Source organism: Pseudophryne corroboree, unplaced genomic scaffold, assembly GCF_028390025.1.
Source record: "Pseudophryne corroboree isolate aPseCor3 unplaced genomic scaffold, aPseCor3.hap2 scaffold_665, whole genome shotgun sequence".
NCBI classification, from domain to species: domain Eukaryota; kingdom Metazoa; phylum Chordata; class Amphibia; order Anura; family Myobatrachidae; genus Pseudophryne; species Pseudophryne corroboree.
In genome coordinates, this window is record NW_026970252.1 from 21191 (window position 1) to 93279 (window position 72089).

A 72089-nucleotide genomic window follows, 5' to 3' on the forward strand; every position below is an offset into this window, starting at 1 on the left:
AGGGATCAAGCATTACCATATGAAAGATTTGGTGAACTACTATGAGATAGAGAGATTTATATCTGACATCGTAAGTGAGAGATGATTCACTAATATTCATTGTGGGAGTACTTGTGAGTGACGGCTATCACTATCATACTCATTATTAAATACATGTAAGTGACACCAGACACTACATGAGAGAAGAGACCGGCTGACCGAATTTACATGTGAAGTGTGTCGCTATTTGGAAAACTGACACTATATACAAGAGGCATTCTAACCACACTTCACCATATATTTCTATATATACTTTCCCACTACTCTCTATGTCTGAAAAATCCCCTACATGACACAGTGACATGTGACAATATATGTGCGAGGGGATTGGCTGACCTAATCCAAGTGTGTAGTGTGTCTCTATTTTGAATTTTAATACTATAAGTAGGAGACACCTTAAACCCTTACTCCACTATACATATATTTAGAAATATACACACCTTCTCACTATGGTATGTGTCGAAAAATTCCCTATATGAGACGGTGACATGTGACAATATATGTGCGAGGGGATTGGCTGACCTAATCCAAGTGTGTAGTGTGTCTCTATTTTGAATTTTAATACTATAAGTAGGAGACACCTTAAACCCTTACTCCACTATACATATATTTAGAAATATACACACCTTCTCACTATGGTATGTGTCGAAAAATTCCCTATATGAGACGGTGACATGTGACAATATATGTGCGAGGGGATTGGCTGACCTAATCCAAGTGTGTAGTGTGTCTCTATTTTGAATTTTAATACTATAAGTAGGAGACACCTTAAACCCTTACTCCACTATACATATATTTAGAAATATACACACCTTCTCACTATGGTATGTGTCGAAAAATTCCCTATATGAGACGGTGACGTGATAATATATGTGCGAGGGGATTGGCTGACCTAATCCGTGTGTGTAGTGTGTCTCTATTTTGAATTTTGATATCATATGTAGGAGACACCCCCAATCACACGTCACCATATATATCCCCATACATATTTTTTATCACTACTTTACATGTCCAGGGGGGGGAGAAATTCCCTATGTGTATAAATGACTATTTAGCAGATTAGTCCTATCCGTATATTAAACATTTTATGGATAGATAGGACTTAGGTGTTTTCATAATATAATTTCTGGGCAATGAGCCAAGGGTTGGTTCTATATCGGAGTGGGAGAAGGGACCTTGTGACGTACCTAGGGGAGGAGACACGTCACCAAGGGGAGGAGCTACAGGTGAACAGGGTACCCGAAAAGTACCCTCGCGGGCTCGCTTCGCTCGCCGCGCTTCGGGCACGGTGGCGAGCTCCGCTACGCTTCGCTCGCCACTTGATTACTAAAGGTAATAGTTGGTGGCGTGGATAGTAGAGGAACTATCCCGCTGGCCTAGCTCCTCCCCCTTGCGTTGTAACTCCTCCCCCTTACGGAAAAGGTCCCTTAGCCCACTTGATTCTAGCATCTACCATGAGCCAAGGTCTCTGACAAGAGCACAAAAGTGATACTTTGGTATAAACCTTGATTATAAGGAACACAATTGTATTCAACTGTCTCCAATCCTCTCTTCAAGGTACGTAATAGAATCCCCACAGAAGTACAATTTGATTACACGTCATTAACATCTATATCCTCTCCTGCAGCAGACACACACTATAAGGGTTCGCACAGAGACATAAATGATAGCGGACAGGCACGAAAGAGACGCTCAGAGGTTTTAATAATTGTGTATTAGTTATTTTTCTTTTTTCCTTCATTCACAGTGTTGTTATGTCATTACACCAATGTTACATGTTTTTTTAATATTTCGCAACAGTCAGACCTTACAGACATGTAATAAAACATGTCTTCACATTCATAACAATTTTTAAGATATAAAATAAAGGTTATATTTTACTTAAACAATCTATTACCTTGTGCACCGGAAACAGATCCTTTTTCTCTTTTTTCCTTTATTTTCCACTTTGGGAGGAGACTACCAAACAGTCGCTGGCGCTGCTGCCACCTCGGGTGCACCAGCGCTAGGCCTTCATTATCAGAGGCTCCAGTTATAGTATGAGGCCGCGATCCCTAGGGTTGATGTCAGCAGGGGGAGTCAGACGCTCTCCTGGTCGCCCCTCCCCCCAGTTCATGACCAGTTTCCTCCGAGTTTCCCGCCATGAACTGTCTCCTTGCTTCCGTCTCAGGCACTGTACACGAAGGGGACCTAGTCACAGCATAGGCGGCTGTGTGACTGGTGCGTCTGTGTTCACTATATGTTCATGGAGCGGCAGTGTACACTCGTAGCGTCTGGATCCACTCAGCGTTCACAAACGTATTAATTGGCCCTGGAAGCGAGGTGAGACTCCCTGTATCCCACTCTACTGAGTACGGGTAATACAGCGCTAAATCTCTATCTACCTTTTTGAGTATGAATAGTTAGATAAGTGCCTATTGCATATGAGTCTGTATACATTTACTGTTGTTTCTTTCGCAGTGCGTCTGAATACGGTAGATCTGTTTAAACATGATTCAGTAATATGTTCTCCGACATACTTGAAATGTATTTGTAGTTGATTATGTACTCATATTGCTTATTATACTAATGTATAACATGTGACTGACTGCTAGTGTTATTGCTGACTTTACTATATATTCTGTCAGTTTTGTTCTATTCCGATCCTCAATGCTGGTGCATGGGTAGGGTCGAATTGTACGTCATTTTAAATGCTTAAAGTGATTACAGTCACAAATTGTGTAGTACACTGTGGAAGTGTTTATTATTTATCATGTCTAAGAGCGGCAAAGGTGAGGAAGATACACTCAGCAACATCAACACTCATCATATTTGTCTTGCAAAGCTGTGTTATCCTCTCAGGATCTGGTTCAGGATGGTTTGTGTGAAAATTGTTTTAGCTTTCACCAGGAGTTCTTGAAAAGTACAAGGCAGATTCAGGTGCAGGTTGATCCACCTTGGGATATGTTTGCACAGACTTTATCCAGTATAGCTGAACGGATAATTCCTCCATCTCCTGTACCAGGGATAGGTTACACGATTAACCCTTACATGCAGCTCCCCACCTGCGGTTTATCACGTCCAGCGGCAGCCTCTCAGAAGTAACAGGCTGATAAGCCAGTGGCAAGTAAATCTTCATCCTCACAGGCTACACATGGTTCAGATGAGGATTCACCAGACGATGAAAGCTCAATTAATTCTACTTCGGCATACGAAGAGGAGGAGGAAGGTCCCCGCTCAATGGATAGAGCTGAGTTAATTAAAGCAATGAAAGCCATTCTATCATTAGAGGATTCAGCAGAGCCTGTGTTAAAAAAAAAAAAAACACCCTAAAACAGTTAAGACTGAGTTTCCAGGGTCAGATCAGCTGACGAAAATTATGGAAGAGGCTTGTGCTACGCCCAATAAAAAGTTTAGAATTCCTAAGAAATGGATTCAAATTCTCCTCTTCCAGCTGGGGATTGTTTAAAAAGGGAGGTGGCTCCTAAAGTAGATACGCATGTGATTCGATTAGTGCGAAAATGTACATTACCTCTCTGCCTTCAACATCATTAAATGATGTCACGGATAGGAGAGTGGATGGTTTTCTAAAAAACATATTTCTCATACGTCCTAAAGGATGCTGGGGACACTTCAAGAACCATGGGGGTATAGACGGGATCCGCAGGAGACATGGGCACTTTAAGACTTTGAACGGGTGTGAACTGGCTCCTCCCTCTATGCCCCTCCTCCAGACTCCAGTTTTAGAATTGTACCCAGGCAGACTGGATGCACTTGGAGGAGCTCTACTGAGTTTCTCTGAAAATACTTTGTTAGGTTTTTATTTTTACGGAGAACTGCTGGCAACAGTCTCCCTGCATCGTGGGACTTAGAGGAGAGAAGTCAGACCTACTTCTAGTGAGTTTAAAGGCTCTGCTTCTTGGCTACAGGACACCATTAGCTCCTGAGGGTTTGGAACACTAGGTACGCCTAGGGGTTCACTCCCAGAGCCCACCATCACCCCCCTTGCAGAGCCAGAAGACAGGTGAGTAGAAGAAGAAAAGAAGACTTCAGTGACGGCTTCTGAGGTACCGCACAGCGATCGCGCTGCGCTCCATGCTCCCACACACAGCGGCACTACAGGGTGCAGGGCGTGGGGGGAAGCACCCTGGGCAGCATAACACTCCTCATTAAGTCTGGCAAAGTTGAAATTAAGTGCTTAGACACAAAATCCTAACCCCCGCCAGTGTGATTATATATAAAAAATAGCGCGGCTGAAGCGCGCCATTCAGGTGGCGGGGCTTAGCCCTCACAACTCTCCTCAGCGCCAATTCCTCTTCACTGAGCTGCAGAGACGCTGGTCCTTCCTCAACACTGCTGTACAAATAACAGGGTGCAAAACAGGGGGGGGGGGGGGGGGGCACAGTTAATTTGGTGCAAATATAAGTATTATAAGAGCGCTACAGGTATGAAGCTTTATATTAACGTTTCAGAACCGGGATTGAGCGCTGGGGTGTGAGCTGGCAAACTCCCTCTGTGTTTCTCTGACAGGCTTTACTGTGGGTCTGTCCCCTTTTTTGCCCAGTGTGAGTGTCGGTATGCGTGTGTCGGCATGTCTGAGGCGGAGTGCTCTTCCCAGGACAGGACAGGCTAGTTAGGGACAGGAACGGCTGTGGGAGTGACCCTGTCGGCACCGCCGACTCCTGATTTTGTAAACGTGTTGAATGCCTTGAATGCTAATGTGGCAATTATTAATAAGGGATTAGATAGATCTGATTATCAGAACCAGGCATGGAAGAAATCTGTGGAGGATATGTTATCACAGGTTCAGACCCCCTCGGGGTCACATAAACGTTTGTTTGCTCAGTTGGCAGACACAGATACCGACACGACGGACACTGACTCCAGTGTCGACTATAGTGATGCCAGATTAGACCCAAAATTGGCAAAGAACATTCAGATCATGATTGTGGCGATAAAAGACATGTTACATATCACTGAAGACCCTGCGATTCCTGATACTAGGGTCTGTATGTTAAGGGAAAGAAACCTGAGGTAATGTTCACTCCCTCTCATGAACTGAATACTCTGTTTGAAAAAATGTGGGAAAATCCAGACAAAAAGTTTCTGATTCCCAAAAGGATTCAGGTGGTGTATCCATTCCCCTCTGGGGATAGAGAAAAGTGGGAGTCATCCCCCATTGTGGACAAGGCTCTATCACGGTTTTCTAAAAAGGTGGCTTTACCGTCTCCTGACACGGCAGCCCTTAAGGATCCTGCGGATCGTAGACAGGAAAATACGTTAAAATCCATTTACGTCACCACAGGTACACTGCTCAGACCAACCATCGCATCTGCGTGGGTGAGTAGTGCTATCGAAAAGTGGGCAGAGAACTTGTCATCTGATATAGATACCCTAGATAGGGATAGCATCCTGTTAACTCTGGGTTATATCAAGGACGCTGCAGCCTAACTAAAGGAGGCGGTGAGAAAAATTGGCATTTTGGGATCAAAAGCCAATGCCATGGCGATTTCAGCTAGGAGGGCATTGTGGAATCATCAATGGAATACTGATGCTGACTCTAAGAAAGCTATGGAGTGTCTCTCATATAAAGGTATTGTCTTGTTTGGGGAAGGTCTCACTGATCTGGTATCTATGGCTACCGTGGGTAAGTCGTCATTTTTCCCTTATGTTCCTCCACAACAAAAGAAAGCTCACCACTTTCAGATGCAGTCCTTTCAGACGAATAAATACAAAAAAGGCCGAGGTTATTCCTTCCTTACTAATAGGGGAAGAGGAAAAGGTAAAAGATCTCCGGCCGTGGCAGGTTCACAGAAGCAGAAGTCCTCCCCGGCTTCTGCCAAATTCACTGCATGACGCTGGGGCTCCTCTGCGGGAGTCTGCACCGGTGGGGGCACGTCTCAAGCTCTTCAGTCAATTCTGGGCTCGTTCGGCCCTAGACCCATGGGTACAAACTGGAGTTTCAAGACGTTCCCCCTCACCGATTTTTCAAATCGGCCTTACCAGCTTCTCTTCCGCACTGGAAGGTTGTATGCGATGCAATACAAAAGTTGTGTCTAAATCAAGTCATTATCAGGGTTCCCCCGTCACAACAGGGAGAAGGCTTTTATTCCAGCCTTAATAAATAGTATTCACCAGCGCTAGGTTTTAAGATTAAAATAATAATAGTACTAAAAATAATTTCAGGACGGTAGGTTATGTTGAAAAAAGTATACAATAAATTTAATAAAAATAATAACATAAAATCACAGATGCCTATAAAGCGTAATTAGGAATTGAATGATCATGTGAAATGGCACATCCACATATTTCCTCAACATATGTTAATTCATACCCCGGCTAGGACTTCCACTGGAGTTGTGTCCATGAACTTGTTATTGGAGAGTTGATGAAAGCAATGGAGTGAAGAAAGTCCCTTTTAAGCATGTAGATGCAAGCGTTTTGAGCAGACAGGGAAGCCTCCAATTTTCTCCACAGATGGAACTGTCCAGGAAAATGCTGTCCAATTAGTGCCGTGTGGGTGATGATGACAAAAATCCAGCAGTGTTGAGGATAATTTTGAGGATGTGTCCTGCAATCTCTAACTCGACGCGTTTCGCTGGTGTTGACACCCAGCTTCCTCAGGAGTGAATGTTAGAAAGCTGTCCTAGGGCTCCTTATAAACCCTGAGCAATTTAATGTAATCATAGACACCTGAAAGGCAATTTGTTCAGCAAAAACCTAACCGTCCAAAAATGTAAAAGTAACACACAATTTATATTGCAATTGGTCCCACATGTGTATAGGTCAATTTGTATCTAAAAACGAGTAGTAGAAAGTATTTAAAAGTACCTTTTAATTTACAATGTAAACATCCTCAAGTCCGGTCATGTGACTACATTTGTCACATGATCTGTTTGCTGTAAGTGATTGGTCGCTATTCGTCAGATGACTAGTCTGACTCAAAGACGTCATTGATCTCTGTTGGTGCGCATGCGCCAGACCCGCGCACTCCCGCACCCACCGTGAACGTCCGCCGGCCCCCACCATGCCGCGCGGCGCGCGACACCGAAACACGTGATCAGTCACGTGACCGGAGCCCGAGCGTTGCACCATGGCAACGGGCCGTATGGAACAAAGTGAGCACGGACCAACGCGGCCCGCGCACGCGCACCAACCCGTCTAGACCACAATCTTATTTAACAGATGGATAGAGCAAAAAATAGACAATGTAGTAATAGATCTGCCATGCTGAAATATAGTTCTATAGCAATCATGTAACTTAGAGCACAAGTTCTCAACGTACTTATAATAGTCAATATTCTTAGAGACATGTAATAAGGTTTATAAATCATTTACTAGTAAAGTAACATAATAATATTTAAAGGTTATTGATACAATGTATTGATCACTGGAATAGTGGTCAACTTCCCATTATAGCAAGTCACTGACTTGAATTGACAGGGACCACACTAGACCACCAGGGCAGGGGCACAGGTTGGGTTACCTCAGGTACCCGTTTATTAAGGCCCACAGTACCTGGTGAGGAGGTCCAGCAAGGGGAGAAGGCTCTGACCTGTAGCCCCTCCCCCAGCACCTGGATGCCATTTAGAGTAAATGTTCCCGCCCTGGAGCTGCATCTTTCTGTTTCCCTCACTCTCTGTCAGCGTTTGGGGCGCCATTACACACATCTGCGCTGTTCTTGGGACTGCTGGGCGATGCCTCCTCTGTAAAGCCGCCTGCATCATCAGCGCTGTGCTTCTACAGGCCACTTAAGTATTCTACATGTCGTTGAGACCGTGTTAGTTAAGAACAAGTGCTTACTTCAGGGTTATTTAGTACAAGTACCCTGTGATATACATCCAGTTTTTACTGTGCATTGTTATATCTACTTTTATACATAGCTGTTCTCTGTATTTACTTAGTATTGCTAGTCCAGTGCAGTTTTACGGTTTGTCATAGTTACTGCATTGTATATGTGACTATATTACTCTTTCGTCCTAGAGGATGCTGGGGTCATCAATAGAACCATGGGGCACTTTAAGCCTTTCAAAGGGTGTGAACTGGCTCCTCCCTCTATGCCCCGCCTCCAGTTCTCAGTTTAGAAATGTGCCCAGGGAGACTGGTTACGTATCTGGGGAGCTCTCCTGAGCTCTCTGGAAAAAGACTTATGTTAGGTTTTTTATTTTCAAGGAGGACTGCTGGCAACAGCCTCCCTGCTTCCTGGGACTGAGGGGAGAGAAGCGTGACCCACTTCTGTGAGTTCTAGGGCTCTGCTTCTGCTGACAGGACGCTCTGCACCTGAGGGGAGATGATTGCCGGGTACGCTCGGATGCTCGCTCCCACAGCCTGCCGTCACCCCCTTTCAGAGCCAGAAGTCAGAAGACAGGTGAGTATAAGAAGAAAAGAAGACTTCACTTCGGCTGACGGCATTGCAGAGGTACCGCACGGCTCAGCGCGCCATGTTCCCACACACAGGCGGCACTACGGGTGCAGGGCGCTGGGGGAGGAGCACCCTGGGCAGCATTAACCTCCTATTACAGTATATTAGACTGCGGAGGCAGTAAATAGATAAATCCCCGCCATTTTTTACAAATCAGAGCGGGACCGAAGCCCGCCGCTGGAGGGGGCGGAGCTTGATCCCTCAGCACTAACCAGCGCCATTTTCTTCACAGAAGCTGCAGAAACGCTGGCTCTCCGGACTCTCCCCTGCTGAACACGGCTCAGAGGGCTGAACAAGAGGAGGGGGGCACAATTATTGGTGCAGTGAGTGGGGAAATCATTATTATAACATAAAAGCGCTATCTGGGTTTATTCCAGTGTCAGTTTGGCGCTGGGTGTGTGCTGGCATACTGTCTCTCTGTCTCTCCAAAGGGCCTGATTGGGGATTTGTCCCCTTATAGTTATATCCCGGTGTGTGTGGGGTGTCGGTACGTGTGTGTCGGCATGTTTGAAGCGGAAGGCTCGTCCAAGGAGGAGGTGGAGCAGATGAGTGGTGAGTCCCCGTCGGTGGTGCCGACTCAAGAATGGTTGGATATGTGGCATATGTTAAATGCAAGTGTAGCATCCTTACATAAGAGACTGGACAAAGCAGAGTCCAGGGAGACAACAGGGGGTCAATCCACGGATTGGACCGACTCACAGGGCCCTTCAGGGTCTCAGAAACGTCCCTTGTCACAAATAGTAGACACGGATATCGACACGGACTCCGACTCCAGTGTCGACTATGATGAAGCAAGATTGCACCCTAGGGTAACAAAAGGTATTCAGTGTATGATTATTGCAATAAAGGATGTTTCGCATATCACTGATGAACCCTCTGTTCCCGACACGAGGGTACACATGTTTAAGGGAAAGAAGCAGGTAGTGACCTTTCCCCCATCTCATGACCTTAACGAGTTATTTGAAAAAGCTTGGGAAACTCCAGATAAGAAACTGCAGATTTCCCAAAATGGTTCTTATGGCGTACCCTTTCCCTACGCAGGACAGGGTACGTTGGGAATCCTCTCCCAGCGTGGACAAAACTTTAACACGCCTGTCCAAGAAGGTGGCGCTGCCGTCTCCTGACACGGCGGCCCTCAAGGATCCTGCGGACCGCAGGCAGGAGACTACGTTAAAGTCTATTTATACACATACTGGTACGTTGCTCAGACCGGCAATTGCGTCTGCATGGGTATGTAGCGCAGTTGCAGCTTGCAGATACCCTGTCAGCTGACCTTAATACCCTAGATAGGGATACCATTTTGTTAACTTTAGCCCATATTAAGGACACAGTCTTATATATGAGAGACGCTCAAAGAGACATTGGATTGGATTTAACTATTAAATTGAAGAAGATGGTACAATTACTACTGATTTGTACAGAAAAGCAACTTCCACAAACAGTTCCCATCTTCCAGCAACAATACGAGGAGTCCCTAAGGGAGAATTTATAAGGATACGTCGTAACTGCTCAAGTAAAGAAAAACGTGAAAAGAGGGCAAAAGAACTGAAGGAAAGGCTTAAACTGAGGAGATACAGTAATAAAAGCATCAAAACCAGCTCTAAAATAGCTGCAAATACAGATAGAAAATCTCTCATTCTCCCCAAAAAAGCAAGAGCTACAGGAGAACAACCGGAAATTAGATTCATGGGAACATTCTGTAATGAACACAGAGATACGAGACATCTTACAGAAACATTGCCATGTGGTAATCATGGATGCAGATATAAAAGTAACCTTGGGAGAAAAGGTGCACACAAGTTGGAGAAAGTCACCAAACATAAAACATACTTTAGTACACGGCCATTTCCTGCGAGATGGAAAACATCATAAAGACAAAAACATCACGAGGTGCTTTCCTTGTGGAGTATACAACACCTGCCAGTATATTCAACGGACAAAGAAGATTAAAGGCCGCTATGGAAAACAAAGAAAGATACATGCCTATATCAACTAAATCAGTTGGAGTAGTGTATTGTGGGAAAAAATACATAGGAATGACAAGCAGGCAATTAAGGATACGCATCATGGAGCATATTAGAAACATCAGGAATGTATCCATAGATCTCTGGGGAGAATCACAGGACCCCACGGTAGGATCAGGTAGGTGGGATTTAGGATCTCGCCAATATACCAAAGTGACTGTCACTGGGCTGATACTGAGGTGGGAGTGAAGCAAATTAGAGCAAGTAGGTGACACCGTGCTGCAGTGCAGGGGGCAGATCTGGGAGGAGCGTGTCCAATGTCAAATCTCAATTACTTTGTAAGAATTAAACTACCCAGTTCTTGTTGGGCTTCATGTAAAAGCAGCCTGTATTTACCCTGCATGCAATCACAAGTTTTATCCAGATGCAAAGTTATATGATGTGCAGAGCAGCTGTGTGTCTCATACACTGATATTATACTGTTTCCTCTCCAGTAATAACATCAGGCATTACACTTTATATTCTCTGATCTATTTAGGGGGAACAGCTGACTGATAAGAAGCCAGAAGATATAGAGGGAGAAGAAGAGATGTATGTGACTGATATGAAGGCAGAAGATATAGACGGAGAAGAAGAGACGTATGTAACTGATATGAAGGCAGAAGCTATAGAGGGAGAAGAAGAGACGTATGTGACTGATATGAAGGCAGAAGATACAGAGGGAGAAGAAGAGACGTATGTGACTGATATGAAGGCAGAAGATATAGAGGGAGAAGAAGAGACGTATGTGACTGATATGAAGGCAGAAGATATAGAGGGAGAAGAAGAGATGTATGTGACTGATATGAAGGCAGAAGATATAGAGGAAGAAGAAGAGACGTATGTGACTGATATGAAGGCAGAAGATACAGAGGGAGAAGAAGAGACGTATGTGAGGGGTGATCAGCAGTGTAAGGAGGAGGAAATCCCTACAGATATCGGCACAGGTGAGTAATAAACACTAATTACAGAAGTCACATATTATCCTTACTCAGTCACTACAGCAATCTCTTATCCTACACCGTCCTCTATCAGTACAGACTAATGAGGGAAATGTATCTGCCCAGTGAGGTAGCCAGGAGTCATCAGCCCCTATTATACTCCTGCTCTCCCCCTCACATCATGTCACTGTGTGTTACCAGCCCAGAGATCTGACCAGTCTCCTTCCCACACTCTCTGGTGTATCTCATACATCAGGAGCCATCAGCCCCTATTATGCTCCTGCTCTCCCCCTCACATCATGTACTGTGTATTACCAGCCCAGAGATCTGACCAGTCTCCTCCCCACACTCTCTGGTGTATCTCATACATCAGGAGCCATCAGTCCCTATTATACTCCTGCTCTCCCCCTCACATCATGTCACTGTGTGTTACCAGCCCAGAGATCTGACCAGTCTCCTCTCCACACTCTCTGGTGTATCTCATACATCAGTTGCCATCAGCCCCTATTATACTCCTGCTCTCCCCCTCACATCATGTCACTGTGTATTACCAGCCCAGAGATCTGACCAGTCTCCTCTCCACACTCTCTGGTGTATCTCATACATCAGGAACCATCAGCCCCTATTATACTCCTGCTCTCCCCCTCACATTATGTCACTGTGTTACCAGCCCAGAGATCTGACCAGTCTACTCCCCACACTCTCTGGTGTATCTCATACATCAGTTGCCATCAGCCCCTATTATACTCCTGCTCTCCCCCTCACATCATGTCACTGTGTGTTACCAGCCCAGAGATCTGACCAGTCTCTCCACACTCTCTGGTGTATCTCATACATCAGTTGCCATCAGCCCCTATTATACTCCTGCTCTCCCCCTCACATCATGTCACTGTGTGTTACCAGCCCAGAGATCTGACCAGTCTCTCCACACTCTCTGGTGTATCTCATACATCAGGAGCCATCAGCCCCTATTATACACCTGCTCTCCCCCTCACATCATGTCACTGTGTGTTACCAGCCCAGAGATCTGACCAGTCTCCTCCCCACACTCTCTGGTGTATCTCATACATCAGGAGCCATCAGCCCCTATTATACTCCTGCTCTCCCCCTCACATCATGTCACTGTATATTACCAGCCCAGAGATCTGACCAGTCTCCCCACACTATCTGGTGTATCTCATACATCAGGAGCAATCGGCCCCTATTATACTCCTGCTCTCCCCCTCACATCATGTCACTGTGTGTTACCAGCCCAGAGATCTGACCAGTCTCTCCACACTCTCTGGTGTATCTCATACATCAGGAGCAATCAGCCCCTATTATACTCCTGCTCTCCCCCTCACATCATGTCACTGTGTGTTACCAGCCCAGAGATCTGACCAGTCTCTCCACACTCTCTGGTGTATCTCATACATCATGAGCCATCAGCCCCTATTATACACCTGCTCTCCCCCTCACATCATGTCACTGTGTGTTACCAGCCCAGAGATCTGACCAGTCTCCTCCCCACACTCTCTGGTGTATCTCATACATCAGTGGCCATAAGCCCCTATTATACTCCTGCTCTCCCCCTCACATCATGTCACTGTGTGTTACCAGCCCAGAGATCTGACCAGTCTCCTCCCCACACTCTGGTGTATCTCATACATCAGGAGCCATCAGCCCCTATTATACTCCTGCTCTCCCATCACATCATGTCACTGTGTGTTACCAGCCCAGAGATCTGACCAGTCTCCTCTCCACACTCTCTGGTGTATCTCATACATCAGTTGCCATCAGCCCCTATTATACTCCTGCTCTCCCCTTCACATCATGTCACTGTGTGTTACCAGCCCAGAGATCTGACCAGTCTCTCCACACTCTCTGGTGTATCTCATACATCATGAGCCATCAGCCCCTATTATACACCTGCTCTCCCCCTCACATCATGTCACTGTGTGTTACCAGCCCAGAGATCTGACCAGTCTCCTCCCCACACTCTCTGGTGTATCTCATACATCAGTGGCCATAAGCCCCTATTATACTCCTGCTCTCCCCCTCACATCATGTCACTGTGTGTTACTAGCCCAGAGATCTGACCAGTCTCCTCCCCACACTCTGGTGTATCTCATACATCAGGAGCCATCAGCCCCTATTATACTCCTGCTCTCCCATCACATCATGTCACTGTGTGTTACCAGCCCAGAGATCTGACCAGTCTCCTCTCCACACTCTCTGGTGTATCTCATACATCAGTTGCCATCAGCCCCTATTATACTCCTGCTCTCCCCTTCACATCATGTCACTGTGTGTTACCAGCCCAGAGATCTGACCAGTCTCTCCACACTCTCTGGTGTATCTCATACATCATGAGCCATCAGCCCCTATTATACACCTGCTCTCCCCCTCACATCATGTCACTGTGTGTTACCAACCCAGAGATCTGACCAGTCTCCTCCCCACACTCTCTGGTGTATCTCATACATCAGTGGCCATAAGCCCCTATTATACTCCTGCTCTCCCCCTCACATCATGTCACTGTGTGTTACCAGCCCAGAGATCTGACCAGTCTCCTCCCCACACTCTGGTGTATCTCATACATCAGGAGCCATCAGCCCCTATTATACTCCTGCTCTCCCATCACATCATGTCACTGTGTGTTACCAGCCCAGAGATCTGACCAGTCTCCTCTCCACACTCTCTGGTGTATCTCATACATCAGTTGCCATCAGCCCCTATTATACTCCTGCTCTCCCCTTCACATCATGTCACTGTGTGTTACCAGCCCAGAGATCTGACCAGTCTCTCCACACTCTCTGGTGTATCTCATACATCATGAGCCATCAGCCCCTATTATACACCTGCTCTCCCCCTCACATCATGTCACTGTGTGTTACCAGCCCAGAGATCTGACCAGTCTCCTCCCCACACTCTCTGGTGTATCTCATACATCAGGAGCCATCAGCCCCTATTATACACCTGCTCTCCCCCTCACATCATGTCACTGTGTGTTACCAGCCCAGAGATCTGACAAGTCTCCTCCCCACACTCTCTGGTGTATCTCATACATCAGGAGCCATCAGCCCCTATTATACTCCTGCTCTCCCCCTCACATCATGTCACTGTATATTACCAGCCCAGAGATCTGACCAGTCTCCCCACACTATCTGGTGTATCTCATACATCAGTACTGGGGGCATCACTATAATGATCAAATAACTGGTCAGTGTGATGTGACCCCATGTGACATTACCCATTATCTTCCTCGAGTAGTGTTAGTGGAGTGACTGATTTTCAGCATGCTGTATCCTACACATCACAATACACACTTCACATAAACTGTATTTCTCTTATGTCCTAGATGATACTGGGAACCATTTAGTACCGTGGGGTATTGACGGTTCCACTAGGAGCTATGGGCACTTTATTTGATAGTGTGCGCTGGCTCCCTCTATGCCCCGTCTAACGGACTCAGTTTAGAAAATGTGCACGGAGGAGCCGGTCACGCTTATGGAAGCTCCTGAAGAGTTTTCTGCATTTATTTTGTTATTTTCAGGCAGGACTAGGTGGCACCAGGGTGCCTGCTTCATGGGACTTAGGGGGGATAATGGCCCAACCTCTTGAAGGATTAATGGTCCCGTTCCCCGCTGATAGGACACTGGCTTCTGAGGGAAATATTTGCAAGTCCCACCACAGCGAGTGTACATTCCCGCAGCACGCCGCCACCCCTATCAGAGCCAGAAGAGTGAACAGTGGGGAGTACTAATCCAGCGTCCTGGTTAGCGGGTCGCCGGCCATTATGGCGGCATGAGGGTATGAAGACCCATGGTTTCTAACCGGGGCAGACTTATGAGGGAGCGAACTGAGTCTCAGTAAACTGTACACAGTACCTACACTGGCAAACACAGACTTAAAATGGCTCTGACTCCATTTTAAGCACTAAATTACCTCAGCCAGTATATAAAAAAAGCGGGAAGACCGCTCGCCATTGCGGGGGCGGGGCTTCACTATGAGCGGATCCAGCAACTCACCAGCGCCATTTTCCCTCTGCATTGGACACAGACGCTGACTAGACAGGGACACACAGCTACACCGGAGAGACTCCAGATTACCTCAGCGATACCAGGGGGTCCCGCACGGCAGTGAAAATCTGCTAGCGAGTGACCAACTCAGAATGACCCCCTCAGTCCCCAAACCAGCATCTCAGACCACTACCATTTGTCTGCAAAAATGTACACTGGCCCATATCTTGCAGTCTGACTCTGATGATGATGGGTCAGAAATGGAGGAGGGTGAGGCGGGGATGCTGCTCTGTCACGGAATAGAGGCTCTTATAGAAGCTATCAGAGACGTTCTGCAAATTCCTGATAAGGTGACAGAGAAGTGTGAGGAATCTTATTTTAATGTTAAAAAGAAATCCTCAGTCACTTTTCCTGCGTCAAGGGAGCTGAATACCCTGTTTGAAGAAACGTGGGTTAACCATGATAGTAAATTTCAAATACCTATAAGGTTACTCTCATCCTTTGCTTTTCCTCCTGAGGATAGGAAAAAATGGGAAAATCCACCGATAGTGGATGCATCAGTCTCTAGGCTGTTACGTAAAATAATTTTTCCTGTTCCTGGTGCAGCCTCCCTAAAAGACACGGCTGATCGTAGAATTGAGACCACACTCAAATCCTTGTACACAGCTGCTGGGGTGGCCCAGAGACACACTATAGCAGCGGTGGCCAACCAGTGGCTCTTCAGCCACATGCGGCTCTTTCTTTATTCAAATGTGGCTCCCAACACTCAAAATAACATGATCACAACAGATCCGGAAACCGCTGCGCTCCAGCCAGACACGCAGCAGCACTACGGGCACTGAGAACTGAGGGAGCCAGATACATAAGTTAAGACACCCACAGACAAACAGAGGACACATAAGGGGCTGCAGCAATGGCATGAATTGTGGGGGCTGTAGTGACACATGAGGGTGGGCTGGAGTGACACAAGGGGGAGCTGGCTGGAGTGACACAGAAGGGTCCTGGCAGTAGTGACACATGGAAGAGCTGGCTGGAATGGCACAGGAGGCTGTTGGCAGGAGTGACTCATGGGGAGCTGGCTGGAGTGACATAAGAGGGTGGTAACAGGAGTGACACATGGGGAGCTGGCTGGAGTGACATAAGAGGGTGGTAACAGGAGTGACACATGGGGAGCTGTCTGGAGTGACACAGGAGGGTCCTGGCAGTAGTGACACATGGGGAGCTGGCTGGCGTAACACAGGAGGGTGCTTGTTGGAGTGACTCAAGGGGGAGCTGGCTGGAGTGACATTGTGGGGTGCTGGCAGTAGTGACACATAGGAGAGCTGGCTGGCATAACACAGGAGGGTGCTTGTAGGAGTGACTCATGGGGAGCTGGCTGGAGTGACATAGGAGGATGATAGCAGGAGTAACATGGGGAGCTGGCTAGAGTGATACATGGGGGAGCTGAAGTGTATTGTGTGAATCTGACCTTTTTAATAATTTTATGTGGAAGTGGCTTTTTTAATGTATTTTATATTGGATCTGGCTTTTTCAATGTATTTTATACCGGGGCGTGGTCTAGCAGGCACAAGGCCACACCCCATTTTTGCTCGCGCGCCTTCAGAGTGATGTCGGCTCTTTGATGTACCTAACTAGATTTTTTGGCTTTTTGTCTCTTACTGGTTGGCCACCCCTGCACTATAGCATGTGCTTGGATCACAAAAGCCATTGCTAAATGGTCAGGTAACCTAATTGAGGGGTTAGATTCCTTATCTAGGGGGGAGGTTGTTTTACTCTTGCAACATATACAGGACTCTGCGAACTTTATGGTGGAAGCCATAAAAGAAATAGGTTTGCTTAATGCATGCACCACTGCTATGGCAGTGTCAGCTACGCCAGTGGACTGCTGATGCGGATTCCAGGAAAGGCGTGGAAGGCCTACCATTTACAGGTGAGGCCTTATTTGGAGATGAACTGGATAAATGGATCTCCAAAGCTGCTGCGGATAAGCCCACATATCTTCCTTCCACAGCTCCCCAGTCAGGAAGGCCTACTCAGCTTCCAATTTGCAGTCCTTTCGGACAGCCAAGTTTAAGGGAAAAACCAGAGGTTCTTCTAAAGCCATCAGAGGCGCTAGAGGTGAACCACGAAAAATAGCAACTGCAGGTTCACAGGAACAGAACTCACATTCTGCTTCAGCATGACGATGGACCGCGATGCCTGGAAGACCAGCAAGTGGGAGCCAGACATACATTTTTCAGTCACATCTGGACAACATCATGCCAGGATCCCTGGGTCATAGGATTTATCTCCCAGGGCTACAGACTGGAGTTTCAGGAGCTCCCACCTTACAGATTCTTCAAATCAGGCTTACCAGTTTCTCAGGAAGCAAGTATAACTTTACAGGACGCCATTCAGAAATTGGTACAGACTCAGGTCATTGTTCCAGTTCCACCTCATTTGCAAAACAAGGGATATTATTCCAACCTGTTTGTAGTACCGAAACCGGACGGTTTGGTAAGGCCGATTTTGAACCTCAAGTCATTGAACCAGTACTTACGGGTGATCAATTCAAGATGGAGTCTCTGAGAGCGGTGATCTCAGGTCTGGAGGAGGGGGAATTCCTAGTGTCTCTGGATATCAAGGATACGTACCTTCATATTCCAATCTGTCCGCCCCTCAGGATTATCTATGGTTTGCACTGCAGGACTGTCACTTCCAGTTCCAGGCCCTGCCATTTGGTTTCTCCACGGCACCGAGGGTGTTCACCAAGGTGATGGCAGAGATGTTTCTATTACGTCCTTGAGGATGTTGGGGACACCAAAAGAACCAAGGGATATAGATGGATCCACAGGAGAAATGGGCACTTTAAGACTTAAGACAAAGGGGCATGGCCTGGCTGCTCCCTCTATATCCCTCCCCAGACTCAGTTTTAGAAATGTGCCCGGAGAGTACACATGCACTTGGGTGAGCTCTTAGAGTTTCTCTGAAAAGACCTAATGTTAGGATTTTTATTTTGGGGAGATCTGCTGGCTACAGACTCCCTGCTTCGTGGGCAAGAGGGGAGAGCAGTCTAGACCCACTTCTAATGAGTTTCAGGGCTCTCCTGCTGCTGACAGCTCCTGAGGGGAGAAGAACGCCGGGCGCTCCTGGATGCTCCCTCCCACAGCCTGCCGCCCCCCCTCTTCTAGCCAGAAGTCAGAAGACAGGTGAGTATGTGAGGAAAAGACATCGATTTGCTCAGTGCGCGCCAGGCTCCCGGACAGTACACACCGCTGGGTGCAGGGTGCTGGGGGGGGACTGGGGGGGGGGGGGGGGGGAGCAATTTGGACCTAAAATAAGGCTGGCATGTATAGACCCAGTGCCCAGGCACTGTATATAACCCCCGCCAGGATAAATAATGAATGAAATAGCGGGACCGAAGCGCGCCATTACAGGGGGCGGAGCTTCGTCCCACAGCTCACTTGGTGCCATTTCCTCCTCCAAGCAGCACCGCTGGTCCTTCCTCAAAGCAGCAAGTACCAGGGGATTTATTGCAAAACGGGGGGGGGGCATAGTTATTATTATTATAATATAATATAGCGCTGCAGCTCTGTGACACTTCAGGGTTTTGTCAGACCTGCACAATTTGGCGCTGGGGTGTGAGCTGGCTATCTCCCTTTGTGTTCCTGACAGGCGCTGTGTGTTTGTGGGATGTCTTTCTAGAGGACGACATGTCTGAGGCAGAGTTCTCCTCACCAGGGGATAACTTATTGGGGACACCTCCCGTGTTGTGGGTCCCTTTGTCGGCACAGCCGACTGCTGACTGGATTTCTACGTTGAATGCTTTGAAGGCAAATGTCACACTTTTAAGTCAACAATTTTCTTAGTCTGAATCCAAGATCCAGGTATGGCAGAGATCTATGGAGGATGCCATATTGCACCAGGACCCTATGGGTTCTCTCAAATGTAATATTGACCAGTTAGCTGACACCGACACGGACTCTGAAACCGATGTCGACTATGCAGATTCTAGGTTAGATCCTAAATTGGCAAAGAGTGTTCAGTATATGATTGTGGCAGTTAAAGATGTTTTGCACATTACTGAGGACCCTTTTACACCTGAAACCAGGGTCCTCATTTATGGGGAGAAGAAACGCTCGGTAACGTTTCCCCTCTGTTTTGAACTGAATTCTCTATGTGAGGGCATATGGAAAACCCCTGATAAGAAATTATTGATCCCTAAAAGAATTCCTGTGGCGTACCCTTTTCCCGCTGCTGATAGGGAAAAATGGGCGACGCCCCCCACGGTTGACAAAGCCCTGGCGCGCTTGTCTAAACAGGTGGCCCTCCCTGCGGCTCAGTCAACGACCCTTAAGGAGCCGGCTGACCGTAAGCAGGAGGCTACTTTGAAAGCTATTTTTGCTACCACGGGGACGCAACTCAGACCTCTGCGTCTGCGTGGGTGAGTAGCGCTATTGAAAAGTGGGCAGACGGGTTGCCTTCGGGTTTGGATACTCTTGATAAGGATACTATCCATATGATGCTGGGTTATATCAGAGATGCAGCTGCGTACTTGAAAGAGGCTGCTAGAGACGCTACCCTGCTGGGTGCTAAGGCAAATGCTATGTCAAATGCAGCTAGGCGAGCGCTCTGGACTCACCAGTGGAATGCTGACACAGATTCCAAGAAAAATATGGAGTCTCTCCCCTTTAAAGGTGGCGAACTCTTTGGTGACGGTCTTACTGATTTAGTGTCGGCAGCTACCGCGGGTAAGTCGACATATTTACCCTTTGTTCCTGCGCAACAAAAGAAACCGCACCATTATAACATGCAGTCCTTTCGGCCCAACAAATATAAAAAAGGCAGAGGAAATTATTTTCTTTCCCACAGAGGCAGAGGAAGAGGGAAGAGGGCACCCGTCTCCTCGGGTTCCCAGGAGCAGAAGTCCTCCCCGGCTTCTGCAAAATCCACAGCATGACACCGGGTCTTCTGTACAGGAGACCACTCCGGTGGGGGCACGTCTGAAGCTGTTCAGTCAGGTTTGGGTTCACTCAGACCTAGACCCTTGGGTGTTAAAAATTGTGTCCCAAGGGTACAAACTGGAGTTTCAAGACGCCCCCCCTCGACGTTTTTTCAATTCAACCTTACCAGCCTCGCACCCAGACAGGGATCTGGTCTGTGGGGCGATACAAAAGTTATGTCAAAATCAGGTTGTAGTACCGGTTCCCCTGGAACAGCAAGGGGAGGGCTTTTATTCCAGCCTGTTTGTAGTACCAAAACCGGACGGTTCGGTGAGACCGATCCTCAACCTGAAATCTCTCAATTTCTTCCTAAGGAAATTCAAATTCAAAATGGAGTCCCTCAGAGCAGTGATCTCCAGTCTAGAGGAGGGGGAGTTCATGGTCTCATTATACATAAAGGATGCATACCTTCCTGGCCCCATCTATCCCCCTCATCAAAGTTCCCTGAGATTTGCTGTTCAGGATACTCGCTACCAATTTCAAACGTTGCCCTTTGGCCTGTCCACGGCTCCGAGGATTTTCACCAAGGTAATGGTGGAAATGATGGTTCTCCTCCGCAAGCAAGGAGTTACAGTTATCCCGTACTTGGACGATCTCCTGATAAAGGCGAGGTCCAAGGACAAATTGATACAGGACATTGCACTGTCCCTGTCCATTCTGCAATGACACGGCTGGCTTTTAAACTTGCCGAAGTCACAGTTAATCCCGACAACACGGTTGGCGTTTTTGGGCATGATTCTGGACACGGTCCAGCAGAGAGTGTTTCTCCCTTTGGAGAAGGCTCTGGAACTTCAGAGTTTGGTAAAACTCATACTGAAACCAAAAACAGTCTCCATTCATCAATGCATTTGATTGCTGGGGAAAGTGGTTGCAGCATACGAGGCCCTCCAGTTCGGAAGGTTCCATGCCAGGGTGTTTCAGTGGGACCTGTTGGACAAGTGGTCGGGGTCCCACCTTCATATGCACAGGAGAATAGTTCTATCTCCCAACACCAGAATCTCACTCCTGTGGTGGCTCCACAGCTCTCACCTCTTAGCGGGATGCAGGTTCGGGATCCAGGACTGGATCCTAGTGACCACGGATGCAAGTCTCCGAGGTTGGGGGGCAGTCACTCATGGGGTGACCTTCCAAGGAAGATGGTCAGGTCCAGAAACTCATCTTCACATAAACGTTCTGGAACTGAGAGCCATTTACAACGGCCTTCTATAAGCAGATCATCTTCTACTAAACCTGCCAATCCTGATCCAGTCGGACAATGTCACGGCAGTAGCATACACAAACCGCCAAGGCGGCACAAAAAGCAGAGCAGCAATGGCGGAATCCATAAAGATTCTTCGCTGGGCGGAGAAGCATGTAAGCCCTCTGTCAGCAATGTTCATTCCAGGAGTGGACAACTGGGAAGCAGACTTCATCAGCAGACACGACCTACATCCAGGAGAGTGGAGTCTCCACCAGGATGTCTTCACACTGGTGACAAGTCTCTGGGGGGTTCCCCATATAGACATGATGGCTTCTCACATCATAATTTTCTTGTTGAAGTATTGTTCCAGGTCCAGGGTCCCTCAGGTGGCGGCAGTGGACGCACTGACGACACATTGGGTGTTTCAGTCGGTATACATATGTCACCACTGGGGGTTTAGGCTGACGGGAGGAAGCCTCAGTTGTAGGGGGTGAAATGAAATTAAACTTAGATGGTTTAATCAGACCCCTGGACATGTAAGTGTGGAAGGAAACCCAAAGGTGTGACCATGACAACCAGATTAAAAGTCAAATGAAAGTTTATTAAACAGACTCCGTATAATCACAACAGCGTTCACAGTCAGTATTAGCAGTGGCAGATAATACAGTCCCTGGATCACTAAACCATAAAAGGTATAACAGGGCACTGGTAGGTTGCAGAACGGATGGTATAGTCCTTTGGTAGAATAACCTTACCAGGCCAGGCTGTAGTAGTGGAGACAACCGAGGAACATGCCAGTAGGTGTATGAGATGATGCTGGTAACTGGAATGCACTGTAGGAGTCACTGGACGGAACCAGCCAGATGGTGGAAACACAGAGTTAAAACTAAAAGATGCTAGGGAGCGTGGAAACAGATGAAATGAAGAGTGGTTACCGGTGGTAGTGGATACTGCTGGTAAGTAGAAATCCGCTGGGAGAACACCGGCACTTTAAGGAAGCTGAATTCTGTTGAAAGCAGGTTGCTGGAAACTGATGGGTTAATAGCTGAAAGCTTGGAAGCTGGAAGCAAATGGAGTAATAGCTGGAAGCTTGGAAGCTGGATCAATCGCAGAGGATTGCAGAGTCAGGCTGCACCGCAGGATGGAAAGCAGGTGCGGGTCTCTTTGTGGATGCTGGAGACAGGAACTGAAACCTGGAGAAACAAGCCACAGGAGAGAGAGACTGGAACAAGGTATGACATTCAAAGCACTGACGTCTATCTGGCCCAGACACAGGATACTTATACCTGCTGCTATGCAGGCATTGGCTGGGCAATTATGCAGATTCCAGAGATGGTGGATTGGAGGAATTGGAGCATGTGATCAAATCCAACATGGCTGCACCCATGCTGGAACCTGGAGGGAAAACCTGGTTTGGAATGACATGTGCAAACATAGTGATAAAGGCGGCGCCGGCCACGGAGGGCAGGAGACGCCATATGACAATTACATGCTGAGACACATGGAGGACAGCGGAGACTGCGAAAGGCATGATAAATCACTCTGAGAACCCACAGCAATAATACAGGAGTGGCGGCGGAGGCCGCGGAGGACGGGAGACGCCATGTTGGATTCAAACATGGCGCCGCTGTGGTAGTGTCTCAGAATTACAGGAGGGATGTGCAGAGTGTTGACACAGATGAGATCCGGACTTGGAACGCTGGGCCAGTCTCAGAAGACACCTAAACGGCAGGTAATGGCGTCCAGATACCCGGATCGTGACAACATATTCCCTCCGCTTCCTCTCATTCCAGGGGTTCTGAGAATTTTGAGAAGAACAAAGGTTCCAGCGCTCCTTGTAGTTCCAGACTGGCCAAGGAGAATTTGGTACCCAGATCTTCAGACATTACTGATAGAAGATCCCTGGCCTCTTCCTCTTCGCGAGGACCTGCTACGACAGGGGCCGTTCGTCTATCAAGACTTACAGCGGCTATTTTTGATGGCATGGCGGGTGAACGCCAGATTTTACCCCGAAAGGATATTCCCAATGAAGTCATCCCTACCCTTATCCTTGCTAGGAAGGGTTTGACGTCGAAACACTATCACCGTATCTGGAGGAAATATATTTCCTGGTGCGAGTCCAAGAAAGCTCCAGTGGAGAAATTTGACCTTGGACGTTTTCTCCATTTTCTACAGAATGGAGTGGATGTGGGCCTTAAATTAGGCTCCATAAAGGTGCAGATTTCTGCGTTGTCAATTTTCTTTCATGAACAATTGGCCTCACTTCCTGAGGTGCAGACCTTTGTAAAAGGGATCCTGCACATCCAACCTCCCTTTGTGCCCCTGTGGCACCTTGGGACCTTAATGTGGTTTTAGCATTCCTTAAATCACATTGGTTTGAACCTTTACGTAAAGTGGAGTTGAAATTTCTCACGTGGAAGGTTGTCATATTGTTAGCTTTAGCATCTGCAAGGCGGATGTCTGAGTTGGCGGCCTTGTCTCACAAGAGCCCTTATTTGATTTTTCATGAAGATAGAGCAGAATTGAGGACTAGACAACAATTTCTGCCAAAGGTGGTTTCTTCCTTTCATAGAAATCAGCCTATTGTGGTACCAGTGGCTACTGGTGCTTTGGCTGAGGAAAAGGCTCTGGATGTGGTCAGAGCTTTGAAAATGTATGTCGCCAGAACGGCTCCACTTAGGAAAACAGAGTCTCTGTTTGTCCTCTATGCTCCCACTAAGATTGGGTGTCCTGCTTCCAAGCAGACCATCGCCCGCTGGATATGTCAAACGATTCAGCAGGCTCATTCCATGGCAGGCCTGCCGTTACCGAAATTGGTTAAGGCCCATTCCACTAGGAAGGTGGGCTCGTCCTGGGTGGCTGCCCGGGGTGTCTCGGCATTGCAACTTTGCCGAACTGCTACTTGGTCGGGGTCAAACACGTTTGCTAAGTTTTACAAGTTTGATACCTTGGCCGATGAAGACCTGAAATTTGGTCAATCGGTGCTGCAGAGTCATCCGCACTCTCCCGCCCGTTATAGAGCTTTGGTATGATCCCTTGGTTCTTTTGGTGTCCCCAACATTCTCAAGGACGTAATAGAAAACAGGATTTTAATACCTACCGGTAAATCATTTTCTGTAAGTCCGTAGAGGATGTTGGGCTCCCGTCCCAGTGTGTACTGTATCTGCAGTTTAGTTCTGGTTACACACAGGTTGTGTTATGGTTTCTTCAGCTTGTTGCTGAATTTTGTTCATGTCCGTTGACGTGTTCAGTTGAATACCATGTTATTCGGCATGTTTATGGCGTGAGCTGGTAATAGGCTCACCTTGTTATTAATTCCTTTCCTCGAAATGTCCGTCTCTCCCGCCACAGTTCCAAACTGTGTCTGGGGAGGGATATAGAGGGAGGAGCCAGGTCACGCCCCTTTGAAAGTCTTAAAGTGTCCATGTCTCCTGCGGCTCCGTCTATATCCCTTTGTTCTTTTGGTGTCCCCAACATCCTCTACGGACTTATAGAAAAGGATTTACCGGTAGGTATTAAAATCCTGTTTTCTCCTCCGCAAACAGGGAGTGAGCATTATTCCGTACCTGGATGATCTTCTGATAAAGGTGTCGTCCAGAGAGAGGTTGTTGGACAGCATTGCCCTCTCAACCAGATTACTCCGGGATCATGGGTGGATTCTGAACCTTCCGAAATCTCACCTAGAGCCAACACTGAGGCTTCCATTCCTGGGGATGATACTGGACACAGTCGCAGAAGGTGTTCCTTCTGTTGGAAAAGGCATTGGTAATCCAGTCGATGGTTGGGGATGTCCTGAAGCCAACCTGGATATCGGTGCATCTATGCATTCGTCTTCTGGGAAAACTGGGAAAAATACTTCAGTACAGAAGATTTCACGCAAGACCTTTCCAGCTTGATCTGTTGGACAAGTGGTCTGGATCGCATCTTCACATGCACCAGAGGATTAGTCTGTCGCAAAGAGCCAGGATTTCTCTTCTACTGTATAGTGGCTTCAGACTTCTCACCTAATCGAGGGTCGTCGGTTCGGGATTCAGAATTTGATTCTGCTAGTCACAGACGCAAGCCTCAGAGGTTGAGGAGCAGTCACCTAGGGGGTGCAATTTCAGCGAAGATGGTCAAGTCAGAAAGTTGTCCTTCCAATCAACATTCTGTAACTCAGGGATATATACAACACTTTTCTGCAAGGCTCATATCTTTTTCAAGATCAGGCCATTCGGGTCAGGTCAGACAATGTGACGGTGGTAACGTACATATACCAACAAGGCGGAAGAAAAAGCAGAGCAGCAATGTCAGAGGTGACCAGCATTCTCCTCTGGGCAGAAAAACACGCTGTGGCGTTGTCAGTGGTCTTCATTCCGGGAGTAGACAACTGGGAAGCAGACTTCCTCAGCAGACACAACCTGCACCCGGGGGAGTGGGGACCACACCCGGAGGTGTTCACGTACTTCATACGTCGGTGGGAATATCCACAGATCGACATGATGGCCTCTCGTCTCAAGAAGCTCAAGCAGTGTTGTTCCAGGTCGAGAGACCCACAGGCAGTGGTGGTGGATACTCTGGTGACTCCATGGATCTATCAGATGGTGTATGTGTTTCCTCCACTTCCTCTGATCCCAAGAATTCTCAAAATAATAAAAAGGGAAAAGGTTCAGACAATCCTCATTTCTCTGGACTGGCCAAGAAGGGCCTGGTACGCGGACCTTCTGGAGATGCTATTAAAAGGTCCGTGGCCTCTACCGCTTTGCGAGGATCCCCTGCAACAGGGCCCGTTTGTCTTTCAAGACTTACCGCAGCTACGTTTGACGTTGGAAGTTGAATGGCTAATTCTAGCCCAGAAGGGGATGCCGTACAAGGTCATCCCGACTATGATCCAAGTCAGAAAGGGGGTAACGTCTAAACATTACCACCATATTTGGAAGAAATACATCTCTTGGTGTGAGAACAGGAAATTTTCTGTGGTGGAATTTCATCTGGGACATTTACTGCTTTTTCTACAGTCAGGTGTGGATGTGGGCCTATGTCTAGGCTCCATAAAAGTCCAGATTTCAGCCGTATCCATTTTCTTTTAGAAACAATTGGCTTCTCTCCCTGAGGTCTAGACATTCTTGAAAGGTGTTCTGCCTCCCACGGCACCTTGGAATCTCAATTTAGTGCTGTAGTTCCTCCATTCGGACTGGTTTGAACCGTTACTGAAGGTTGATGTAAAATATCTTACGTGGAAGACCGTCACACAACAGGCCTTGGCTTCAGCAAGACGTGTGTCAGAGCTGGGGGCGTTGTCTCACAAGAGCCCCTATTTAATTGTCCAAGAAGACAGAGCTGAACTCAAAACTCACCAGCAATTTCTTCCAAAAGTGGTGTCTCCTTTTCACATCAACCAACCTATTGTGGTTGCGGTTGTTACCGAAACCTCTGCTACTTCAAAGTCTTTGGATATTGTGAGGGCTTTGAAGGTGTATGTAATGCGAACGGGTCATCACAGAATTTCGGACTTGCTGTTTGTTCTTTATGATCCCATTAAAATTGGGTGTCCTGCTTCAAAGCAGTCCATTGCATGCTGGATCAGGTTCACTATCTAGCATGCTTATTCCACGGCAGGATTACCGGTTCCAAGATCTGTACAGGCCCACTCTACTAGGTCAGTGGGTTCTTCTTGGGCAGCTGCCTGGGGTGTCTCGGCTTTACAGCTCTGCCAAGCAGCTACTTGGTGAGGTTCGAACACGTTTGCTAAGTTCTACAAGTTCGATACTTTGGACTCTAAGGACCTTAAGTTTGGTCATTCAGTTCTGCAGGAACCTCAGCACTCTCCCACCCGATTTGGGAGCTTTGGTCCTTCCCCATGGTAAAATGGTTCCCAGTATCCTTTAGGACGTAAGAGAAAATAGGATTTTAATTACCTACCGGTAAATCCTTTTCTCGTGGTCCGTAGAGGATACTGGGCACCCGCCCAGTGCTTCGTACTTCCTGCACTGTTATTTCGTTAAGTATTGTTGATTTATTCAGCCATTGCTGTTCCTCTTTTACAGTTTGGTTAGCATGGCTTTCCTCTTGTTCGTGTGTGCTGGTTCTGAATCTCACCACTGTCCTTTTGTATCCTTCTCTCAAAGTATGTCTCTCCTCGGGCACAGTTTCCTAGACTGAGTCTGGTAGGAGGGGCATAGAGTGAGGAGCCAGCCCATACTATCAAATTCTTAAAGTGCCCATGGCTCCTAGTGGACCCATCTATACTCATGGTACTAAATGGTTCCCAGTATCCTCTACAGATTACGAGAAAAGGATTTACCAGTAGGTAATTAAAATCCTATTTTTCTTTCTCACACAGAGCTATAACCACACTCCCGTCATTATACAATGGCTGCCTCCAGGCTCTGTTCTTGGAGGCTCCGTACTAATGCTCTTTATCTGCTGATCTGTCTCTGTATCCTGCTCTAACCTTCTGATGTCTTCCTATTTCTGATGTTGCCTGTCTGTGTCCTGCGCCATTCCCCTACCCTGTCCTGCTGCCTCCCCGCTCTGTGCTCTGCGCCATTCCCCTACCCTGTCCTGCTGTCTCCCTGCTCTGTGCCCTGTACTATTCCTCTACCCTGTCCTGCTGCCTCCCACGCTCTATGCCCTGCACCATTCCCCTGTCCTGCCTCCCCCGCTCTGTGCCCTGCACCATTCCCCTACCCTGTCCTTCCTCACCGCTCTGTGCCCTGCACCATTCCCCTACCGTGTCCTGCTGCCTCCCCCGCTCTGTGCCCTGCACCATTCCCCTACCCTGTCCTGCTGTCTCCCTGCTCTGTGCCCTGTACTATTCCTCTACCCTGTCCTGCTGCCTCCCCGCTCTGTGCCCTGCACCATTCCCCTACCCTGTCCTGCTGCCTCACCGCTCTGTGCCCTGCACCATTCCCCTACCCTGTCCTGCTGTCTCCCCCGCTCTGTGCCCTGCACCATTCCCCTACCCTGTCCTGCTGCCTCCCCGCTCTGTGCCCTGCACCATTCCCCTACCCTGTCCTGCTGCCTCCCCGCTCTGTGCCCTGCACCATTCCCCTACCCTGTCCTGCTGTCTCCCCCGCTCTGTGCCCTGCACCATTCCCCTACCCTGTCCTGCTGTCTCCCCAGCTCTGTGCCCTGCACCATTCCCCTACCCTGTCCTGCTGCCTCCCCCGCTCTGTGCCCTGCACTATTTCCCTACTCTGTCCTGCTGCCTCCCCTGCTCTCTGCCCTGCACCATTCCCCTATCCTGTCCTGCTGCCTTCCCCGCTTTGTGCCCAGCACACATATACTGTATTTCTACAGCATGGTACACTGGGATTCCACAGGGAATAGATTGGGGTGTAGAGTTTGATCTTGATCCGAGGCACCACAGCCTAAAGCTTTGACTGTTCCCAGGATGCACTGCACCATCTCCTCTATAACCCCGCCTCCACGCACTGGAGCTGTTTTTAAGTTGGTGCCTGCAGTGCATCCCAGCTACTACACATCCCAGCAGGTCCTAACAAAGTTTTAACTTTCCCAAATAGAAATGCAGTAGCAGAGCATCATGAGACTTGAAGTTTCACAACAGCTGGAGAGCCGCAGGTTGGCCATGCCTGCTATATGGTATCCCAGGACATACAGAATGCTTATCTCCACATACCTATTGCCATTTCGCATCTGCAATATCTGCGGTTTGCTATTGGCAACTTACATTACCAATTCCAGGCTCTGCCATTTGGACTGACCACGGCTCCTCGGATCTTCACCAAGGTAATGGCCGTGATGACGGCCCATGTCCGTCGTCAGGGAATCAGAATCCTGTCGTATCTGGACGAATTGCTGATCCGGGCAAACTCCCAAGATGTTCTTCTCAGTCATCTGGAACTGATGGTACAATTCCTACAAGCCCACGGGTGGCTCATCAACTGGAAAAAGTTCTCACTGGTCCCTGCTCGGAGCATGGTGCACCTGGGGTCACTGCTGGACACACACAGTCAAAGATTGTTTCTGTCTCCAGAGAAAGTCCTGAAACTTAAGGACAGGATCAGATACTTCCTCTCTCGCCCAGGAGTGTCGATACACTCGGCGATTGCAAGTACTAGGCCTCATGGTGTTGGCTTTCTACATGGTGGAATACACTCAATTTCATTCCCGCCCTCTGCAAACGTTAATCCTCTCCAAGTGGGTTGGCCGGCCTCAGTAGATCAGGTCTCAAATGATTTCCTTGACTCCGGATGTCTGTCTGTCACTGAACTGGTGGCTACAGGACCAGCAGTTGATCATGGGTCATCCCTTCTGGATCTCCAACTGACAGCGTGGCTCTTGAAGCTTCACTCCTGACGGTCAGAAGATTCTCTGAGGCGGTTGTCCAAACTATGCTAAGGGCCCACAAACCTGCTTCTGCACGGATTTATTATAGAGTCTGGAATTCTTACTTCACCTGGTGTGCTGCTAAGAATTACGATGCTTACAAGTTTAGTACTTCCAGACTTCTGGCGTTTTGCAACAAGGCCTGGATTTAGGACTTCGTCTGGCGTCCCTTAAGGTTCACATATCTGCCTTGTCAGTGTGGTATCAGAGAAAAATTGTGTCTATACCTGATGTTCATACATTCACTCAGAGTGTATTACAGATTCAGCCTCCCTATGTCCCTCCTGTGGCTCCATAGGATCTGTCTGTTGTCCTGAACGCCCTTCAAGAGTCTCCATTTGAACCTCTTGAGACAGTGACCTTAAATGGCTCACCGCCAAGGTCCTGTTTTTACTGGCTATTGCCTCTGCTAGAAGGGTATTGGACTTAGGAGCGTTGTCCTGTCGTCCACCCTTTCTGATATTTAATCGTGACCAGGCAGTTTTTAGAACTCGCCCAGGTTATTTGCCTAAGGTGGTGTCTTCTTTTCACCTTAACCAAGAGATTGTGGTTCTGGCTTCAACTCTTCTGGATTGTCCTCCAAAGAAAGGTCTTTGGATGTGGTGCGGGCTCTCCGTATCTACATGGATAGGACTACCTCTATCAGGAGGTCAGATACCTTGTTTGTACTTTTTGGTTTTCTCAAACGTGGCTGGCCTGCAAATAAGCAAACCTTGGCCAGATGGATTAGAATGGTGATTGCACAAGCCTATGCACAGACTGGACTCCCAGCTCCTGCTGATATCAAAGCCCTTTCTACTCGGCGTTGGACCTTCTTGGGCGGCCCACCCTGGTGCGTCCGCTGAACAGTTGTGCAAGGTGGCTCCGTGGTCCTCAGTGAACACGTTCATTCGATTTTATGCCTTTGATACTTCCGCCTCCCAGGATGCTTCCTTTGGACGCCGGGTTCTTGTGCCTGCTACAGTGCGTCCACTCCCATGAGGAACTGCTTTGACATACCCAATGCATTCCCTGTGGAATCCCAGTGTACTCTGCTGCAGAAAAGGAGATTTATGGTAGACTTACCATGGTTAAATCTCTTTCTGCGTTGTACACTGGATTCCACAGGGTGCCTACCCTGACGCACTTAACTTCTTTGGGTTTGTAGGGCATTAACCGTTAGAACCACATTCTCACGACAGGAGAAGGGACTATGTGAATAACATCTACCGTCTCTTTTACCTGCTACTGCATTGGACTGGTTAACGAAACTGAGCTCCAGTGCTTGGAGGCGGGATTATGGAGAAGGTGGGGCAGTGCATCCTGGGAATAGTAAAAGCTTTAGCCTGTTGGTGCCTCGGATCAAGATCCAACTCTACAGCCCAATGTATTCCCTGTGGAACCCAGTGTACCTCGCAGAAAGAGATTTAACCATGGTAAGTCTACCATAAATCTCCTTATATAACCACTTGGAGCACTTTGTGTAGTGTGGATGCAGTTGTTGGTAATTAGCACACAAGTGTCCCATGTTTATGTGTGAGGAGGTCTGGATGGATATTGTGGTTCAGCAACGTCACTGGCTGATGAGGCTTCCTGCTCTGTGATGCTGGCTAGGGAATGTTACCCAGCAAAGTCTGCATTATGGGGGGATATCCATTGGTGATGTGCTATCTGCATGTCCCTGTGGCCGGGGCTATGACATGTGCTGATAATGTGGTTGTGATATTGTAAGCCAGTGTTGTATCTGATCCGTGAGTGTATTTATTTGTTGTTTGTGCATTTGTAATGTGGTCAAAGGTTGTTTTTTTTAATGGATGCGCTACTTTTGTGTAAAAAAAAAACCCGGGATGATAGCGCGATTAATAACTAATTAATAACTGATGGTCTTCAATTAGAGCCCTTTTTTTTCCAGGAGAAAATGTTGCCTTATCGGGCGATCACCCATGGGTTCAGGGTTAATCCTATGTGTTGTCAAGGCTCTGTGGGCTATATCTTTGATTATGTGTAGCATAATCCCAGATAAGCGCTGTGTATTTGACTACGCGATTCCCCCGGGGGATTATTTAAGCGGTAAAGTACCACAGGTAATTGAATAGCCCCTAAAGTTTGCAGGTTTAAATGAATCCGCTAAACCTCTTTGTTAGTAATAGTAAGATAGCGGCGTAGTGGTTAGCATTGCTGTCTCACAGCACTGAAGTCATGAGTTCAATTCCTGAACTGTGTGGAGTTTGTTTGTGTTTGCACAATTACTCCAAAAATCATACTGGTAGGTTAATTGGCTTCTGATAACAAATTGACCCTAGTGTGTGCGTGTGGTAGGGAATATAGAGTGTAAGCTCCCCTGGTAGGCCTGATGTGAATGTCTAAATATTCTCTGTACAGTGTAATATGTAGGCGCTATATAAAGATCTGTGAATAATAATAATAATACAGCTATTTTATCTCCAGTAGATGGAGGCACAAGCCGGAATGCCTTGGAGGGAGATCTCATCTTGTCTGCAGATACTAAAACAGAAGATAACATCACACCAGATTCTCCAGGAGACAGCGCTGTTATGCTAAATATACATCCAGTACCTCACAGCGCAGATATATCATCCAATCCCTCTAATCGTGAGGACTGTTCTCCTGATACCTCAGCTTTTGTAACACATAGTGCAGCTCATACACCTGATAATATATTTCCCTGTTCCGAGTGTGGAAAATGTTTTACACTTAAATCATATCTTGTTACACATCAGAGAAGTCACACAGGTGAGAAGCCATTTTCATGCTCTGAGTGTGGAAGATGTTATACACGGAAATCACATCTTGTTAGACATCAGAGAAGTCACACAGGTGAGAAGCCATTTTCATGCTCTGAGTGTGGGAAATGTTTTACACTTAAATCATATCTTGTTACACATCAGAGAAGTCACACAGGTGAAAAGCCATTTACATGCTCTGACTGTGGGAAATGTTTTAGATGGAAATCACGTCTTGTTACACATCAGAGAAGTCACACAGGTGAGAAGCCATTTCCATGCTCTGAGTGTGGGAAATGTTTTACACTTAAATCATATCTTGTTACACATCAGAGAAGTCACACAGGTGAAACGCCATTTACATGCTCTGAGTGTGGGAAATGTTTTACACTTAAATCATATCTTGTTACACATCAGAGAAGTCACACAGGTGAAAAGCCATTTACATGCTCTGAGTGTGGGAAATGTTTTACACAGAAATTAAAGCTGGTTAGCCATCAGAGCTGTCACACAGGTGAGAAGCCATTTCCATGCTCTGACTGTGGGAAATGTTTTACACTTAAATCATATCTTGTTAAACATCAGAGAAGTCACACAGGTGAGAAGCCATTTCCATGCTCTGAGTGTGAGAAATGTTTCACACACAAATCAGTTCTTGTTACACATCAGAGAAGTCACACAGGTGAGAAGCCATTTCCATGCTCTGAGTGTGGGAAATGTTTTACACATAAATCAAATCTTGTTACACATCAGAGAAGTCACACAGGTGAAAAGCCATTTACATGCTCTGAGTGTGGGAAATGTTTTACACAGAAATCACTTCTTGTTAAACATCAGAGAAGTCACACAGGTGAGAAGCCATTTCCATGCTCTGACTGTGGGAAATGTTTTACACAGAAATCACATCTTGTTGCACATCAGAGAAGTCACACAGGTGAAAAGCCATTTCCATGCTCTGAGTGTGGAAAATGTTTTACACGTAAATCACGTCTTGTTACGCATCAGACTTCACACAGGAGAAGCATTACTATGAGTTGATACAAAACAGGGTTGAAGCAACACTCCTGTCACACACTATTTTAACACGTTATATTATCCTTCCACAGATAATTGGAATGTGTGTCATTAATATAAGATGACTAGATCACTCCAGCAAAACTTTTAGTAATTTCTCCTATATATTTTTCTGTATAATATTTCCTATATATGTAATTTAGTCTAGATGTTGCCAGCACTCTCCACAGTAATACCAGACCACATAGCTGTTATGTATGGGTTACATTGTATGGATTTCAGTCACAGATAAACGATAAAACACATTATCATCTTGTAAAAACATTTTATTCTGGAAACGTATGGGTAGAATCCAGCAATTGCTGTTCTGGAATGGTGGAGAAATGGTGAAGCACGAACCACAAAGTATTTCCTGGAGGTTAGAAAAAAAAAACTATTTACCTTCTTTTCACTTTGCAATTTATTGAAACCTAATTATTTTGTCAAAAAGCTAGCTAATTATATTTTCTGGGGGTAAAAATATTGTGTGGGTCTCTACATCAGCACCTAATGAGCTGGCTAATTAGCTTCTATAAAACTATTCCCCTCTGATCCCTCCTAACTCAGTGCTGAAGGGGCAGGTATCTCCCCTGTTCTCCATAGATGTCCAGGTTGGGTATGTGTGTCAGTGCTGAAGGAGCAGGTATCTCCCCTCTTCTCCATAGATGCCCAGGTTGGGTATGTGTGTCAGTGCGGTGTCTCTCCTTACTGGTTACAGGCTCTCTAAAGAGCAGATACTGGTGGCTGAGAAGACGATGTTTTCACACAGTTCTGGACAGATTCAGGGGTTTCAGAAGCAGGGGGAAGGCGGGAGGCACTGCGGTAACATCCCCAGTGCATCTTAGTCCTCTTTATCACCCTAACAAAAGCGTAATTGGTACGGGCAGACATGGTCAATGTCTACCCTAGTATAGAGGGTAACACACTAAGATAGGTCATCTGACCAGCTGGAACAACACTGCCAAAACCGCATTAACCTACAGCCAACCACACTGGATATGCCCAATCTCATCTGATCTTGGAAACTATGCAGTGTTGGGCCTGGTTAGTATTTGGATGGGAGAACACCTGGGAATACCATGTGCAAGTACTTTTGACTAATGGGATCATTGTAGGCTGCTTGATCAGAGGTATGTGCGAGAAGCATTGTGGATGTTAGGAAGGTTCCTAAATCCACTCTGTCATTAATGCATGAAAGAAGAACGTTCACTGCAGGATGCACCTCACCCTGGAAACCCCCAGCCCCCCAAACTGCACCCCAGGGAACGGAGAGTGGTAACCAGGGAGCTGCAAACAGGGGTCTTCCCATGCATACCATTGCACATGAGTTCCACATGGCCACTAATGTGCCGGTTTCCACAAGAACACTTCGTAGGGAGGCCCATGCACCTCTAATCACAAAGAAGAATGCAGCCCAGCGCTTATGATGGTGGTAAGACTGCAAAAACTGGACAATGGAACAATGGCGGCGAGTGTTATGGGGCGATGATCACAGTTTCCACTTTTCAGATCAGATGGACGTGTTTGAGTTTGGCGACTGCCAGGAGAAGGTCTGATACCAGAGTGTACAGTACCTACAGTAAAGCATGGAGGTGGTGGTGTTACGCTGTGGGGCTGTGTCAGCTGGTTTGGCATGGGTCCATTAGTTTCCAAGGAGTAAAGAAAGAGATACGCCCGGGCACTATTATTTTCACTAATTAGCCAATAATATAATGATAAATCAAGCAGCAAAATATTACCCTCCTATATGCTTGTGAATATATACTCTATATACTGGCTACATGACCTGTATATAACAAACTAGAAAAAAAATAATTTTTTGAGAGTTTTGCGCTAGTTGTAAAAACACTCTGGGGTCTGATATGTGAATAAACCATCCACACTAGATGTTATACCTCATACTGTACCTTTTATTTATCAATGGCATGAATATTCATTATAAAAATATCACATGAACAACCGCTTATTCACAATACCAATAAAAGCAGACCTATAAGAAACATCACACATATATAACATACTGACCCTTGGTCCTAAATTAACTTTCCTACTAAAGGTGGATTTTGTATATTGGCTCTTATAAGTCACTTCCACGGGATTACGCACAGTCCTTGTGTTGATAAACTTCCAGAAAATAACTGGTTAAATCATGATAATGTCAATTATTATCTTTAAACATAAAGCTATACCTTCTAATACACTTCTACTATGGAGCCGCTGCGGCCGCTAGCTCACGCTATGTACTTCGTACGCTATTTGCGCACAGAGTCCCGTACCATGTACGCACTCAGCGTACTAACGCCGCACTGTGGGTACAAAGCACACACAGCGTGCGCATACACAATTGATAACCTTTAAACCTTGTTAATGATATAATGCAATGATATGATTACACTTTAAACCCTTAGCAGCAAAGTACTGCAACGATGTTATACCTTAAACCTTAAGTAGCACTGACGGTATAAAGTACTCACAGTGCGTACACTTTACCAAACACACGTTAAACCCTTAAGCAGTTTGTGAATATAATAACCTTTTAACCCCTAGCAGAGAAATGAGGACACAACAGCGATATGGGGTAAAACCACGGGGTTCTAAGGCCACTGCCGATTGATTAGAAAAGGTAAAACAGTACAGATTATACACTATAGACTAACAAGATATCTAAACAAAATAATGGCTACAGAGAATGTACATATGTGAGAATTGTTCGCAAGCGCAACCCGGATCCGGTCTTCCGCTGGTCATACAGATAGCGTTCAGAGTCTTTGATAGTGACCTGGCCTGCAACACGCTCTTTATTCAGTAGATCAAGGCATAATACAATAGACACTGTGTGCTCTTCTTCCATTGGTTAGGGGGTGGGACATGTCCTGCATCGGGGAACATTGGTTAGTTCAAAAAGTGGCTGATGGCTAGGACTTGGGAGTTCCCGCCCCATGATCAGTTAAACCCATCACATTAAACATAAATCTGGTATTATTAATATCTTAATGAGGTAAATTTTAACAATGTTCTTATTCCCCCAAGATTAATGTTCACGTGACTCTGAACAATATGATCCCACACATGATATTACTATCTATTTCAATCTTCAAGATATTCATATAGCCACATATTCATATATATATATATATATATATATACACACATATACATTTATATATATATATATACATACACACATACTCCTGCTATTACAATTTGTTAGGAATTATATATTTATTCATTTATACATATATACATATAATATGTATATATATATATATATATGAATACCTCTATCTCCATGGATTTTGGACTAGGAATGTTTTTATCCTAAATTCCTATCTGTCTGGTTTTGTTGTGGTTAGCTATTGTTTCTGATCTTCCAAACATTCTCGGCTCCTGGGCATTGTTCACCCTTGTTTGTCCCTTTCAGGTGAGACAATGACAACTCAGCACTCATTATTCTGAAGAGAAACCTGGCCATCTTAGTAAACAAAGGTGTAGGCCCTCTTTATAGAATCTCAAAGCTTAGTGTAAATAAGGTCAAAGCTTTGTGTAAATAAGGCCATTGTATCTCAGTCTGTGGGAGATTTAATTTATGTGTGACAGGGTTCCATTCTCGTTCCCTCCACATTAATAATATATTTTAAATACAATTTATATCTATATTCTACTTCTGCACATAACTATATGCAGGAACATGCGATTTTTGTCTAACCAACACCGGAATATTACTCTTGAAATACCCTACAGCTGGATACTAGACATCACCTTCTAACCTTAGTTTGTCCCTTCCTATCATGTAAAGATGAATACCCTCGCCTGGGAATCATTTAAACTGTTCTAACTTGCTGATGTAATGCAAGAGAGCTATATCTATAAAGTACAGTATTTGGGTTAGATATGCAATGTTCTAATAACCCTCTATTCGCTCACAAACCCGCCGTAAATACGCACACCACGCGCAGGAGCGATCATACCCAAATTGTGAGTATGTGCACGCACGGCAGAATGGGCGCGCGCACAGTGGGCATGCGCCTGGTGTTAGTACATAGTATATGCATTTCGATATTTTTCGACTTTGACAATCACAATGTCCTGATGCATTTGCTTTCTTTCCTTTGTATATTTAATGGAGTTATCAAGGCATGGCGCACCTGGGGGCTGCATTGGATTCCAGGCTTCAGAGAGTTTTTCTACCTCTGAACAAAATATCCACAATACAGACAAGGATTCAGGAGCTACTGCAGAATTGAATGGTATCCATTCACACAGAAATGTGAGTGATAGGCTCAATGGTGTCGACATTCAATATGGTGGAGTATGCTCCATTTCACTCCAGGCCTCTACAACATCTGATCCTTTCCAAATGGAATGGTTTTCTTCAGACAATAAAAACACAGACTATGGTCCTTCCTCTGGAAGTAAGGAGGTCATTTTCCTGGTGGCTACAAACATCCCATCTGGACAAAGGGAGACCCTTTTGTATATAATGAACAACAATTTCACCAATCTTGTATCCCTCGGCGCTAGAGAACTCTGTTGAGCAAGAATTCTTGTCCCATGAAAGTGTTCCCTTTATCCTGTGCGTTTCCTTAGAGGAAGAAAAAACACTTCATAGGGCAGAACCGTTTATTCTCAAAAGACCAGAATATCAATAGTAAGATGGACTCCTACCATATGTACTAGTCTACAATAAAAGTAGACAGATAAGCAGATATATTGAGAGGGTATCCCCACCATGGATTGGTAGCCGCGTATCCTCAAAAACAATAGAAACACATCATAGGGCAAACAAACATCTTCCAATGTATGGGCATCAACACTGTTAAAATGGACTCCTACCCTGTATATTGGTCTACCATACAAGTAGACAATAGCGCAGATGTATTTAGATGGTTTTCCCCACCATAGGTGCTCGGCTGGATTTCCTCAAAAACAATAGAAAAAGGCCGTCATAGCATAATAAAATTTAATCACAATAAAACATACAAAATGTGCAGAAAAGGCAGTCGTACTAGACTCTCACCCTGTGGATTGGTCCACTCCGAAAAGTAGACAAACAGATATAAGATGATACAAAACAGGCGTCCCTGCAAGCTCTTATCCAACCTGGTGATAGTCCAGACTCCTGCTTTCAACCTCAGTGCCTTTTGTATATATTGGGAAGTTCTGACAATGGATGCCAGTCTTCAGGGTGGGGGAGCAGTGTCAGGAAGAAGTTGTTTCCAGGGGCAGTGGACCAAGGAAGAAAGTGGCCTGCCGTACACAGTAACATAAGGGGTAATTCAGAGTTGATCGCAGCAGGTAATTTGTTAACAGTTAGGCAAAACCATGGGGGTCATTCCAAGTTGTTCGCTCGTTGCAGATTTTCGCAACGGAGCGATTAGGTGGAAAATGCGCATGGTACACAGCGTGCCTGCGCCAAGTTATTTAACACAAAACTTTGCTATTTTACTCACGGCATAACAACGTTTTTCCATCGCTCTGCTGATCGAAGTGTGATTGACAGGAAGTGGGTGTTTCTGGCCGGAAGCTGACCCTTTTATGGGAGTGTGCGGAAAAACGCAGGTGTGCCAGCAGAAAACGCAGGAGTGTCTGGAGAAACGGGGGAGTGGTTGGACGAACGCTGGGCGTGTTTGTGACGTCAAACCAGGAACGAAAAGGACTGAGCTTATCGCAATGGAGGAGTAAGTCTGAAGCTACTCAGAAACTGCGGAGAAATCGGTACGAGAAAATTTGCTAAGGTTTCGTTAGCAAATCTGCTAAGATAAGATACACTCCCAGTAGGCGGCGGCTTAGTGTGTGCAATGCTGCTAAAAACGTCAGCTAGCGAAAATCTCGGAATGAGGGCCCATATGCACTGCGGGGGGGGGGGGGGGGCAGATATAACATGTGCAGAGACAGTTAGATTTGGGTGGAGTGAGTTCAAACTGAAATCCAAATTGCAGTGTGAAAAAATAAAGCAGCCAATATTTACCCTGCACAGAAACAATATAACCCACCCAAATCTAACTCTCTCTGCAAATGTTATATCTGCCACACGTGCAGTGCACATGGGGGGTAATTCCAAGTTGATCACAGCAGGAAATTTTTTAGCAGTTGGGCAAAACCATGTGCACCGCAGGGGAGGCAGATATAACATGTGCAGAGGGAGTTAGATTTGGGTGGGGTGTGTTCAATCTGCAATCTAAATTGCAGTGTAAAAATAAAGCAGCCAGTATTTATCCTGCACAGAAACAAAATAACCCATCCAAATCTATCTCTCTCTGCACATGTTATATCTGCCTCCCCTGCACTGCACATGGTTTTGCCCAACTGCTAAAAAATTTCCTGCTGCGATCAACTTGGAATTACCCCCATAGTACACCGTAATATAGTGCACTGTAACATAGGCCCTCATTCCGAGTTGATCGCTCGCTAGCTGCTTTTAGCAGCAATGCAAACACTAAGCCGCCGCCCTCTGGGAGTGTATCTTAGCTTAGCAAAAGCACGACTGAAAACATCGCAGTGCGGCGTCAAATGAAGACTGTGCAGTTTCTGAGTACCTGCAGACCTACTCCTTCCTTGCAATCACCTCAGACCATTCAGTTCCTGATTTGACGTCACAAACACGCCCAGCGTTCTCCCAGCCACGCCTGCGTTTCTACAGGCACACCTGCGTTTACATCTGTGACGCCTGCGTTTTTCCCAACACTCCCCGAAAACGGCCAGTTTCCACCCAGAAACACCCACTTCCTGTCAATCACTCTGCGGCGTTTACAGAGACTGAAAAGCTTAGTTCGGATGTGAGTAAAAGTACTATGGCTGTAGTAAAAGTTCACTGCGCGTGCGCATTGCGTACCATACACATGCGCAGAAATTACGAATTTTGCATTACTAGAAGAAAGGCGAAAATCGGCAGCTAGCGATAAACTCAGCATGACCCCCTTAGTACACAGTAACATAGTACACAGTAACATAGTACATAGTAACATAGTACAGAGTTATAGTACAGAGTAACATAGTAACATACTGTAGCACACAGTAATACCTGTTATGCACACCAGTGCCTGCAGGAATGTACTGGTGTCTGAACAGAGAGGGATGCAAAACAAATGAACTAACAGACAGACTGGGAAATATGACATCACATACACAGAAAGTGATAGGGTAACAAAACCAACACAAAGTGAACAGATAAGCCCAGAGGCTAAGAAACTGGGTGTCTCCCTAGTATTACAAATGCTCAGATGGAAAAAGCAAGATGTTGTGTTTTAATACGTAGAGAACCCGAAATGCTGTTGCTAAGGGCAACAGCAAAACCCTAAAGGGTTACCAACGGGTGTGGCAGCAAACTCCTTGGTCAGAGATGGAATAGTAGACACAAGGAGAGTCTCCACAATCCTATTTCTCACTTGCAGGGCACAGGTTCAGCTTCCTGCCACTAAACTGACACATGGACGCCCTGCACAGTGAGAGAGGATTAAGCATGCAGGTCTGAAAGTACAGCCACAAACCTGCTGGGTTCACAGAATAACAAAAGAACTTCAGCAGGCTAAACAACTGACTCCAGTCTTACTGCTAGGTCTGGATTGGCAGAGTGTAGTACCAAATCTCCAGGCCTATTTGCAGTAAGCAATAACAAATACAAAGCTACACAGTACTGGCTAATTTTCAGGAACTGACTAACCAACAAAGATTCAGCAGCATCTGCTTAATCTGAGAAGAGGCCTTATAAAGCAGGTGCTGTCCACGCCCCACTCAGACCTCACAGACTGTGAGCACAAAAACCAGCACCGGATCCCCTGCCTGTAACCACTGCACAGCAAAAGACCCGAACTGGAGTATCAGCTGCGCTCAGGTTATTCCGCTAGCACTTGTCTCCCGGTTGCCATGACGACGTGGCAGCACAGGGCAGGAGACCCTAACAGTACCCCCCCTCTGACGAGGGGTCAAAGAACCCCTACCACCGGGTTTATCGGGGAACTGCGAGAAGAAAGAGCGTATCAGTCTGGGGGCATGAAGATCACAACTGCGCACCCACGACCGCTCCTTCGGACCATACCCCTTCCAGTGCACCAAAAATGACAGCCGACCCCGAACCATCTTGGAGTCAAGAATCCTTTCAACAACAAACTCCCTCTGGCCACGTATCAGAAGAGGGGAAGGTCTTCCTCTGGAAGAAGGATTACTAATCGCCCGTTTTAAAAGGGAACAATGAAATGTTTTATTGATACCCAAAGAACGGGGCAGATCTAACTGAAATGCCACTGGATTGATAACCCTGGTGATCTTATAAGGGCCGATGAACCGGGGGCCTAACTTATGAGATGGCTGTCTCAACTTCAAATTCTTGGTAGACAACCAGACGAAGTCTCCTAATTTGAAGCTGCAGGGTCTTTTCCGCTTATCAAAAACCCTTTTGGTCACTAATGACACAGACACAAGGGCTTTCTTCACTTTCCTCCAAATACCTCTAAGGACCGAAACGACAGAGGAACCACCAGGCGTGGAGTCCAGGGGGTCAAAAGAATTGGCCTTAGGATGATGCCCATACACACAAAGGAAAGGAGAGATCCCTGTAGCAGAGTGAGCCGCGTTGTTATAGGCAAACTCCGCCATGGACAGATGAGCAACCCAGTCAGTCTGACACTTGGAGACATAACACCTGAGGAACTGCTCCAAGGACTGGTTCACCCTTTCAGTCTGCCCATTAGACTGCGGATGGTAGCCTGACGACAAGCTGACAGAAATCTGGAGATCGGAACAAAATGCCCTCCAGAATTTGGCCACAAACTGGGATCCGCGGTCAGATACCACATCAAGTGGCAACCCGTGGAGACGCACAACATGCAGCATAAATAATTCAGACAGGCGTCTGGCCGATGGCAGCCCAACCAGTGGAACGAAGTGCGCCATCTTCGAAAACCTGTCAACGACAACCCAGATGGCTGTCATCCCCGAGGATTTGGGCAAGTCCACCACAAAATCCATTGAAATGTGGGTCCATGGCTTAGATGGAATAGAGAGTGGATGCAATGGGCCAACAGGAACCCCTCTAGGAGTCTTATTTCGGGCACAGATGTCACATGCCCGAACCCACTGATCCACATCCTTAGCCACCGAGGGCCACCACACTGCCCTAGATAGCAACTCCCGAGTTCTGGCAATACCCGGGTGACCTGCCGACTTCTTGGCATGGAATTCCAGGAACACTCGCTGTCTTAACCTAGGAGGCACAAACAAAAGACCTACCGGAAGGTCTGGAGGAGCCTGCTCCTGTGCTCTAAGGACTAATGACAAGAGGTCCTGGGTAATGCCCACTTTAATACATGAGGGGGACACAATGGGCAACGGCTCCTCGGTGGTCTCTTGGATTGGAGCAAAACTCCGCAAGAGCGCATCAGCCTTGATGTTTTTTGACCCAGGGCGATATGTTATCAAAAAATTAAAGCGAGCAAAAAACAAAGCCCATCGTGCCTGCCTGGCATTGAGACGCTTTGCTGACTCTAAATATGCCAAATTCTTATGGTCGGTGAGAATTGAGACCACAAACTTAGCCCCCTCAAGCCAGTGTCTCCACTCCTCGAGTGCATCCTTAATAGCCAACAATTCCCGGTTACCCACGTCATAATTCATCTCGGCAGGCGAAAATTTACGGGAAAAGTAAGCACAGGGATGAAGGCGATTATCAGACACTCCCATCTGAGAGAGCACTGCCCCAATACCCATCTCAGAGGCATCCACCTCCACCACAAAAGGACGCTCTGGATCTGGGTGTCGCAGCACTTTGGCCGAGACAAATGCCCTTTTGAGACGGGCAAAAGCCGATTTGGCCTCACGAGACCAGTGAGCAACATCCGCCCCTTTCTTAGTGAGTGCCACCAAGGGCGCCACTATAGACGAAAATCCAGCGATAAATCGTCTATAAAAATTTGCAAAGCCCAGGAAACGCTGAAGCGCCTTCAAACTAGTGGGCTGCACCCAATCCAGGACTGCCTGTACCTTGGAACCCTCCATTTGGAAACCTTCTGGGGAGATAATATATCCTAGAAATGCGATTTGCTGAACTTCAAATTCGCACTTCTCCAGCTTCGCCCCAAGCCGGTGGTCTCTGAGTTTCTGGAGGACTAAGCGTACATGCTTCCGATGTTCCTCCAGGGAATGGGAGAAGATTAGGATGTCATCTAAGTATACGACCAAGAATCTATCCAAATATTCCCTGAGCACATCGTTCATGAAATCCTGGAAGACTGCCGGGGCATTACAGAGCCCAAAAGGCATCACCAAATATTCATAATGCCCTGAGTGAGTATTAAAGGCAGTCTTCCATTCATCCCCCTCTCTTATTCGGATTAGATTGTACGCACCGCGTAGGTCAATCTTAGAAAAAATGGTGGCAGTACGAAGCTGGTCAAACAAGACCGAAATGAGAGGCAGTGGGTATGAGTTTTTAATCGTGATACGGTTCAATTCCCTGAAGTCGATGCAGGGTCGCAATAAACCATCCTTTTTACCCACGAAGAAGAACCCCGACCCAACTGGAGACTGTGAAGGTCTGATAAATCCTTTAGCCAAGTTCTCCTGAATGTACTCTGCCATAGCCTGAGCCTCAGGACGTGACAGGGAGTACAACCTGCTCTTGGGAAGCTTAGCATTCGGCAACAAATTAATGGCACAGTCATAGGGGCGATGGGGAGGTAGTACCTCTGCAACTTTTTTGGAGAACACGTCCGCAAAATCTGCATAACACCCTGGCAATCCTGGCAAACTAAGCTGCGAGAGCCTGACTGGAAGGCTCAAGCAACTCCTGAAACAATCAGTACCCCAACTAAGAATCTCCCCAGAGACCCAGTCAAATTGAGGATTGTGGGCCCTTAACCAGGGTAACCCCAACACTATTGGGGCAAAAGTACAGACAGTCACATAAAAGGACAATTTTTCAGAGTGTGTGGCTCCAATAAACAAAGAAATCTGGCTAGTGCAAGAGGTAATTTTACCCTGGGATAATGGTTCCCCGTTTAACCCACAAATTTCAATTTCCGACGCCAAGGGTACTAAGGAAACAGAGTGTTTCAGGGCGAATTGGCGGTCCATAAAAACCCCGTCGGCCCCACTGTCCACAAAGGCCTCAGTCTTGACAGTTTGACCGAGGATCTTCAAGGTCACCGGAATGATAAAAGTCTTCTTGGGAAATTCTGACTTCTGGCCTGACAGGATATTTCCCATCACCCTCAGGCCCTGAAGTTTTCCGGCTTTTCTGGGCATGATACTACCACATGACCCTTATTCCCACAGTACAAACACAACCCCTGCTGTCTCCTCCGCGTCTTCTCACGCGAGGAGAGGCGGGTAGCCCCAATCTGCATAGGCTCCTCGGAAAATTCCTCAGAGTCTGAGGTTCCCTTGGGAAAGAAGGAAACCTCGGTCTCCCTTTCAAGCCTACGCTCTCTCAGCCGTCTATCAACCCGGATGGATAACTGCATGAGCTGATCCAAGCTATCAGGCAAGGGATATTGTACCAGTTGGTCCTTTATCTGGTTAGAAAGACCTCTTCGGTACTGGTGTCTCAGGGCTGGGTCATTCCACTGGGTATCATGGGCCAACCTCCGAAACTCCGTACAGTAAACCTCAACTGGCCTTCGCCCTTGCTTAAGGATCGAAATCTGAGCCTCGGCTGAGGCCGTCTTGTCAGGGTCATCATACAACATGCCCAGTGCCGTAAAAAAAGCATCAACACTTTTAAGCGTCGGACAGTCAGGCTGCAACCCATATGCCCAGACCTGTGGGTCTCCTTGTAGCAAGGAAATCACTATGCCCACCCGCTGAATCTCTGACCCAGAAGACTGAGGCCTAAGCTGGAAATATAGCTTGCAGCTCTCCTTGAAACAAAAGAACTGCGAGCGATCTCCAGAAAAACGATCCGGAAGATTTACTTTCGGCTCCTTAACCCCTGAAGGTTCTGCTGCTGCGGGAGCTCCGCCAGCGGCCTGGGAGGTGTGCATTTTAATGGACAAATCAGTAAATTGACGAGTCAGGACCTGCACCTGATCGACCACCTGTTGCAACGTATTTTGAGGGGTATGCTCCATATTCCCACAAAATTTCAACAGGAGTATTGGGCTGCTGAATATGTTATGCACACCAGTGCCTGCAGGAATGTACTGGTGTCTGAACAGAGAGGGATGCAAAACAAATGAACTAACAGACAGACTGGGAAATATGACATCACATACACAGAAAGTGATAGGGTAACAAAACCAACACAAAGTGAACAGATAAGCCCAGAGGCTAAGAAACTGGGTGTCTCCCTAGTATTACAAATGCTCAGATGGAAAAAGCAAGATGTTGTGTTTTAATACGTAGAGAACCCGAAATGCTGTTGCTAAGGGCAACAGCAAAACCCTAAAGGGTTACCAACGGGTGTGGCAGCAAACTCCTTGGTCAGAGATGGAATAGTAGACACAAGGAGAGTCTCCACAATCCTATTTCTCACTTGCAGGGCACAGGTTCAGCTTCCTGCCACTAAACTGACACATGGACGCCCTGCACAGTGAGAGAGGATTAAGCATGCAGGTCTGAAAGTACAGCCACAAACCTGCTGGGTTCACAGAATATCAAAAGAACTTCAGCAGGCTAAACGACTGACTCCAGTCTTACTGCTAGGTCTGGATTGGCAGAGTGTAGTACCAAATCTCCAGGCCTATTTGCAGTAAGCAATAACAAATACAAAGCTACACAGTACTGGCTAATTTTCAGGAACTGACTAACCAACAAAGATTCAGCAGCATCTGCTTAATCTGAGAAGAGGCCTTATAAAGCAGGTGCTGTCCACGCCCCACTCAGACCTCACAGACTGTGAGCACAAAAACCAGCACCGGATCCCCTGCCTGTAACCACTGCACAGCAAAAGACCCGAACTGGAGTATCAGCTGCGCTCAGGTTATTCCGCTAGCACTTGTCTCCCGGTTGCCATGACGACGTGGCAGCACAGGGCAGGAGACCCTAACAATACCCCTTTCACATCGCACAAATAACCCGGTATCGACACGGCATATTGCCGTGTCGACACGGGTCAGTGTGCGATGTGAAAGCACTTTCTGAGAATTAGCGGGTCGCCTGACCCGGTAATTCAACCCGGTATAAAAGAACGATTATACCCGGGTTGATTACCGGGTCAGGTGCGGTGTGAATGGGAACCGTGTCGATGCGACACGGTTCCCATTCACAGCATAGGGAGAGGCGGCGCAGGAGATGAGCTCATCTCCCAGCGCCGCCTCCACCCCCACCCTTGCTGCGCCCCCCCGCTGCTATGGTAACCGACCCGGTATATTGCCGGGTCGGAAAGCCTGCAGACGGGAGCAAATGCCGGATCCCACCCGGTAAGGACACATTTCTTTTACCGGGTGGGATCCGGCATTAGCGATGTGAAAGCGGTATAACATAGGGGTACATTTACTAAGCAGTGATAAGAGTGGAGAAGTGAGCCAGTGGAGATATTTCCTCATCAACCAATCAGCAGCTCTGTATTATTTTATAGTATGCAAATTATAGATGTTACTTCAGTGCTAATTGGTTGCTATGGGCAACTACTCCACTGGCTCACTTCTCTGCTCTTATCACTGCTTAGTAAATGTATCCCATAGTACACAGTAACATAGTACACAGTAACATAATACACAGTAACATAATACACAGTAACAGTACACAGTAACATAGTAAACATTAACATAGTACATAGTAACATAGTACATAGTAACATAGTACATAGTAACATAGTACATAGTAACATAGTACATAGTGACATAGTACATAGTAACATAGTACATAGTAACATAGTACATAGTAACATAGTAACATAGTAACATAGTAACATAGTACATAGTGACATAGTACATAGTAACATAGTACATAGTAACATAGTACATAGTGACATAGTACATAGTGACATAGTACATAGTGACATAGTACATAGTGACATAGTACATAGTAACATAGTAACATAGTACATAGTAACATAGTACATAGTAACATAGTACATAGTAACATAGTGACATAGTACATAGTGACATAGTACATAGTAACATAGTACATAGTAACATAGTAACATAGTACATAGTGACATAGTACATAGTGACATAGTACATAGTACATAGTAACATAGTACATAGTAACATAGTACATAGTAACATAGTACATAGTACATAGTGACATAGTACATAGTGACATAGTACATAGTACATAGTAACATAGTACATAGTAACATAGTAACATAGTACATAGTAACATAGTACATAGTAACATAGTACATAGTAACATAGTAACATAGTACATAGTAACATAGTAACATAGTACATAGTGACATAGGGGGTCATTCTGAGTTGATTGCTAGGTGCATTTGTTCACTGCGCAGCGATGAGGCTAAAAAATGGCCCTTCTGCGCATGCGTATGCGGCGCAATGCGCACGCGCGACGTACTATTACAACGACAATGTAGTGTCACACAGGGTCTAGTGATGCTTTTCAGTCGCACTGGCTGCCGCAGATTGATTGACATGAAGTGGGCGTTTCTGGGTGGCAACTGACCGTTTACAGGGAGTGTTCAGAAAAATGCAGGCGTGCCAGGAAAAATGCAGGCGTGGCTGGACGTCAAATCAGGAACTGAATGGTCTGAAGTGATCGCAAGCTCTGAGTAGGTTTTGAGCTGCATCGGTCGTTGTAATAGTACATCGTGCGTGCGCATTGCACCGCATACGCATGTGCAGAAGTGCCTTTTTTAGCCTCATCGCTGCGAAGCCAACAAATGCTGCTAGTGATCAACTCGGAATGACCCCCACAGTGACATAGTACATAGTAACATAGTACATAGTAACATAGTAAACATTAACATAGTACACAGTACACAGTGACATAGTACAGAGTAACATAGCACACATTAATATAGTACACAGTAACATAGTATACAGTGAAATAGTACAGAGTAACATAGCACACAGTAACATAGTACCATAGTACACAGTAACATAGTACACAGTAACATAGTACACAGTGACATAGTACATAGTAATATGGGGGGTCATTCCGAGTTGTTCGCTCATTGATTTTTTTCACAACGGAGCGATCAATCGCTCCCGCGCATGCGCAATGTCCGCAGTGCGACTGCGCCAAGTAATTTTGCTATAAAGTTAGGTATTTTACTCACAGCATTACGAGGTTTTTTCTTCGTTCTGGTGATCGTAATGTGATTGACAGGAAGTGGGTGTTTCTGGGCGGAAACTGAGCGTTTTATGGGTGTGTGTGAAAAAACGCTGACGTATTTAGGAAAAACGCGGGAGTGGCTGGAGAAACGGGGGAGTGCCTGGGCGAACGCTGGGCGTATTTGTGACGTCAAACAGGAACGATACTGACTGAACTGATCGCAATGGCAGAGTAAGTCTCGAGCTACTCGGAAACTGCTAAGAAGTGTGCTAATCGCAATATTGCGAATCCTTCGTTCGCAATTCTAAGAAGCTAAGATTCACTCCCAGTAGGCGGCGGCTTAGAGTGTGCAAAGCTGCTAAAAGCAGCTTGCGAGCGATCAACTCGGAATGACCCCCATAGTACGTAGTAACATGGGCCCTCATTCCGAGTTGTTCGCTCGCAAGCTGCTTTTAGCAGCATTGCACACGATAAGCCGCCGCCTACTGGGAGTGTATCGCGGCATCTTAAAATTGCTAACGAAAGATTCGCAATATTGCGAAAAGACATCTCTGTGCAGTTTCTGAGTAGCTCGAGACTTACTCTGCCAGTGTGATCAGTTCAGTCAGTTTCGTTCCTGGTTTAACGTCACAAACACACCCAGCGTTCGCCCAGTCACTCCCCCGTTTCTCCAGCCACTCACGCATTTTTCCCAGAAACGGTATCGTTTTTTCACACACCACCATAAAACGGCCAGTTTCCGCCCAGAAACACCCACTTCCTGTCAATCACATTACGATCACCAGAACGAAGAAAAAACCTCGTAATGCCATGAGTAAAATTCCTAACTGCATAGCAAATTTACTTGGCGCAGTCGCAGTGCGAACATTGCGCATGCGCATTAAGCGGAAAATCGCTGCGATTCGAAGAAAATTACCAAGCGAACAACTCGGAATGACCATCATAGTACACAGTAACATAGTACAGAGTAACATAGTACACAGTAACATAGTACACAGTGACATAGTACATAGTGACATAGTACATAGTAACATAGGCCCTCATTCCGAGTTGTTCGCTCGGTATTTTTCATCGCATCGCAGTGAAATTCCGCTTAGTGCGCATGCGCAATATTCGCACTGCGACTGCGCCAAGTATCTTTGCTATGAAGATAGTATTTTTACTCACGGCTTTTTCATCGCTCCGGCGATCGTAATGTGATTGACAGGAAATGGGTGTTACTGGGCGGAAACACGGCGTTTTATGGGCGTGTGGCTGAAAACGCTACCGTTTCCGGAAAAAACGCAGGAGTGGCCGGAGAAACGGTGGGAGTGTCTGGGCGAACGCTGGGTGTGTTTGTGACGTCAACCAGGAACGACAAGCACTGAACTGATCGCACAGGCAGAGTAAGTCTGAAGCTACTCTAAAACTGCTAAGTAGTTTGTGATCGCAATATTGCGATTACTTCGGTCGCAATTTTAAGATGCTAAGATACACTCCCAGTAGGCGGCGGCTTAGCGTGTGTAACTCTGCTACATTTGCATTGCGACCGATCAACTCGGAATGAGGGCCATAGTACATAGTGACATAGTACATAGTAACATAGAGACATAGTACAGAGTAACATAGTACACAGTGACATAGTACATAGTAACATAGTACACAGTGATATAGTACACAGTAACATAGTACACAGTGACATAGTACATAGTAACATAGTACAGAGTAACATAGTACACAGTGACATAGTACATAGTAACATAGTACAGAGTAACATAGTACATAGTACATAGTAACATAGTAAACAGTAACATAGCACACAGTAACATAGCACACAGTAACATAGTACACAGTGACATAGTACACAGTAACATAGTACATAGTAACATAGTACAGAGTAACATAGTACACAGTAACTTAGCACACAGTAACATAGTACACAGTAACTTAGCACACAGTAACTTAGCACACAGTAACATAGTACACAGTAACATAGTACACAGTGACATAGTACACAGTAACATAGTACATAGTAACATAGTACAGAGTAACATAGTACACAGTAACTTAGCACACAGTAACATAGTACACAGTAACATAGTACACAGTGACATAGTACACAGTGACATAGTACATAGTAACATAGTACACAGTAACATAGTATACAGTGACATAGTACATAGTAACATAGTACACAGTGACATAGTACATAGTAACATAGTAACATAGTACATAGTAACATAGTACAGAGTGACATACCACACAGTAACATAGTACACAGTGACATAGTACACAGTAACATAGTACACAGTAACATAGTATACAGTGACATAGTACATAGTAACATAGTACACAGTGACATAGTACACAGTAACATAGTATACAGTGACATAGTACATAGTAACATAGTACACAGTGACATAGTACATAGTAACATAGTAACATAGTACATAGTAACATAGTACAGAGTGACATACCACACAGTAACATAGTACACAGTGACATAGCACACAGTAACATAGTACACAGTAACATAGTATACAGTGTCATAGTACATAGTAACATAGTACACAGTAACATAGTACACAGTAACATAGTATACAGTGACATAGTACATAGTAACATAGTAACATAGTACAGAGTGACATACCACACAGTAACATAGTACACAGTGACATAGCACACAGTAACATAGTACACAGTAACATAGTATACAGTGTCATAGTACATAGTAACATAGTACATAGTAACATAGTACACAGTGACATAGTACATAGTAACATAGTACATAGTAACATAGTACAGAGTGACATACCACACAGTAACAGGGGGTGATTCCGAGTTGTTCGCTCGCTAGCTGCTTTTATCAGCATTGCACACGCTAAGCCGCTGCCCTCTGGGAGTGTATCTTAGCATAGCAGAATTGCGAATTAAAGATTTACCCCGCAGTTTCTGCATAGCTCCAGGCTTACGCTGCCATTGCGACCAGCTCAGTCCTTTTCGTTCCTGGTTTGACATCACAAACAGCATTCGCCCAGCCACTCCCCCGTTTTTCCCTGAAACACCTGCGTTTTTCCGCAGACTCCCAGAAACACCCACTTCCTGTTAATCACACTCCGATCAGCAGAACAATGGAAAAACTTAGTTACGCCGTGAGTAAAATACCAAACTTTTGTGCTTATTTACTAGGCGCAGGCGCACTGCGTACATTTCACATGCGCAATTTGTGACTAATCTCTCCGTAGCGAGAAAAAAATAATGAGCGAACAACTCCGAATGACCCTCATAGTACACAGTAACATAGTTACATAGTACACATTAACATAGGCCCTCATTCCGAGTCGTTCGCTCTGTATTTTTCATCGCATCGCAATGAAAATCCGCTTAGTACGCATGCGCAATAATCGCACTGCGACTGCGCCAAGTTATTTTGCAAAGAAGATAGTATTTTTACTCACGGCTTTTTCTTCGCTCCGGCGAACGTAGTGTGATTGACAGGAAATGGGTGTTACTGGGCGGAAACACAGCGTTTTATGGGCGTGTGGTTGAAAACGCAACCGTTTCCGGAAAAAACACAGGAGTGGCCGGAGAAACGGGGGAGTGTCTGAGCGAACGCTGGGTGTGTTTATGACGTCAAACCAGGAACAACAAGCACTGAACTGATCGCAGATGCAGAGTAAGTCTGAAGCTACTCAGAAACTGCTAAGAAGTTTGAATTCGCAATATTGCGAATACATCGTTCGCAATTTTAAGATGCTAAGATACACTCCCAGTAGGCGGCGGCTTAGCGTGTGCAACTCTGCTAAAATCGCCTTGCGACCGATCAACTCGGAATGAGGGCCATAGTAACATAGTACACATTAACATAGTACACAGTAACATAGTACACGTTAACATATTACATAGTAACATAGTAAACATTAAGATAGTACACAGTAACATAGGGGGTCATTCAGAGTTGTTCACTAGGTAAATTTCTTCGCATCGCAGCGATTTTCCGCTTAGTGCGCATGCGCAACGTCCGCAGTGCGACTGCGCCAAGTAAATTTGCTATGCAGTTAGGTATTTTACTCACGGCATTATGAGGTTTTTTTCTTCATTCTGGCTTTCGTAAGGTGAATCTGAAACTGCTAAGAAGTGTGCTAATCTCGAATACGTCGTTCGCAATTTTAAGAAGCTAAGATTCACTCCCAGTAGGCGGCGACTTAGCATGAGTAAATCTGCTAAAATCAGCTTGCGAGCGAACAACTCGGAATGACCCCCATAATAGTACAGAGTAACATAGGTGGTCATTCCGAGTTGTTCGCTCGCAAGCTGATTTCAGCAGATTTACTCATGCTAAGCCGCTGCCTACTGGGAGTGAATCTTAAAATTGCAAACGACGGATTCGCAATATTGCGATTAGCACACTTCTTAGCAGTTTCTGAGTAGCTTCAGACTTACTCGGCATCTGCGATCAGTTCAGTGCTTGTCGTTCCTGGTTTGACGTCACAAACACACCCAGCGTTCGCCCAGACACTCCCCCGTTTCTCCGGCCACTCCTGCGTTTTTACCAGAAACGGTAGCATTTTTTCCCACACGCCAATAAAACGGCCTGTTTCCGCCCAGTAACACCCATTTCCTGTCAATCACACTACGATCGCCTGAGCGAAGGAAAAGCCGTGAGTAAAAATCCTAACTTCATAGCAAATTTACTTGGCGCAGTCGCACTGCGGACATTGCGCATGCGCACTAAGCATAAAATCGCTGCGATGCGAAGAAATTTACAGAGCGAACAACTCGGAATGACCCCCATAGTACAGAGTAACAGAGCACACAGTAACATAGTACAGAGTAACATAGTACACAGTAACATAGTAACATGGGCCCTCATTCCGAGTCGTTCGCTCGGTATTTTTCATCGCATCGCAGTGAAAATCCGCTTAGTACGCATGCGCAATATTCGCACTGCGACTGCGCCAAGTAATTTTACAATGAAGATAGTATTTTTACTCACGGCTTTTTCTTCGCTCAGGCGATCGTAGTGTGATTGACAGGAAATGGGTGTTACTGGGCGGAAACACGGCGTTTTATGGGCGTGTGGATGAAAACGCTACCGTTTCCGGGAAAAACGCAGGAGTGGCCGGAGAAACGGGGGAGTGTCTGGGCGAACGCTGGGTGTGTTTGTGACGTCAAACCAGGAACGACAAGCACTGAACTGATCGCACAGGCAGAGTAAGTGTGGAGCTACTCTAAAACTGCTAAGTAGTTTGTGATCGCAATATTGCGAATACTTCGTTCGCAATTTTAAGATGCTAAGATACACTCCCAGTAGGCGTAGGCTTAGCGTGTGTAACTCTGCTAAATTCGCCTTGCGACCGATCAACTCGGAATGAGGGCCATAGTACACATTAAGATAGTACACAGTGACATAGTACATAGTAACATAGGCCCTCATTCCGAGTTGTTCGCTCGCAAGCTGCTTTTAGCAGCATTGCACACGCTAAGCCGCCGCCTATTGGGAGTGAATATTAGCATAGTAAAATTGCAAACGAAAGATTCGCAATATTGCGAAAAGACCTCTCTGTGTAGTTTCTGAGTAGCTCGAGACTTACTCTGCCAGTGCGATCAGTTCAGTGCTTGTCGTTCCTGGTTTGACGTCACAAACACACCCAGCGTTCACCCAGACACTCCCCCGTTTCTCCAGCCACTCCTGCGTTCTTTCCGGAAACGGTAGCGTTTTTTCCCACACGCCCATAAAACGGCCTGTTTCCGCCCAGAAACACCCATTTCCTGTCAATCACACTACGATCGCCTGAGCGATGAAAAAGCCGTGAGTAAAAATACTAACTTCATAGCAAAATTACTTGGCGCAGTCGCAGTGCGGATATTGCGCATGCGCACTAAGCGGAAAATCGCTGCGATGCGATGAAATTTACCGAGCGAACGACTCGGAATGACCACCATAGTACATAGTAATATAGTACACAGTAACATAATACATAGTATCATAGTACACAGTAACATAGGTGGTCATTCCGAGTTGTTCGCCAGCACAGACAACCACAGCCCCAACCAGCCCAGAGGGAAAGATTACAACGGCTAGATCGGCACATCGACCCCGCATGCCTTTTGCCTCTGGTATGCCTACATCACCTAGCAATGCAGAGGATGTTGGTTCCAGCTAGTTTGATCCTGTGGGGGTGCCCAATGATGCTCCTGACCCAAGTGGATTGCCAACTCCGGTGGTGAGTATGAGAAACCACACTGACTTTTCCGTGACTGACCACTACCAGACTGACCCTAGTAGTCCCCACCTAGATCCCCCTGTAGAGTGTCCCAATTTAGGAAAGATTGAGGGCCTCAGGCAGGAGTTTAGGGAGGCTCAACTCTCTGACCCATCCCTGAAAGGCATGAGGCACCACTCTGGCAGTGGCCTGCCTTGACAGGGTTGGGGCAGGAAAGTTTTACCTGGCGGGAAGGGTTAAGGTACAGGGTAGCCAGGAAAGTGGGAGGGGATGGACCAGATAGGAAACATGTCCAGCTGGTCCCCACAGGGAACTTTCCTGCACAACCTGTGTCGGTTGCCAGCAAAACCCCTTTGGACAGCCACTCAGAGATAGACCATACCCTGAAGTGCTTGACACAGAGCTTACCCTGGTCTGGAATGTCAGATTACGCCTAGACCAACTGTAAGGCTGGTGCCATGCGTTGGCAGATGGGGCACTCCAGCGGTTGTGTTGTCTCTGGGCCTCTGGCCATAGGAGAACCGTTGCAACAAGTTGCTGTGGACATAGCAGGTCCCCTCAGTAGATCGGGGAAGAAATGCAGCATCCCTGTAATGATTGCCACACATGATCCAGAGGCTGGTGGTCTGGCCGCCATCACTGTGGCACAGGTAGTGGACGAGGAGGAAAGAGCAGACCTAGGTAACAGGGTAGGTTTCCCAAGTCATAGGTCGACAGAGGAGGATTGAAGTGCAGGTCTGACAGTTAGGGCAGACCGTTGCCAGATAGGGATGACGGAGATGCAGTGCCTGGGGCACCATGTGGGAGGAGATAGGGGTAGGCCCAAGGCAGAGGCTACCAAAGGCTGTCCCCAGCCCACATCACCCAGACTGGTACTGACCTTAGAACCTGTAAGGTCCTATGGACATGTTGTCACCGACTTTAGTTCTGTAGTGAACCACCTTACAGAGATGACTAGGAAGGGCATCCCCAAGTCAGTGGACATTGCACCCGCTTGTGAGTTGGCATTCCAGTCATTGGAGGAGGCTCTGGTACCCGCTCCAGTGCTGAGGGTGCACATTCTTGACCAGGATGTTGTGGTACAAACTACTGTGCCACTGCATGGACTGGGAGCAGTACTGAGCCAGAAAGAGCCATATGGGCAGGAGCACCCTGTGGCCTGTTTGAGCAGAATACTGCTATGGTGGGAGGTGGGGCATGCCACAATTAGGACACCTTGGGTGGCACTTATGTGTACACTGGACCAGTTTTTTCTCTGCTTGTGTAACTGGCCCCCTACAGTGGTGACTTTCCAGCCATCTGTTAGGTGGCTGCAACCTACCTTGGGGAAATCGGACAGACTTTTGTGGTGGAGCCTTGAACTTGGACTTCAGGTGGACTACTTGAACATTGTGCACCCACGAAGAGAGACCCACTGCACTATGGATAAACTGTCTAGGCCGGAGCCTACACCCCCCAGGTAGCGTCCTTTTCAACCCAAGAGACTGCGGGACCAGGAGTCAAAACGTTGGGACATGGCTCCCTGGTTTCCTGCTTGAATTGGGTTGGACGAGTGTGGCCGGACAGCCCTGGTGGCCACATGGACAATGGCGGCTGTGTCACTGAAGGGGTTAACCCCTAGTGCCCGGCGCCGTCAGGAGGACAGTGGGCGCTTGGCGCCACTTTTAAACTGTGCACTGGCGATAGGCGCCATCTTTAAATGTATTGTAGATGTTAGGCTCCGGGTATTTAAAAATATGTTTAATACTGTGTTTTCACCATGGTATATTTTATGCTCTAGGCACAGTTGTAGGATTGCACATTTACAATGCAGCAAATGCCAGCACTTAGAAGGAATGTGTAAGCTGTGTTGATTTTAAAATGCATTTATGTTTGAGGACAAATGGCCTTGGAAGCTTCTCACCTAGTGTCAGGAATCGACTCACCAAGCTGACATCCGTCCGCCGCTGCGGACTCCGTCCTGGCTCCCTGCGGTCACCTGTCGTCCGTGTCCCTGCCATCGGACGCCATCATGGGCCTGGGAGCGCTCCTGTGACAGCGGGCGTGTAGCGCGCCGCGTTCCCGCTAGGCCGCGGCATGGGCGCCGCCATGACAGTTTCCAACAGTCAGCATACAGCGGCCAATCCGGTGCTTGGCCGCACCCACTTTCCCTCACTCCACCAATGCCTGTTAACCAAGGGGTACATAAGAGACTGCAGGATCAGTCTGCAGGCATCCTGGACTTTGTGTCACTCCTGCGACCCATGTGAAAGGATCTGTTCCTGTTTCCTCCGTGCTCCTGGCTCTCTACCTGAGACTTGTACTCCTGGTTATTACACAGCTCCGTGGAACTTCAAGTCCCAGCAATACCTGCATTCATCAACAGGCTTCACACCCATCATCATCTTGTGTGCTTCAGCCTTGCAGTTGAGACTGACTCCAGGTGTGTTCCATTCCTCCACCTGTGATACAGCTTGCTTGCTGTCAGTGCTTCACCACCTGCACTGTGGATAGTCAGACTCCTGCCTCTGCTACCAGGTTTGCCATTTAACATCATCACTGCCAAAGTTCCATGTTTTAAACCTGCACTGGTTTCCAAACCAGAATCATCTTTACAAGTACCATTTCATCTGTTTATCATCTTACCGGTTATTATTTCTCCAGTCATCATTCATTCCGTTGCCATAGACTTTCAGCTATTACGCTGTGTGATTGACATTTACATTTGTTATTATTATTTCTGCTGCCGTTCTGTGAATCATCTGTTAAATAAATATCATTGCGCTCATGCGCAGAAACGTTATCCAGCCTCCTCGTTTTCTCCCATCCACCTCCACTGACCCACTAGCGCCCCCTCCGGGGACACAGTCAAAACACAATCTGACAGTAAGTCCAGGATCGATGGACTCGGATGGTGGACGGAGTGTGGGGTCAGAGGCCTTGCAAAATCTGGTCTCCCGTCTGGATGGTCAAGAGGCTGTGCAGCAGCAGATGTTTCAGTTCCTGCAAGGGATGTCCTCCCGGATAGATACACTACAGCAATCCCTGCCTAGTGTACACACTTCTACTGTTCCTGTTACTCCAGCACCTGCCAGTGCTGTGAGTTCCTCTATGCCGGCTGCATCAGCTCCAGTGTCACGTCTGCACCTGCCCGTGCCAAGCAAGTATGATGGCAGTCCAAAGTTATGTCGTGGCTTTCTCAACCAATGTGAAATCCAGTTTGAGTTGTTGTCACATAATTTCCCCACGCCAAGATCCAAGGTTGCCTACATCATCTCCTTACTTTCTGGATCTGCTCTGAGCTGGGTGTCTCCTCTGTGGGAACGTGCTGACCCTCTGATTAACAACTACACAGAATTCGTGTCAACCTTCAGACGGATCTTTGACGAGCCTGGTCGTGCAACATCAGCTTCTGCTGACCTGATCCAACTTCGTCAAGGTACCCGTAGTATGGGACAATATGTCATTCAGTTCCAGACGTTGGCCGCAGAAATTCAGTGGAACAATCATTCCCTGGTAGCAGCTTTCTGGCATGGACTTTCTGACCGGATCAAAGATGAACTGGCGACCCGCGACCTTCCTGTACAATTGTCTGAATTAATTTCCTTGTGCATCAAGTTGGACTCTCGCATCCGCGAACGCAATAATGAACGCGCTCGGAGTGAGCCACGCAGATCAAGGATGATACCTTCCGTACAGTTCCAGTCTCCTTCTTCTGACGAGCCTATGCAAATAAATAGGTCCCGCCTAACTCCTGAAGAGCGGGCAAGAAGAATTCGTGAGAGACTCTGTCTGTATTGTGCGGCTGCAGGCCACCAGATTAACTCCTGCACAGTGCGTTCGGGAAACGCCAGATCCTGACTTGTAAAGGAGGAGTCAAGTTGGGATCTTCTAGACAAGCTCCTTCTAATCAAGACCTTATCCTTCCTGTGACGTTAGAGACTTCAGTTGGGCTCCAGTCCGCATCAGCTTTAGTGGACTGTGGAGCTGCAGGAAACTTCATCACCCAAGCTGCGGTAAATAAATTTTGCTTGCCTATATGTGAACTTTCCTGTCCAGTTTATATTACCGCCGTGGATGGTAGTCGAATCTCCAAGGGGAATATTTCTCATCAAACTGTACCAGTGGTCTTGGGAGTTGGATTCCTACACTCTGAACTGATTAAGTTCTTAGTCATTCCTCAAGCCACCCAGGAGATCGTCTTGGGCATGCCCTGGCTTCAGCTACATAATCCACAGTTTGACTGGACAACGTTACAGCTTACCTCATGGGGTTCACATTGCCATCAGTCCTGTTTAGCCCAAGTTTGTCCCATAAAGTCTACTGAAGTAAAGACACAGTCAAGTCTTCCTGCGGCTTATCAAGATTTCTCTGATGTCTTCAGTGAGAAGGCCGCAGATGTCCTGCCGCCCCATAGGGAATGGGATTGTCCCATCGATCTCCTTCCTGGCAAGAAGCCACCTAGGGGGCGCACCTACCCGTTGTCTGTTCCTGAAACTGAGGCGATGAGCGATTATATCAGGGAGAATCTACAGAAGGGATTCATCCGTCCTTCATCATCACCCGCTGGTGCAGGCTTCTTCTTTGTCAAAAAGAAGGATGGAGGACTGCGTCCATGCATTGACTACCGGGGTCTCAATGACATTACCATTAAAAATAGTTATCCATTACCACTCATTACCGAATTATTTGACAGAGTTAAAGGAGCCCGCATCTTCACCAAGTTAGACCTCCGCGGTGCCTACAATCTCATCAGAATCCGGAGTGGTGACGAATGGAAGACAGCTTTTAACACTCGAGATGGCCATTACGAGTACCTGGTAATGCCATTCGGGTTGAGTAATGCTCCAGCAGTGTTCCAACACTTTGTGAACGAAATCTTCCGTGACGTTCTGTATACATACCTCGTTGTTTATCTGGATGATATCCTCATCTTCTCTCAAGACCTTCCATCTCATCGTCTACAAGTCCGTGAAGTCCTCCGACGTCTTCGTGTGAACCGGCTCTACGGTAAACTATCCAAATGCACCTTTGAAGTTTCCTCTATACCCTTCCTGGGTTATATAATTTCCGGATCGGATCTCCAGATGGACCCGACAAAATTGGAAGCCATTGCCAATTGGTCCATTCCAAATTCTCTCAAGTCTATCCAGCGGTTCCTGGGATTTGCCAACTACTATAGGAAATTTATTCGGGGATTCTCCACTCTCATCGCTCCTATTACCAACCTGACTCGGAAAGGGGCAAACCATTCCAACTGGTCAGAAGAAGCTTTAGCAGCCTTCCAGAAAATCAAGCTGGCCTTTATGTCTGCTCCAGTTCTATCTCAGCCAGATGTAAACAGACCGTTCGAGTTGGAGGTGGACGCCTCTACAGTTGGAGTTGGAGCTGTTCTCTCCCAGAAGGGAACCGATGGGAAAATCCACCCTTGTGGATTTTATTCTCGCAAATTCCTTCCTGCAGAAGCTAACTACTCCGTTGGAGATCAAGAACTACTGGCGATCAAGCTGGCTCTCGAGGAATGGAGGTATCTCCTAGAAGGGGCCAAACATCCGTTCAACATCTACACGGATCATAAAAACCTGCTATATTTAAAGGCAGCCCAGTGCCTTAATCCTCGCCAGTCCAGGTGGGCTATGTTTTTCTCACGTTTTAACTTTAAGCTTCATTTCCACCCAGGTTCGCAGAATGTCAAAGCTGACGCTTTATCCCGATCTATGGAATCCGAAGAGGAAACGCCTGACTCAGTTCCACATGCCATCCTGAGTCCAGTGGTATTCGCTGCATCTCAAGTCTCCCCAGCTCCTCCTCCTGGTAAGACTTTTGTTTCCCCAGAATTCCGTCCCAAGTTGCTATCTTGGGCCCATCAATCCAAGTTCACCGGTCATCCTGGTATCCTGAAGACCTTCAAGTTTCTCTCTGAGACATACTGGTGGCCAAAGATGAAGGCTGACATTAAGGATTTCGTGGCATCCTGTCCTAAGTGTGTGCAGCACAAGACTCCTCGTCAGTCTCCAGCAGGTCAGTTACACCCATTGTCTGTTCCTAGTCGTCCCTGGTCACACCTGTCCATGGACTTTATCACCGACCTTCCTCCTTCTCAAGGATACAATACCATCTGGGTTGTAGTGGACAGATTCACCAAGATGGCCCATTTTGTTCCTCTCCAGGGTCTCCCTTCTGCCCCGAAACTTGCCCAAATCTTCCTACGGGAGATTTTCCGCTTACATGGCCTACCCTCAGAAATAATATCCGACCGAGGGGTACAGTTTGTAGCGAGGTTTTGGAGGGCTATCTGTTCTGCCATGCAGGTCAAGCTGAAGTTTTCGTCATCTTACCATCCTCAGACGAATGGGCAGACAGAGAGGGTAAATCAAGAACTAGAGACGTTTTTAAGATTGTATGTTTCATCTTCTCAGGATGACTGGTTCGATCTGCTCCCATGGGCCGAGTTTGCCCACAACTTCCGCTACCATACTGCTACTGAGACAACTCCATTCTTTGCAGTATATGGGCAACATCCTCGTGTTCCAGACTTCCAAGAACTCCCTCATATGGATGTTCCTGCTGCCACTACTGCTCTGACTCAGTTCTCTTCAATTTGGAGAAAGATTCACATGTCTCTCAAAAAGGCCTCCAGCCGGTATAAGTACTTTGCCGACCGCAAGAGACGTGCGGTTCCTAACCTGAAACCTGGGGACAAGGTTTGGCTGTCAACCCGTAACCTCCGTCTTAGGGTCCCGTCTATGAAATTTGCACCACGTTTTATTGGTCCTTTCCCTGTCGAAAGAGTCATCAACCCTGTGGCCTACAAACTGAAGTTACCACCTTCTCTGCGAATACCTAATGCTTTTCATGTTTCTCTCCTCAGACCTTTAGTCTTGAACCGTTTCCAAAGAGCTCTTCCAGTTGGTCCCAAAATTCAAACTCAGCGGGGCGTGGAGTTCGAGATTGGCAAGATTCTGGATTCCCGTTGCCGGTATGGTCGTCTTCAATACCTTGTCGATTGGTCCGGTTATGGCCCAGAGGAGAGAAGTTGGGTAAATTCGTCGGATGTCCATGCTCCAAGGTTGGTCCGTGTCTTCCATAGCACTCATCCTTCCAAGCCACGTGGGTGTTCGGTGTCCACCCTTAAAGGGGGGGGTACTGTCAGGAATCGACTCACCAAGCTGACATCCGTCCGCCGCTGCGGACTCCGTCCTGGCTCCCTGCGGTCACCTGTCGTCCGTGTCCCTGCCATCGGACGCCATCATGGGCCTGGGAGCGCTCCTGTGACAGCGGGCGTGTAGCGCGCCGCGTTCCCGCTAGGCCGCGGCATGGGCGCCGCCATGACAGTTTCCAACAGTCAGCATACAGCGGCCAATCCGGTGCTTGGCCGCACCCACTTTCCCTCACTCCACCAATGCCTGTTAACCAAGGGGTACATAAGAGACTGCAGGATCAGTCTGCAGGCATCCTGGACTTTGTGTCACTCCTGCGACCCATGTGAAAGGATCTGTTCCTGTTTCCTCCGTGCTCCTGGCTCTCTACCTGAGACTTGTACTCCTGGTTATTACACAGCTCCGTGGAACTTCAAGTCCCAGCAATACCTGCATTCATCAACAGGCTTCACACCCATCATCATCTTGTGTGCTTCAGCCTTGCAGTTGAGACTGACTCCAGGTGTGTTCCATTCCTCCACCTGTGATACAGCTTGCTTGCTGTCAGTGCTTCACCACCTGCACTGTGGATAGTCAGACTCCTGCCTCTGCTACCAGGTTTGCCATTTAACATCATCACTGCCAAAGTTCCATGTTTTAAACCTGCACTGGTTTCCAAACCAGAATCATCTTTACAAGTACCATTTCATCTGTTTATCATCTTACCGGTTATTATTTCTCCAGTCATCATTCATTCCGTTGCCATAGACTTTCAGCTATTACGCTGTGTGATTGACATTTACATTTGTTATTATTATTTCTGCTGCCGTTCTGTGAATCATCTGTTAAATAAATATCATTGTGCTCATGCGCAGAAACGTTATCCAGCCTCCTCGTTTTCTCCCATCCACCTCCACTGACCCACTAGCGCCCCCTCCGGGGACACAGTCAAAACACAATCTGACACCTAGGAATTGAGATGCTGATGTCCCTGGCACCTGGAAATGGGTCTGTGGAGAAGCCATTTCTGTGAGATTGAGATGTGTCGGCACATACAGAGCAGAACTGTGGTTCCAAACGCCACGGCAGGTTAGGAGTTTGGTAGTGACAGCATAAACCCGCCCACGGCGCAGTGGGTGGAGTCAGTAACAGGCAGCTACCGACGGTAAGCGGGAATCCCCTATGTGGTCAAGTCCCGAATGACCTAAACATCCATTATGTGTACTGGGGACGAGACGCGAAAGCGGTGAGGGTTTTCGTACTGGACCGTCCGGTCACAATTACAGATTGACAAAGGCAACACATGGCTTGGCACCTGTTGTCCCGATTTGTGGAGAAATAATTCCACACCAAAGAGGTGGCTTTTTTGGTATTTTGCCCAGGCATGACAATGGCCTTTCTCATCCCCTGGACAACAATTGTCTCCACTGGTGCCTTATTCAAACCAACCATATCACCATCAGAATCCTTATCGTCAACTTCCTCCTCAGAGCTACACCAATATCCTGCTCATCCCGGTGTAAGTCTACAGTGACATCCTCAATCTCAATATCAGCAATTGGACTGGCGGTGCCCCTCCCCGCACTTGCAGGGGGCGTGCAAATGGCGGTAGGAGCCTTCTCTTTCCATACAGTCTAGGGAAGGTCAGGCCTAGACATCGCAACCACGGACACACTTGGACTCTCCTTGGGGATTTGTGATATCTCTGAATGCATAGTTGTTTTTTTCTTGTACTTTAACAAGCTTCATTTTTTTTATATTTTTCGAGAGGGAGGAGGGCTTCCATCCTCATGAGAAGCTGAGCCACCAGTCCTGAACAAAGGCCAAGGACTTAGCCTTTCCTTGCCACTTCGTGTTGTGATTGGCATATTGTCAATTTTATGTTTCTCATCAGATAATTTCTTTTTTTTTCGCACTAGCCCTGGGAACTGGAAGTGGTTCCTGATCTTCCACTATTTTTTCCTCCAATTGTTGTTCTCCATTTTACAGGACAGAACCACTTTATTATTACAACACACAGGACAGCACCCCTTAACTTTCACAGGGCCCCTGTATTCTTACAGCACACAGAACAGTGCCCCTTTATTTTCACAGCACCCCTGTATTCTTACAGCATACAGCATACAGCTTACAGCATACAGCAACAGTGTAATGTTATTTGAACAGCAACACCCCTATATTTTACAGCAGGCATTCCCAACCGCGGTCCTCAAGGCACACCAACAGTGCATGTTTTAGTGATATCCAGGCTTCAGCACAGATGGTTAAATCAAAATAACTGAGGTACTAATTAAGTCACCTGTGTTCAAGCCTGGAGATCACTAAAACCAGGACTGTTAGTGTGCCTTGAGGACCGAGGTTGGGAATGCCTGTTTTACAGCATTCAGGATTAGTGTGCTTTAATTTTAGCAACTACACCACATAATTTATATAGCATGCAGTGCCAGTGTACTTTTATTTTCTTTTACGTCCTATGGGATACTGGGAATCCATTCAGTACCATGGGGTATAGATGGGTTCACTTGGAGCCATGGGCACTATAGAAATTTGATAATGTGTGCTGGCTCCTCCCTCTATGCTGCTCCTACCAGACTCAGTTTAGAAAATGTGCCCGACGAAGTCAGTCACACGCTCCTGAAGAGATTTCTGTATTTATCTTAAAATTTTGCTATTTGCTATTTTCAGGCAGGACTGGATGGCACCAGCCTGCATGCTTCATGGGACTTAGGGGGGAGGGGACGGCCCAACCCCACTAAGCAGTGGCGGAACTACCATCAGTGCAAGCAGTGCCTTGCACTGGGGCCCGCCACTTTCCAGGGGTCCAAAGCCAGCACGGCATGTAATGAGTCAAACTGACTCATTACATGCTGCTGCCCACCGCCCACCAAGGAGCGGAGCGCTGCACCACAGGGGGGGGTGGGAGGAGGAGGAGGGAGGTGGAGGAGGAGGGAGCTGCAGCAGCTTAGTGTAATTAGTGCACATCCCAGCATTCTTAGCAGCAGAGGACAGCCTATGGTGAAGGAGAAGGACAGCAGCAGCAGCGCCTCCACCAATTATACTGCGCTGCTGCGGCTCCCTCCTCCACCTCCCTCCTCCTCCTTTTCCCCTGTCCGGGATCATCATCCGCCATCAAGCTGCACCGAGGAGCCTGACTGCCAGACAGTAAGTATAATTCTTTCTTTCTCTTTCTTTCTTTCTTTCATTCTTTCTTTCTTTCTTTCTTTCTTTCTTTCTTTCTTTCTTTTCTGTCTGCCACAATGTGTAAAAAGGGGGACTGGCTGCCTAAATGTGTAAAAAGTGGAACGCTGTCTGCTGTAATGTGTAAAAAGGGGAATCTGTCCGCTGTAATGTGTAAAAGGGGCTCTACCTGCTACTGTGCGGTGTAATTTGAATAATGGAGACTACTGTGCACCATTATATGAATTTATATTTTGTGGCCACGCCCCTATATTTTGTGTGTGGCCTACGGCATGCACTGCCCCTGTTTACTATAGAGAGGGGTGGCTCCGATGCCGTTTCTTGCACACAGCGCTAAAATGTCTTGATACAGCACTGTTGCTAGGTAACCATTTCCCTGGCCCTGAGCAGGTCCCCCTCACCAGATCCTCTCCAGGGGTGAGGGGGTGGACTTGGATGGGATGGAGGGGCCAAAGCATTTTGTCGCACCTGGGCCCACCGCTCTCTAGTTACGCCACTGCCACTAAGGTTTAATGGTCCCATTTCCCGCTGACAGGACACTAGCTTCTGAGGAAACTATTCGCAAACCCCACCACGGTGATCGTACATTCCCGCAGCACGCCGCCATCTCTAACAGAGACAGAAGAGTGGTGAGTACTAAGCCGACGTCCTGGTTAGCAGGTCGCCGGCCATTATGGCAGAATTAGGGTACGGAGACGCACAGCTTCTAACGGGGTGGACTTAGTCTCCAGACTTAGTGCACAGTAAGTGTTCACAGTACCCAGACTGGCATTGCAGCTTAAAAGACACATAATGGCAGTATAAAGAAGAGTGGGAAGACTGCGCGCCATTGCAGGGGCAGGGCTTCAATGTGGGGGTCATTCAGACCCGATTGCATGCTAGCTTTTTGCAGCAGTGGAGTGTCTGGTAAAACGCATGCGTGCCAAGCCATTTGGAGGGAGGATTCCTGATGTCAGCTCCTGGCCGGATCATCGCAGCGGCTGAGTAAGTTCTGAGCTGTGCAGAGACACTTTTGTTTGTGCAGCTCTCTGCATAAGCGTTCACACCCCTGCACATCAACTACCCCCTCCCCCTGCAGGAGACAACTACCTGATTGCAGCACTGCAAAAAACGCTTGTGTGTAATCAGGTCTGAATTAGGCCCTATGAGTGGATCCAGCAGCTCACAGACGCCATTTTACCCTACTGCAGCTAACACAGATGCTGACTGCAGGGACGCGTAGCTTCTCCGGAGAGCCTCCAGATTACCTCAGCGGTACCAGGGGGTCATAGCAGGGAGGAGCTTTATACTTGTCTACTAAGTCCCTAATCTAGGTACTAAGACTGTGACCTGGCTAAGCATGGCTTTAGCGATAAGTGCGTCATGTGCTGGTTCTAGCCTCTCTCTGTATCTCTCAGGAAGGGCTCTTTGTGGGTTAATTGTGCTTTTAACCTTTTCCTGTATATGTTTCCTGTTACCACTGCAGTGTGTCAGGCAAAGAGTTTGTATCATGCAAGACACAGTGTTTCTCTTCTCCAGGGGGTTCACTAGTGTGTACTCAGTGTAGTGTCCCTTCTCAGGCTAGTGGGACGGGCCAGCATAGCTGGAGTCCATTCAGGGAATAATTTCCACCATCTCTACTAAATTATCTCATAATGAGAAGACACAATACTTAAGACAGTCTATGACTGAGTTTATACAAAAGGAATCAGTACCCAGACCAGCGTCTCAGTCCTCTGCTATTTGTCTGTAAAAACATTCTTTGGCCCATATCCTGCATTCTGACTCTGATAATGAAGGGTCAGAAATGGAGGAAGGGGAGGTGGACATAGAGGTAGGGGAAGGTACTCTGTTGCAAGGTGTTGAGGCTCTCATAGACTCTATAAGGGAAGTCCTAAATATTCCTGATGGTGACAGAGGTGCGTGAGGAAGGTGAAGAAAATATCCTCAGCCACTTTTCCTGTGTCAAAGAAACTAAATACCCTGTTTGAAGAAACGTGGGTTAATCCAGATAAGAAATTTCAAATTCCTAGGTGGTTATTGTCAGGACAGGATAGGAAAAATGGGAAAATCCATCAATAGTGGATGCGTCAGTCTCCAGGCTCTCACATGAAATAGTATTACCTGTTCCTGGTGCAGCCACCCTAAAGGATGCAACTGATCGTAAGATTGAGACAACACTCAAATCTTTCTATACAGCTGCTGGGGTGGCCCAGGGACCCACTATAGCATGTGGGTGGATTATGCGAGCCATTGGTAAATGGTTTAATTGAGGGGTTAGACACCTTACCTCAAAAGGAAATTGTTTTACTCCTGCAACACATACAAGGCTCTGTGAACTTTATGTTGGAAGCCATTAAGGAGATATGTTTGCTTAATGCATGCAACACAGCTATGGCAGTGTCGGCACTTAGGGGATTATAGCTGTGTCAGTGGACTGCTGATGCGGACTCCAAAAAAGGTGTGGAAGGCCTGCCTTTCACAGGTGAGGCCTTATTTGGTCATGAACTCGACAGGTGAACTTCACAAGCTACTGCGGGTAAATCCACCTATCTGTCTTCTGCAACTCCCCCATCTAGGAAGGCCTGCTCAGTGTTGGCATTTGATTGCTTTACCCATGGAGTCAGGATCACCTCATGAGCTAAGTTTCTATCAGTAGGCACACATCAGAAAGCTCTTTGTGGTATAACTTGTTTATACACTGCTCAAAAAAATAAAGGGAACACTAAAATAACACATCCTAGATCTGAATGAATTAAATATTCTTATTGAATACTTTGTTCTTTACATAGTTGAATGTGCTGACAACAAAATCACACAAAAATTATCAATGGAAATCAAATTTATTAACCCATGGAGGTCTGGATTTGGAGTCACACTCAAAATTAAAGTGGAAAAATACACTACAGGCTGATCCAACTTTGATGTAATGACCTTAAAACAAGTCAAAATGAGGCTCAGTAGTGTGTGTGGCCTCCACGTGCCTGTATGACCTCCCTACAATGCCTGGCATGCTCCTGATGGTCTTCTGAGGGATCTCCTCCCAGACCTGGACTAAAGCATCCGCCAACTCCTGAACAGTCTGTGGTGCAACGTGGCGTTGGTGGATGGAACGAGACATGATGTCCCAGATGTGCTCAATTGGATTAAGGTCTGGGGAACGGGCGGACCAGTCCATAGCATCAATGCCTTCGTCTTGCAGGAACTGCTGACACACTCCAGCCACATGAGGTCTAGCATTGTCTTGCATTAGAAGGAACCCAGGGCCAACCACACCAGCATATGGTCTCACAAGGGGTCTGAGGATCTCATCTCGGTACCTAATGACAGTCAGGCTACCTCTGGTGAGCACATGGAGGGATGTGCGGCCCCCCAAAGAAATGCCACTCCACACCATTGCTAACCCACTGCCAAACTGGTCATGCTGGAGGATGTTGCAGGCAGCAGAACATTCTCCTTGGTGTCTCCAGACTCTGTCACGTCTGTCACATGTGCTCAATGAGAACCTGCTTTATTCTGTGAAGAGCACAGGGCGCCAGTGGTGAATTTGCCAATCTTGGTGTTCTCTGGCAAATGCCAAACGTCCTGCACGGTGTTGGGCTGTAACCACATTTGTGGCTTGCTGGAGGTCATTTTGAAGGGCTCTGGCAGTGCTCCTCCTGTTTCTCCTTGCACAAAGGCGGAGGTAGCGGTCCTGCTGCTGGGTTGTTGCCCTCCTACGGCCTCCTCCACATCTCCTGATGTACTGGCCTGCCTCCTGGTAGCGCCTCCATGCTCTGGACACTACGCTGACAGACACAGCAAACCTTCTAGCCACAGCTCGCATTGATGTGCCATCCTGGATGAGCTGCACTACCTGAGCCACTTGTGTGGGTTGTAGACTCCGTCTCATGCTACCACTAGAGTGAAAGCACTGCCAGCTTTCAAAAGTGACCAAAAAATCAGCCAGAAAACATAGGAGCTGAGAAGTGGTCTGTGGTCACCACCTGCAGAACAACTCCTTTATTGGGGGTGTCTTGCTAATTGCCTATAATTTCCACCTGTTGTCTATTCCATTTGCACAACAGCATGTGAAATTGATTGTCAATCAGTGTTGCTTCCTAAGTGGACAGTTTGATTTCACAGAAGTGTGATTGACTTGAAGTTACATTGTGTTGTTTAAGTGTTCCCTTTAATTTTTTGAGCAGTGTATAATGAAGCTGGAACCAATCATAGGCCCTCATTCTGAGTTGATCGCTAAGTTTTTCGTTCGCACAACCTATTAGTAAAGTTGCGTTAATGTAGTAAATTTGCGAACATCCGCCCCCAACGTATTTTTGCTCATTCGCACGCATTATTACACAAAGTGGGCGTACGCCAAATGACATCGCAGCAATGCGAAAACCTCGCAGCAATGCGAACCCATCGCATTAATACATACTTCTTCGTAAAAATACTAAGTTGTAGTAGATTTAAACATTTATTAGTTAAAGTGCTCACTTTTGCTGAGAAACGCACCACTTTTTTTTTGTTTACTATTAAGTGGAATAACACCTTCCAATTAAAAGTCCACAAGCCCTCCTCAATAACAAATCCAATTAGTGAATGATTTGTAATGTTCATGATCAATTAAGTATTTGTTAAATACCTGAAGAACACTTTGTAGCCATAAAAGAACCTCATTTTATTTACATGTTTAATATAAATATAGATGTTTGCAATGTGCTTGGTCTAATGTGTTTTGTGTATTTATTAAAGTAGAGTTTTTGTATGTGAATGAAGGTGTTTGCATGTTTATTTTGCAAATAACATGTTTTTTTTGGTGTTTTTAAAAAACTTACGTTAGATGTTTGAAATGTTTAAGGTAAGAAATGTTTTTTCGGCAATCTGCTGTTCCTTTATTGCATTAATAAATAATAAACACCCGCTGAAGTATTTAAATTTAGTAGTTTTATTGTATATTTTTTTTGAATAAAGTAAATATATATATATATATTTTTTTTTTATTTAACCAAAAATCAACAAAATTTCTGCATTGCTTCCACAAGACCCAGCAAGGCCTGGAGATGGAGCCTCATGTTGGTAACAATCTCCTGCAACGATGTGGGATCTCCAACGGCAACATCTGAAATTAAGAGATAACATAACCATTACTAACTTACTCACATTGCTTATTATCCAAGCAAGGCACAAAGCACACTTTAATGCAGGCATGTCCAAACTGCATCCCTCAAGCTGGTGTGAAACTACATATACCAGCATGCGTTGACTCAGTTTTGGGGCCAGGGAATGGCAAACCTGTGTCAGGGCATGCTGGGATGTGTAGTTTCTCAACAGTTGCAGTTGCGCAGTTTGGACAGGCCTGCTTAATGGCAAAGTTTATACATCATGGCTGTTTTATGGTACAATCATTAGCAGAAAAACACACAAGCCTGCTCAGGCTTTTTTTGTTACTTTTTACAGTTTTCTAGACCATGGGCTACATTTACTACTATGTGAGTTAATTTTAAGATGGAGCGTTGCCCATAGCAACCAAGCCAAAATAAGATTATTATCTAGTAGAAGTGTTTCCCCAATTGTAAAGTTTAATTGTATTGGTTGTTATGGGCGACATCCCATGTTAAAGATAACTACCATCTTCGTCACTGTTACACCATGTTGTCATTCATTCACATCTGGAGTGTTTTTTTCTTTATTTTAGGGGTTTGGTCCTGCATCATCACACTGCATATCAACATCTTCAGAAGGCCAACATATCCTAGCATTCCCACACTCCCTGAAAGCTGCCCTTACTAAATAAGTGCAAACAGGTTTGACTTGAACAATTATTCATTTTGTGAATGTAACTTTCACACCACAAATCAGTGTGTCATTAGGCTGCATAACAAAGTGAAGCATGTGATTTGTAAGTGCAAATATTAAGACTACACAGGCACAAGTGTAAAAGACCAACAACATACTAAACTCCACTCAGGTCTAACTGTTTACCAGAAAAACTAACACATATAAACCCTGTTGTCCTGGCAACCCTGGCTACCTAATGAGTGTCAACCTAGAGTGGACACACAAAACATTGCACACATAAACACTGTACATATAATGACACTCACAAATATGTAATTGCAACATGTACACCATGAAGAAAAACACAAATATTTGTCCTTGGTTCAAAAATTCAAACAGTACAACACTGCATGTTTTGTCATTGTAAGTGTAAGTGGGTAATCATTTTCAATAAATTAAAAAAAAACTTACTTTCCACGGCAACATGAAGACTCCCTGAACTGGCTTCAGGGGCTTCCTCTGCCCATTCACTGGGTGGGGATGTTGGCTGGATGGGGGAAGGCGGCTGGATGGGGGAAGGAGGAGGGATTGGGGAAGGAGGAGGGATTGGGGAAGGAGGCTGGATGGGGGAAGGAGGCTGGATTGGGGCTGCAATTTCAGAGGGGGGGTCTGATTGAGAGGGCGAGGGGGGCGGAGAGAAAGTTAAGCCAATAGAGGGTGAGGGGGGCTGAGATGGTGATTTAGAAGTTGAAGGAGAAGGGGTATGGGAAGGAGGAGAAGGGGTCCCAGAAAGAGATGGAGAGGTGTGGTGAGAAGGGGAGTGGAAAGTGGAGTGGGCCAGGGAAGCTGAGGGGGACTGGGAAGCTGAGGGGGACTGGGAAGATGAGGGGGACTGGGAAGCTGAGGGGGACTGGGAAGCGGAGGGGGACTGGGAAGCGGAGGGGGACTGGGAAGGGGAGGGGGACTGTGAAGGGGAGGGGGAGTGAGAAGGGGAGGGGGACTG

General features: G+C 46.7%; 1 protein-coding gene across 1 annotated transcript; it reads left to right on the forward strand.

The window, feature by feature from the left end:
- The first annotated feature begins 10296 nt into the window (after positions 1-10296).
- LOC135037054 (oocyte zinc finger protein XlCOF22-like) lies at positions 10297-33923 on the forward strand. The gene is made up of 3 exons (XM_063954502.1): positions 10297-10572; positions 10943-11390; positions 32309-33923. The coding sequence occupies exons 1-3, from the start codon at positions 10297-10299 to the stop codon at positions 33637-33639; spliced, it is 2055 nt and encodes a 684-aa protein (XP_063810572.1). The 3' UTR covers positions 33640-33923.
- Positions 33924-72089: the final 38166 nt, after the last annotated feature.

What these genes read in the sequence shown, in the direction of transcription:
- LOC135037054 (XM_063954502.1), top strand. Translation starts at nt 10,297, where the DNA reads ATGGAAAACATCATAAAGACAAAAACATCACGAGGTGCTTTCCTTGTG. An exon ending in GAGAATCACAGGACCCCACG is followed by an intron (nt 10,573 to 10,942) that starts GTAGGATCAGGT and finishes TGATCTATTTAG; the next exon opens with GGGGAACAGCTGACTGATAA. An exon ending in CCCTACAGATATCGGCACAG is followed by an intron (nt 11,391 to 32,308) that starts GTGAGTAATAAA and finishes TATCTCCAGTAG; the next exon opens with ATGGAGGCACAAGCCGGAAT.